Raw genomic sequence first — 72089 nt, forward strand, 5'->3', positions numbered from 1 at the left:
AAAGATATCTCCATTGGTACGAAGCCTTTTGGGTAAAAGTCAAAAATAAAACCATGAGGGTTTAGGCCCAAAGTGGACAATATCATACTATTATGGATACATGTTGATTCTATCTGTGCTAACAGTGGTATCAGATTATAGTTTATGTGAAGTTATATGGGGACCCTCAGAAAAAAATAAAGGATAATGGTTAGGGGGCTCCCAACAACGGGTTCGTTGGGACCCAGACCATGAGGATAATATTAGGGGGCTTCCAATAAGGGTTCATTGGGACTATTAGGGGGGCTCTCAGTGGTCCTTTGTTTGAGGGGTAGATTATTGGAATACAATTAAAGTTCTACATTGAAAATATATAGAAAAGATCATGAATTTATAAGATGGAAGATATCTCCGCTGGTATGAGGCCTTTTAAGTAAAAGCTCAAAACAAAACCATGAGAGTTTAGGTCCAAAGTGGATAATATCATACCATTGTGGAGATATATTAATTCCATCTATGCTAATAGAGCTCAAGGTTGAGCATTGGAGACAATAGAAGGTAGGTAATTTTTATTTGTGAGGATTATATTGGACAAGGAGAATGAATTTTCAGAAGAAGAATTTGATATGTGCTAAAGGGGGAGAATATAAGGTTTAAATTAGGAAACTCTTATTTATGCTTTGGCATAAGAAGTATGAAGAACTAAATTGGGCTAATGAGTTAGTCTAACTTAAACATATTGTCAAATATCAAAAAGAGAGAGATTGTTAGTGCAATCGACCTTAGGTCAAGGTTGATCAAGCTCGAGTTGATGAAAAATCTAAGTGGATCATGGAGGACCCGACACTTGGTGATGACAAAAGTCCTAACAGGTCAAGATTGACTAGATACTGGGTAAAGGAAAATCCGAGTAGATCACGGATGACTGGATGTTAGACAGAAAAAGTTCTGATAGGTTGAGATCAATCGGATAACAAGTAAGACGCGAATTTAGCCTTGAAAAGATTGAAATTAGGGTTAACAATCGCTTGGTGCGACGTAGCAATCGATTGGTAAACTCTAAACCTAGAATTTCGAATTTGCTATGTGACCAATCGATTGATGGGGTTAATCAATCGATTGCTTAATTGTGGCCAACGAATAGAAGGGTTCGGATGATTGACCAGTTCGATTGGGAGCTTCTAATCGATTGGTCAAGCAAAATAGTTGTTGTGCATGTTTAATTGGTCAGATCTAACGTGGTAATTGATTGGTGACTAAGGTCAATTGATTGACAGATGAAAATTAACCCAATTGCAACCTTAGAAAAGGGAATTTCGTAGAGATTTGAAATTGTTGATTCTTGGAGATTTTGAGGTGAAGTATTGGTGCATTTTTTAATCAACAAGAGGTTATCCAAGCAACAAGAAAGCATCCAAAGTAAGGATTCATTCTAAAGTCAGTTTTTTTTATTTCTTTTGTCTTTGTATCTTGTTCTTGTAAGGACGTGTTGTAATAGACTTCTCCGCCTTAATTAAGGAAAGTATCTGAAAAAGAGAAGTTCATAGTAGAGGAAGATCACTAGGAGTAGAGCCTTAGATTAATCGCCTTAAGGAGACATATACTAAATAAATCTTAGAGTTGTGCAATAATTCATTAAATTAAATAAACAAATTTGAACACATATGTGTTCATCTCGTTAACATCCATAAATAAAGGTTATGAACTGTTCTCTAATAATATTTATAAATAAAATTTGTGAACTATGTTCATTAATAAAACTATTATCAATATGATAAACAAATAAAGAAACTCTCACAATGAACAACAAACTTGTAATCTCAAACTCATTAACAAACTAAACAAGATTAAAAATATTAGACAATCAAACAAGCTTGAATTGAGAATTCGATAGCATCTAAATAAATCAAACTTAATCCAAGCTTGAACCAAACTCAAGATCATAAAAAAAATCAAGCTAAGCTTGAACAACTATTTTAATAACTTGATTCATTTTATGCTCGGCTCGGCTTAGTAACCTTATCAAATAAATTTGAACAACACAAAGCTTGACTCATTTACAACCCTAATAAGAGTCGCTTGATTTCTGAAGTGGTATTAAGGAGCCACTAGTAAGCTCTAGATGTCTCTAATGTTGCAAATAGTTTACCAATCGAGGACCATGAAGCTTCAATATGATAGTTATCTCACCAAGGTGAAAAGCACACTTACTAATAGAGCTGTCAAACGGGTCAATCCATGGCGGGCTCATCATATGACGGGGCGGAATGGGCCAACCCACCAACTTGGCGAGTTGGAAAATCTCCAACCCAACCCAACTCAAGGCGGGCCGCGGGTTAGGCGGGCCAACCCACAGGCCTATTAAAAATAAAAATATTAAAAAATTTAAGTTTAAATTATAATTTAAATGGATTAAGTTGAAATTTTTAAGTTTAAATTATAATTTTTAAGCTTAAATTATAATTTAAATGAATCAAACCTACTAAATTATTGAGTTTTCTACTTTAATTTTAAAATTTAAAATAAATAAATAAACTTTCTCAACCCGCGGGCCAACCCAAGCCCGCCGTGGGCCAACCCACGCAGATCGCGGGCCTAGGCGAGTCAACCCATCTGAATCCATCTTAAAATGGGTTGATAAAATTTCAACCAAATCCGCCTAAATTACTTGGCGGGGCGGGCCAACCCGGCGGGCCTAACCCAACTTGACGGCTATACTTACTAAGAGAAAAAGGTGTGCTACAAAGACTCTCCAATACATCTCTAGGATGACTAAAGGAAAAACCCCAATAGAAGGAGTTTGACTACTAGGGTGGAGAAAAAGTGTTCCTAAAATAGCTATGGTGGATGATGTCCCTTAGTATGAGATGCTAGAGCAACAACAAGAGGCATTTGTGAAGGACAAGAAGTGGCTGTTATGACTATGAAGGGTGCCTAATGAAGAAGTTTAGGTAAGAAAGGAGGAAAGTCTCTTTGGAAGGAAACAAGTATCTTTGGAGGATGAGGCCAATGAAGTCGATGTTGGTCGGTGGCTGCCTCGGAGGATGCAAACTGATATCGGATTGTCGAGACTAATGTTCAACACTATATTGGATTGATGATTCGATAAAATTTTCAGCATCTAGAGGGATCTATTTATACAAAGGAAAGAGATAGAATACCTTTTAATGAGTGGCTGTGACATTTGGGCAGGATTGATCTGGGTCGTTCGACAGATCGACCTTTAATCTTATCCATTAAATTTGGAGGGTTGTAACCCTTCAGATCTCCTTTTGTTATCAGCCGTCGGATTTGGATTCAATGATCCATTCAATCTGACACTTCAGATCAAGCCTCATCACCAGTGGTCAGATCGTGACTCTTCGTGATCCAACGATCCAGATTACATCACATGTGATCCATCACACCTCTTTGATCAACAGTTGCCATCGATTCGCCCAGTCAACAGTCCAATCATCTCTCCCTACCCACGTGAATGCCACATAGGTACTGCCATGCACATGTGAGCCTGACATGCCACCCGAGTGCCACGTGGGCACTGTCACGTTATCTGGAGCATAATTTTAAGCTCCTCAATGCTCCTCGTGACGACGCGTACGGTCGAAGAGCAAAGTGCGCCAACAAAGCACCGATTGTGTGCATGCGCGTGCGCGTGGTGAGCCGCGGGTTTGCAGGTGCGAGCACCTGCTCGCCCGTGAGAAGAGAGCACATGAGCTTTTGTGTTAACTTCATTAACACAACAACATTAATAAGGAAGGGAAGCCTATCGAATTCTTCCGATGTGGGACTATTCTCTATGCATTTCCTTATATAATATTAATTAACAATTAATGTTATTCTGACTGACTTTGAACAATTAATTTCTCATTCACTCTTAATCGATTTTGAGCAAATTAATAGTCTAGATCTATCTATGTGAAACGTAGATTTCGATTTTGAAATCAATTTTAACTTTCATCGATTGATTGCACCATGATTTTTTTACAAAATCGTATTAGTCTGTTAAAACCCAATATCCAACAGGTGAGAATAAGATTGTGCATGTCCAAGGGAAATAAGTGGCGGAAGGAGAAATAGAAGAGGTACCAACCATGGTACCTAATGTCGATGTAGAGACGACAGACCTTCTTGCAAACGAAGAGCATTTTGCCGGTTAGAGTAGTTGGCCAATAAAATGTAAAAGGTAAAGATAATGTGGTTGTTATTTACTATAGCCTCATCTTTTAGTTGTGCCTAATGCCATGCCACATTGATCCAAATGCTAGCAATCAAAAATACTTTGAAAAAAAATGGATACAGAGATCACTAATGCATTATTGAAACTCAACAATTCCCAGTGAGTTATTACCCTAATTGGTGTTTGATTTAATCTATAAAATTCACTCTAAGATATGTATTTCAATTGGAAAAAAAAGTCACACATTTCTTTAAATTTGTTTAGATGAGTTGATATTGATTAGTGTAGGGATATTATTTCATGCCTAATAAATATATAATTCATATTTTGAAAGATGAATGCTCGACATAACCTATTATAAAAAAACAATATGGTATAATCAGGCGAGAGAAATGTAGTAGTTTGGTTAAAACTGATAAACCCATGTAGCAATTTTTAAACAAACCTTAAGTAAAAAAAATGATAATCCCAGTAGCCACATCTCTGGAGGTGATCGGTCTGGTCCCACAGAAGTTTCCCACCGACCACCAGGGTAAATCGGGAAGCGTGTTGGTGCAGGAAGCACCAGCAGATCGAACCTGAGTTTTGATAATGGAACTAGGTTCAAGTTAAGTGTGTTATTGGACTAAGATGTTGATTTAAGTGTGCAGGAAGCACAGGGTTAAAGTCCTAGTGGAAGCTAGGCATGAAGTCTTGGCAGAGTCAAGAGCACCAGGTGAAGTCTGGGCTGGTCAGGAGGACCAGGCCGCAGCAGAAGTCTGGGTTGGTCAGGAGGACCAACCGCAGCAGAAGTCTGGACTGATCGGGAAGGATCGAGTCGCAGCAGAAGACTGGGCTGGTCGGGAAGGACCGAGCCGCAGCACAAACCCTGGGGGCCGAGGACAGAGCCGAGCAAAAGTCCAACGGGTCAGGAGGACTCGGTTGGCAGTCAGGTAAATTCTCCTGAGTGGAGTGGGTCAGGACGCGTTCCCGAGAGGAACATTAGGCGTCGGTCTAACCCAGGGTCTCACTGGAGACCTGAAGTTAAGACCTTAAGTTGGTTCTAGGAACCGGCTTAAAAACAAGTTTATTTTGCATGTTATTCGCTAACATTTTTGCAGGAAAGGTAAAATCGGACGAAAGCTAACTCCGGGATGAAAATGCTGATTTTTGTCACTGGAGTCGACTCAGGTGAGGACTGGAGTCGACTCCAGCTGAGTCAGCAGAATCCCGGAAGTCAGCGCGTCGATTTTCTGCCAAATCAGACTGGAGTCGACTCCAGTGAACAGTTGAGTCGACTCAGGCAGCAGCGATAAAGTTTTATCGGCCACGACGACTGGAGTCGACTCAGAGGAACAGTTGAGTCGACTCAGGCAGGATAACGAGCGGGAGCGATAGAATTTGATCTGCCACGTCGACTGGAGTCGACTCAGATGCACAGTTGAGTCGACTCAGGTGCCCTATAAAAGAAAGCCGCGAGCAGCAGCCGAACAACAACAGTTTCTTTCGATCCGAAACTCCGTTCTCGCGACTCCCAAGCGCTCCATCCTCGACATCGGTGCCGTGCACAATCCAGATCATTCCGAAGACCCGCCGATACGCCGAGAACAAGCTTTTGGGGAGCTCCAGCACAATCAAAAGTCGGTAAAGAATTTAAGTTTGTTTAATATTTGTACCGAACTTTTGATTGCTTTGTAATTTCGTTGCACTTGCTGCCGTAAGGGGCAAGTGAAGTAGTGGATTTGCCCGCAGTAAACGGTCAAGGACCGTGGGCCTTGGAGTAGCAGCGTTGCGCTGTGAACCAAGTAAACAAAAGAGTCACTTTACTATTCTTGTTTCTATTTCTGCTTCCGCACGTATTCTGATTTACGCTTCTAATTCGAAAAATCGAAAAGCGTCAAACACGCTATTCACCCCCCTCTAGCGTGTTATCGATCCTACAATTGGTATCAGAGCGGGGGTTCTTGAAAACAGTGCAACCACTGTTCAAGATTTATTTTTTGATTTTTTTCTCATTTTTTTTTTCTGTTTTATTTTTTCTCCCACACTACTAATCCAAGACCCAGTCTTGGAAATATTTTCTTGTTCTTCTTGTGTGCTAGATAAATGGCTCACCAAGAAGGATTCAGCACCGCCAGACCACCTTTGTTTTCAGGTGATGACTTTCCATACTGGAAAACCAGAATGGAATGCCACCTAAAAACTCAGGTGGAAATGTGGATCATCATCCAGACGGGATTTAAACTCCCTACTGGTAATGATGAAGAACCACAATCTTGCGAGTTCTGGGACGCCGCCACCAAAAAGAAAATCGAGGCGGATGCAAAAGCAACCCAGACCCTCCAGTGCGGGCTAACCAAGGAGGAGCTGAACCGGGTGGGTCCCTTCAGCAGTGCAAAGGACCTCTGGACAAAATTGATCGAGCTTCACGAGGGAACCTCCGACACCAAGGTAAGTAAAAGGGATTTACTAATAAATAAATTGTATAATATTAAAATGCTTGAAGGAGAAACGGCAAGCGGACTGCACGCAAGGATTCAGGACATCCTCAACGGTCTGCATGCCATCGGACAAAGTATCGACAACCGGGACATCATAAGGTACGCTCTCAAAGCTTTTCCCCGGAATACATTGTGGGCATCAATGGTAGATGCTTACAAAGTCTCCAGGGACTTAAATAAAATAAAGTTAGATGATCTATTTTCTGAATTTGAATTGCACGAGCAAACTAATACGGAAGTGCAGGAGAAAGGTATAGCTTTAATTGCAGGTACCGACTCAAAGAAAAAGAAGGTCCCGGAGGAATCAGAATCATCAGACTCCGAAACAAACGAAGAAGTAACCTCGGAGCTGGTGAACCTCGTCCGGAAGATGTTCCGGAATAAGCGCGGAATACGCCGTTCGGAAATCAAGAAGGTGGTCAACAAATCGAAGCCGCCAACCACCGGAAAGTCGGAGATGAAGTGCTACGGCTGCGGTCGAAAGGGCCACTTCATCGCAGACTGCCCACGGAAGGATCAAAAAGCAAAACGGAAAGCGCTAAAGGCGACGTGGGACGAGTCATCTTCCGAGGAGTCAGACGGAGAACCGACAACAAGTTTCCTCGCCCTTCCGGCACAGGACGAACCGAACCAGAGCGACTACGACTCGGACGACGAAAGCCGCGGATCCGTATCCGCTTCCGAAGGTTCGAACATCACTGTAAGTAACGAAAAATTATTTTCGATCATAATTAGTCTAAGTAAAAAACTGGCTAAGGCTGATGCCTTGGTTGAATCGCTCCAAGAGGAATTAGTAATCCTCAAGGAGAAAGTCAACCCTGAGCCACCGACTCAGAGTGATTCGGTTGAGGATTTGACTCGAGTCCAACTCGAGGAAGAAAATGCTCAACTGAAGACTCAAATCGGTGAACTCAGAAGATCGCTTGAACGATTCACCTCCGGGTCCAAGTATCTGGATATGATGCTTGGATCGCAGAAGGCTGGATACAATCGATCGGGCATCGGGTATGCGGCCAAACATAGATCATTCATAGCACTAACACGTAGAAATCGAACACGGGTCCAAGCGTGGGTTCCTAAGTCACGACTGGTTAATCCAGTCGGACTGAACCAATACTTGGTTCCCAAGGATCAGGTTCACTTGATTCGACCAATCAAGGGGCACGATCCCGGGGGAACCAAATCACATTATTTGATTTCTTGCTTAATTTAGATTTACTTTCTTGCAATAGAAAATTAGGTTAGTTTAAGGATGAACTATTTGATTAATACTTGCCAACCTAGTACCAGGGTGGGGCGAGATGATAGTACGTCAGGGAAGTAAGGTTGAGTGATCAAGGATGGTAAGGAGTACCTGACTTGACTCACTTAGTCGAACCAAACTGACCGAAGCTACCTCGCCACATCCTAGTTAATCAAATATAGATACTAGTTAGACCAAGGTTTATCAATAAGTTGGTTAAATATCCAATTTCTTGAATTGATCTTGTCTTAGAAAGTGGTCGTTGCTCCGATAACCAAGAAGGCCTCTGTGCCTCGCCACCGCCTGGAGATCAATTTTTGAAATAAATATTTAATCAATTGACGGTTAAACCTGAATCTAACTCAAGGTTAATCAAATATAGATACCTTGCACAATAAACAAAGATAAAATTAGAAAATCATCTCACATTAAACCCATAGGATAACTGATTGAGCATCTAGTCTGGGTGAGATGATTAGGTAATAAATTAATAAAAAAACCCAACAAACTCATTTTAAAATTAAAAAAAATTACTTAAAAATTATTTTTTTTTTAAAATTAAAAATTATTTTCAATTAAAATACTTTAAAAATTTTTTTCAATTAAAATACTTAAAAATTATTTTCAATTAAATTACTTAAAAATTATTTTTAAAAATTATTTTCAATTAAAATTACTTAAAAATTATTTTCAATTAAAATTACTTAAAAAATTATTTTACTTAAAAATTATTTTAAAAATTATTAAAAATTATTTTAAAATTACTTAAAAATTATTTTCAATTAAAATTACTTAAAAATTATTTTCAATTAAAATTACTTAAAAATTATTTTTTCAATTAAAAATTATTTTCAATTAAAATACTTAAAAATTATTTTCAATTTAAATTACTTAAAAATTATTATTAATTTAACATCAAAACAATCCAAATCCACATAATCCAACTAAGTGTTTCGTTATGTAGGAACACAAGAAATTGGATAACTGGATGTTGGACAGCGGTTGTTCCAGACATATGACTGGAGATCAATCAAAATTCACCAAACTCAAGTTCAAAAACTTGGGGTCTGTTGCCTTCGGAAACAACGAAAAACTAAAGGTAATCGGCTCAGGTGATATAGAATTAGACTCAAACTTTGTTATTAGTAAAGTATTATTGGTTGAAAATTTTGAATTTAATTTACTCAGCATAAGTCAGCTATGTGACTCAGGTTACATAGTTAGGTTCACTAAGTCAAAATGTCTAATAGAAAATATAGAAAACCCAGGAGTTAAGTTAACTGGGGTTAGGAAAAATAATGTGTACCATATTGACCTACCAACATCCTCAAACAAGTGTTTGTTAACACAACAAGAGGAAACTAGGTTGTGGCACAGAAGATTGGGCCACACACATATTAGACTTATTTCAAAAATAAGTCACAACGGACTAGTAAAAGGACTACCGACCTTAATAAACTTAGAAAATGAAATCTGTAATGCTTGTCAACAAGGAAAACAAACTAAAGCTACACATAAGGCAACTAGTCAAGCCCAATCTAATCAATCCTAGAACTATTACACTTAGACCTCTTCGATTCTCATGGGGCTAAGTCACTAAGCGGAAACCAATACTGCTTAGTCATTATCGATGATTATTCAAGATATACATGGGTAAAATTCCTAAAAACCAAAGATGAAACATTCAAAAAATTTACAAACTTATGTAAATTAATTGAAAATGAAAAAGACTTAAAAATCAAAAGAATACGTAGCGATCATGGTGGTGAATTTGAAAATGCCAAATTCATAAAATTCTGTCAAGACAACGGATACCACCATGAATTTTCATGTCCTAGAACCCCACAACAAAATGGTATAGTTGAACGTAAAAATAGAACCCTACAAGAAGCAGCCCGAACCATGTTAAATGAATATCGACTGGCAAATAAGTTTTGGGCTGAAGCTATAAGTACTGCCTGTCATATTCAAAACAGAGTACTAATAAATAAAAGACATAATAAAACAGCATATGAAATATTTAATAATAAAATACCCAACTTAAATTATCTTAAAGTTTTTGGATGTCGAGTTCACATACTCAACACCAAAGACTACTTAGGAAAATTTACATCCAAAACCTGTCCAGGGATATTTCTAGGTTATTCAACAACAAGTAGAGCATACCGAGTATATAACAAAGAATCACTAAAAGTAGAAGAAACAACCAACGTCATATTTGATGAAGAAAACTCAAACGAAATCAACAATGACTCACAAATAAAATTTAACAATCAAAATCATCAAACCAACCCTAATGATCAGGATGATGAAGAGCTAACTACAATAAATAATCCGTTAGATAGGTCAGAACCCGAACCAAATAGAATAACTCAAACACCTAGGTTGAGAACTAATCACCCAGCTGACCAGATTCTGGGTGACCCAACCCTAGGTGTAAGAACCAGATCAGCTTATAGAAACCTAAGTCAAATAGCACTGATCTCCAAAATTGAACCTAAAATCATAGAAGAAGCATTATCAGATCCAGATTGGATCATAGAATGCAAGAAGAACTAGCCCAATTTGAACGAAACCAGGTGTGGGACTTAGTTCCCAAACCCAACAATAAAATAATTATTGAAACCAAGTGGGTATTCAGAAATAAAACTGATGATAAAGGTGAAATAGTTAGAAACAAAGCTAGACTAGTAGCTAAAGGATTCAGCCAAGTAGAAGGATTAGACTATGATGAAACTTATGCACCCGTAGCTAGACTTGAATCCATCCGAATGTTATTAGCCTTTGCGGCACACAAAGGATTCAAGCTCTACCAAATGGACGTCAAGTCCGCATTCTTGAACGGGTTCATAAAAGAAGAAGTCTATGTAGGTCAACCACCAGGATTTGAAGACAAAGACCACCCCGATTATGTCTTCAAACTTAAGAAAGCCCTATATGGACTTAAACAAGCTCCTAGAGCATGGTATGAAAGGCTTTCAACCTACCTAGTCACTAAAGGTTTTCAGCGAGGACAAATTGATCCGTCCTTGTTTGTAAAAATAATAGAAAAAGACTTCTTTATAGCACAAATCTATGTTGACGATATAATTTTTGGATCAACCAACTCAAAATATTTAAAAGAATTTATCAAATTAATGAAAAATGAATTCGAAATGAGTTGGGTAGGAGAGTTACATTTCTTTCTAGGACTTCAAATTAAACAAACTAAGGATGGAAATTATATTTATCAAAGTAAATATGCAAAAGATTTAATATTTAAATTTGGAATGGAAAACTCTAAGGAAATAAGTACACCAATTGCAACTAACTGTCATATAGATAGTGACCCAAATGGTAAACAAGTAGACCTAAAATATTATAGAAGTATAATAGGAAGTCTACTTTACCTAACTGCAAGTCGACCTGATATACTATTTGCAGTAGGCATGTGTGCTAGGTACCAAGCTAACGCTAAAGAGTCACATCTAACCGCAGTTAAGCGAATACTAAGATATATCAAAGGAACTTTAACTGTGGGAATGTGGTACCCTAGAAACAACAACTTTGATCTAATAGGATATTCAGACTCAGATTACGCCGGTTGCAAACTAGACCGCAAAAGTACAAGCGGTGGATGCCAGTTCTTGGGTCCTTGTCTAGTCAGCTGGTGTAGTAGAAAGCAACACTGTGTTGCACTATCTACAACTGAAGCTGAATACATAGCCTTAGGTGAATGTGTTGCTCAACTACTGTGGATGATGCACACATTAACTGATTTCAATCTAGAGTACAAAAATACAAAGGTTTTAATTGATAATATAAGTACAATAAATTTAACCAAAAATCCAGTTCACCATTCACGAACCAAACATATAGAAGTAAAACATCACTTTATACGCGACCATGTCGCTAAGGAAGAAATTGCACTTGACTATGTTGAGTCAAAATCCAACTTAGCAGACATATTCACTAAACCCTTACCCGAGTCTGAATTTAGTACACTAAGAAGAAAATTAGGCTTATGTTTGGTAGAGTAGTAAAATGAAGTTTTTCAAAACTCATGTTTTTTAAATCTATTATAAATACTTTTCAAAGGTTTTTCAAAACCCTACCTATTTTTGAAAGTTTTAAGTTTTATCTTGTTTTCAAAATATAAAAGGAATTGTTTTAGCCTTAGACTAGAAGCAAACCCCTAGAAAGCATGTTCCTATAGATCTAGGTGGACATCTCACAAAGCACACTAGATAACTTGATTGTGATTGCAAAAACTTAGAACGGTGTGAGATGTATAGGCCTCTAGTCTAAGTACCAAGATGCTAAACACAGTGCATCGAACCTGTACTTGGACTTTAAATTAATATTGATCAAGTTAAGTGTCCCAGAAAGAAACAATTCTAACTCGGGATGATACACTTACACTTGACTAACTGGGTCAAGCTTCTACTTTCTAGTAGTTAGCTAAAACCTAAGTTGGACACGCGCCCCAAAGAGAAAATTTTTTTTGTCTACTTATTTTTACGATTAAGCTTGGACTCAAACCCTTAGAAAATATTTTTTTGATTATGTCAAAGGGGGAGAGAATTATTCAAGGTTTCAAAATATTTTTTCAAAAAATTTCAAGTTTTTAATCTATTAAAAAGGGGGAGAGAGATTGAATCCAGGGGGAGAACGGTTAAGCATGAATTCAGGGGGAGAAAAATTCAAATTTTGTTGAATTCAGGGGGAGAGTGAAATTAAGGATTCACTTATGCATGCATTGCAATTAATTTGATTTAGCATTTGAAAATTGCAATTAATTTGATTTAGCATTTGAAAACAAATAAGTTATTTTTTCTGCTAATTTATTTTTGAAAATATGGTTTAAACTTAACTTGAAACCTTAAGTTGCCATAATCAAAAAGGGGGAGATTGTTGGTGCAGGAAGCACCAGCAGATCGAACCTGAGTTTTGATAATGGAACTAGGTTCAAGTTAAGTGTGTTATTGGACTAAGATGTTGATTTAAGTGTGCAGGAAGCACAGGGTTAAAGTCCTAGTGGAAGCTAGGCATGAAGTCTTGGCAGAGTCAAGAGCACCAGGTGAAGTCTGGGCTGGTCAGGAGGACCAGGCCGCAGCAGAAGTCTGGGTTGGTCAGGAGGACCAACCGCAGCAGAAGTCTGGACTGATCGGGAAGGATCGAGTCGCAGCAGAAGACTGGGCTGGTCGGGAAGGACCGAGCCGCAGCACAAACCCTGGGGGCCGAGGACAGAGCCGAGCAAAAGTCCAACGGGTCAGGAGGACTCGGTTGGCAGTCAGGTAAATTCTCCTGAGTGGAGTGGGTCAGGACGCGTTCCCGAGAGGAACAGTAGGCGTCGGTCTAACCCAGGGTCTCACTGGAGACCTGAAGTTAAGACCTTAAGTTGGTTCTAGGAACCGGCTTAAAAACAAGTTTATTTTGCATGTTATTCGCTAACATTTTTGCAGGAAAGGTAAAATCGGACGAAAGCTAACTCCGGGATGAAAATGCTGATTTTTGTCACTGGAGTCGACTCAGGCAAGGACTGGAGTCGACTCCAGCTGAGTCAGCAGCATCCCGGAAGTCAGCGCGTCGATTTTCCGCCAAATCAGACTGGAGTCGACTCCAGTGAACAGTTGAGTCGACTCAGGCAGCAGCGATAAAGTTTTATCGGCCACGACGACTGGAGTCGACTCAGAGGAACAGTTGAGTCGACTCAGGCAGGATAACGAGCGGGAGCGATAGAAGTTTATCTGCCACGTCAGCTGGAGTCGACTCAGATGCACAGTTGAGTCGACTCAGGTCCCCTATAAAAGAAAGTCGCGAGCAGCAGCCGAAATCAACAGTTTTTTCGATCCGAAACTCCGTTCTCGCGACTCCCAAGCGCTCCATCTTCGACATCGGTGCCGTGCACAATCCAGAACATTACGAAGCCCGCCGATACGCCGAGAACAAGCTTTTGGGGAGCTCCAGCAAGATCAAAGTCGGTAAAGCATTTAATTTATTAAATATTTGTACCGATCTTTTGATTGTTTTGTAAATCGTTGTACTTGCTGCCGTAAGGGGCAAGTAAAATAGTGGATTTGCCCGCAGTAAACGGTCAAGGACCGTGGGCCTTGGAGTAGCAGCGTTGCGCTGTGAACCAAGTAAAACAAACGAGTCACTTTACTATTCTTGTTTCTATTTCTGCTTCCGCACGTATCTCTGATTTCCGCTGTCTAATTCGAAAAATCAAAAAGCGTCAAACACGCTATTCACCCCCCCTCTAGCGTGTTATCGATCCTACATGTAAGAAACTTATTATAAAAACCTTCTTCACTTCCGAAAGGTTTCCGAAAAAGAGAAGGTTTGATGGTGATAAATCGATAAAACTAGATCTTAGAGTAACCGTTTTGGGAGATGGTGAACCAAGTAAAATCTTAATGTTGTACATGTGGCATCGAATTTGATTCAAATTTTTTATTGCGCATTCAAAAAAATAGCACGAGATCGAGACGGAGCAATTAAAGCTATTCATCCTCATCTCATCTAGTCCACACTAGTCCTAATAATCTTGAGTTGTGCAAGTATTTGACTATTATCTGACTCTAATTATTAGATGTCTTTGCTCGTGGTCAGATGGCTCCTCCTTGCTATCAATGCATTTCAGTGTTAGCCAGTGGAGTACAAAATAGTGTCTTTTCAATACTTTATGGACAATATTTTTAACTTTCATTTCTTAATATTGATATAACAATTAAATGAAGGAAATATTTTTAATGGTGTATGAGAATAAGGTTTTGAACAATAGTAAGTACATGAAATTGTCGAGCATAGTGGTCAGCAAACATAAAGATAATTATGAGACTTAGATTTCTTCTCCTTTTAAAAACATGCTAAATCATGATAAAAATGGATCTAATCATGCTGTGACATTAAGGTAAATAGTATTCAATCAATAGTTTTTAAAAAAATAATTTTAAATGCATTAAAAAAGGCCTTGAAAATAAAATTCTGGACTTTCTATTCAATTTAGATCAACTCAAAATGACCTTTAGTCAATTGAATTACATGCAAGTCGTAGTTTTGGACTCTCATTTCAATCAACTTACTAGTCATTCTAGTTAATTGGACCATATTTCAATTGACTTAAAATTGTATGAGTTTGATCAACTGTAACTTTTCGATTTACTTTCTCACAGATGATTGTAAAGTCGACCATGTGAAACCGCGATGGTAAATTTCACCTTTTGCTGAAGTATGAGTTGATTGGATGATGAATTTTTAGCAATCTAATTCTCGAAAGAAATGACAAATTATAGAAAATAGAATGAAATTTGGAAGAGAAGTTTTTTTCCAACTTAATAGTGAAAATAATTTTTTTTAAAAAAATAATTACAATTTTAAAATTTGATATAAAAATCAAACATGGCTACAATACTAAATATGTTAACATATAATTTGTGTATATCTAGTGTTAATTTAAAAAATATTTTAACCATAAAATATTCATTTTAATAGTAAGTAGGCATTAACAACATTTTAAACCAGAAGCAAGTCATATGAATCCAAAAAAAGCATATCATATTATGGAATAAGACTTATTTCATGTCATTTAAAACAATAAGAAATAAAAATAAAAACTAACTTAATGTGCCAACCAAAATCATTCTTTAAACTCGTCTAGAATGATAAAGCTAATTTAGGCAACAAATAAAGATTACGATCGACTAACCGGGTTCGCCAATAGGTTTTAGAGATCCACTTAAAATAGCTTTTGCATTCTTCTTTTGGATGCAAATTGGTCGACCAACAATCCTCTTAGATTGACCCCTTGGCAATGCTAGAAGAATAGACTTTCCTTTGGTTTTCTCCTAATCATGTTTAGACTTTTCGATTCAATAATGAATTGTTCTAGGTCTTTCTTCAGATTAGCCACTTGACTTTTCATATCTTTGTTTTCAACCTCTAATTATCGTAAACTTATTTTCATTTAAAACATGTGATTCATGAAAAAGAAATAAATGAACTTAATTCCATTTCAAGTGAAACGACTAACTTTTTCAAAGATTTTCCTCTTATACTTATCTAATGATTTAGTGACGTGGAAATGACAAAGCAAGTTTCCAAAAGTGATAATTTTTTACTCGGATCTCAGAATAATGAAATCTATAACGGGCCAATTTCGGATCTGAAAAATATCGTTTAGGATCTTTTCGGAGGCTCCAAACATTTGTATTGTTAATTTTAATAATTTTCACTTTTTAATAATTTTCAGGTCTAGGGTTCATTAATAGTATTTTTATCTTTTTTGTAAGTTAGAATTTTGGGTCTATTTAAATGAATGTTTAGTTGCAAGTTTATCTTTTCTATTTTCTAGATATTCTTCCATCGAATCAATAAATTTTAGAAGATTATTTTAGATATTCGTACACGAATCAACGGATTCAATAGATTCCAATACATCAGTTGATATCAAAGTCAAACTGATCTTGTGTCAGCATACCATCGAAGCGACAACAACACTTTTGATTATGATATATATAGAGCAACGGTTTGGTTGATAGACGATTTGACCTAGTTGTGGATCAACTAACAGAGAGGATGACAATGAAGTTCAAGAAGATTAATTTTCAATATTCGTAATCATCAATAATTATCCTCCTCTGCATTATTTAGTTAGAGAAACAATAATATCAAGAAGTTGTTCAGCTTAGTCATCCGGGTTGTGCTTGCTCCTCCTTCATCGTCCATGGAAACTCAACCGTGTATTTCCATTATTCCTAAAGCACATATATACCTGCCTTGTCATGCCTCCATTGCATTGAAAGCATCTAATTTTTCTTTCAAGTGCGTTACTCCTAAGAATTTTCTTTATGCCATCCCTTCTCAAAGTTACAATTGTTATGAAAAGCTTTCTTTACCTCTTTTGTGAAGTATGCTTCTTCATCACTATTGCCATGGGAAAAAAATCATTCGATAAAGATGAAGAGGATGGCGTACGATTCTTTCTTTTCTTTCGTGCTTATGCCTACGCCGCAAGTGTTATTCCTCTTTCGTTCCTTTTTCATTCTTGCATATCTAGATTCATGTAATTTTATTGTCGTAAATAATTCTTCTAGTATATTGTTGCATCTGAAAAGACATTTATTTAAAATAGATCTCAAATTGATATTGATTGTTCAATGTTCATTAGTCTATGAATGAGTTCAATTGGCGCCTCCAGAGCATAGTTGAGTTGATTACTGTGGGGCAGACTTGCTGAAGTGGGCAAGAGTCAGTCACCAACTATAGCTTCTCAATTTATTTCCTCACAAATGAAATCTCAATTTGCAAGCTTTGCTTTGCTTTGCATGATCCCTGTGTCTCCACTGAATTCTCCCACAATCTTTAGTACTCCTTGTGTGCATTCCAACCTTGTTAATCTCTTGCGTAGGAAGATCATTCAAGAGGGTCCACTATACTTTGGCATCTCCTTTTTTTTTTCTTTATGCTTCTTGTCATCAATATTTAGTGGAGGTACATATCCTTCTATTGTTAGTGTCATGTCAATGTGGATCGGAAAGTATATCAATAATTTTCTCTTCGACCTAATATAAGGAGATACATAAATATAAATTTCACTTTCTCTTCAATCCTGAATTCACTATAAAATCATAATTATTACAATATTAATTTTTGTTCACGTTGTAATAGCTATAGTTTCGTAGTTGCTACAATATGAATTTTTGAATTTTTATTCACGTTGTAGTAGTTATGAAATCGAAACTGTTAATGTGTCTGCCTGACTCAAGATTTAGATGGAAGATAATGTACAAGGTAAAACAATGAGCTAATGGACCTTTTGATTTAAAAAAATATAGAGTGCCCTTTGGTGATTTAGGAAAAAAAAGGTGCTATCTTGATTTTTGCCCTATATATTTTTTTTAAGATAATAACTTTAAGCAAAAGAGAAGATATTACTAGATCTTGTTAATCTCAATTCCACAAAGATAGAAACTAGGTATGATTTTCATGCATTGTTTTAGAGAAGGACACATGCTTGTTGCTTCTATAGAGAGGCCTCCAATGGCTAGCCAATGACTACTTTTCAAACTTATTAAGTCGGCTGATTCAAATGAAAGTATTTTTCACATGTCTCTTATCTATAGTTTAGTAACTCATAGAAGCTCCAATCGACTCAAATCTTATTCTTGTGATTGGTCAACTCAAACCTAATATCGAGCATTTTGTTCATGAGCAGAGTTTGTAGTCAACTCAACACTTTAATCAACTAAATCTTCCCTCAATTAACTCAATATTCTCAAGGACCCTAACTTTATACATTTATACCTCTACAACTCAACCTCCAAGATCAAACTTGGACACTATCTATAATTGTATACATGTACAACTTGTATATATTATAATTTTTGTAAATTATTTATAACAAAGATGTCTAGTAGTTTTATCAAGACTCCTATACAAACATTCTAGAGTTCAATAGTTTTTAGTCTCCGGGGCAATGGTGCAACGGTAGGACATTCGGGTTGTAACCTAGGGACTCGCGGTTCGATCCCCAGCTACGGCGTATTTGCAGGAATTTTCCTCCAAATGGGGAACGCAATCAAAGGATGCTGGGCATCTGGATTGACCGCTGTATGCGCTTCCCGATTTACCCTGATGGTCGGTGGGAAACTTCCGTGGGACCGGGCCGATCACCTCCAGAGATGTGGCTACTGAGATTATCATTTTTTACAGTTCAATAGTTTTAAATGCATTGGTGGAGTCCAAAGGCTTCCTATATTTGGTGAGAAAACAAAATCTAATAATTTTGGTCAACATTTCTATGTCGACAGTTGGATCAGTAAATTTACCCCGCACTAACCAACTCAATCATGTCCCGAAACAATTAAGGGATAATTCGTGAAATTTGAACATAATGTCCCTATAGTAGTCATTTGCACGTTAATAAGAAGTCTTATTATTTTGATAGGATTAAACAAATATAGCAATATATGGATTGTACGTTTGAAAAGGGCATAAGGCTTGGGTGACAGATCAAGATAGTTGGACTGCAAAGTAGATTCTTTAGGTCGAACGGAAAAGAGCAACAACTACAACCAATCAACTAAATCTTTATCTAAGTACAAGTGTGATCACATTTACATTTAATAAATTTTATTTATCGCATTCTTTGATTTTATCTGTATTATTATAATCTCTGGGTTTGATAGAACATATTATAATAAAATAAAATATTATTTTGGTGATAAATGTGAAAGGAGCATGATTCTAATATTTTTGGAAAAACAAGGATGATAATCGAATTTGTGCCAAACAGGGAAGAGCGCGCCTATATAAGCCACACTCACCGTTCCAGCATTTCTGCCCTCGAATCGAGCCTGGCCGAACCGTAGGGCGGCGAGCGAGAGCACGCACGCAAGCAGTCGCGCAATGACGGCGCCCTCCTCCTTTCCTCGACCTAGAATCTCCCTCCGCCACCTCTTGCCGTGGCCCTGGGCCGTCGCCTCGTCCAGGAAGGTCGCGCCGCCCGCGGTCCCCGTCAAAGAAGAGAACGAGGCGGCCGACTCCCGGTCCTGGATGCCGCCGCCGTTCAAGATCGGCGACGTCCGGGCCGCCATTCCCTCCCACTGCTGGATCAAGAACCCTTGGCGGTCCCTCAGCTACGTCCTCCGCGACGCCGTCATCGTCGCCGCCCTCGCGCTTGCCGCCGCCCGCCTTGACAGCTGGGCGTTCTGGCCCGTGTATTGGATCGCGCAAGGCACCATGTTCTGGGCCATCTTTGTTCTCGGACATGACTGGTATTCGTTCTCTAAAGATCCAACCAGGACTATAATTCCACGTTTTATTTTTATTTTTATTTTTGTTTATCCTTTATTGTGGAGATTGGAAACAGGGAATATAAAACTACTTGTTTCGACATTTGGCAGTGGACATGGGAGCTTCTCAAACAGTGTGTGGTTGAACAATTTGGTTGGGCATTTGCTTCACTCTAGTATTCTGGTTCCATATCATGGATGGTAATTGATTCTGAATCTGTACGTCTGTCTTTTCCCTACGTTGATCTGATCTGATCTGTTGCGTTCCCTGGTTTTCAATCAGGAGGATTAGCCACAAGACTCATCACCAGAACCATGGCAATGTGGACAAGGATGAATCTTGGCATCCGGTTAGTAATGTTTTTTTTTTCTTCCAAATTGCTCTGTTTATTACAGTATAACCAGTGAGCACTTGAGAATGCCACCTTTGTTTCTTAGACTAATAATCTATGAACTTAACACCAAAGAATTTCTTCGATAATTTTCATAGATATCATCAACATATGTGACTTCAGATCGTTCTTTACACGTTAAAATTTAACCTAACTGGCCTTCTGATACAATGAATTACTTATGAAGTTTGAGCTTGTGAGTACTGGTTTGATCTTCAGAGGGAAACAAATGGAACTGATTTAGTCAAGAATAGGTCGGAACATTAGGGTAGAGTATTGGGTGGTGAGGCTTCAATACTCAAGTTAGTTATAATTTCTGAGAAAATAAATTTTGTGAGCTTGAGTACTCTTACCCCTGATCTTTGTTGTTGTTGTTGTTGTGGTAACAATCTTGCATGCCAAAAATTATCTATTAAGTTCAACTTGTAAAGCTTCTACAATAATTGTTTACCCAACCAGCATTAAAAGCCAGTGCAGAGCAATAGATCAAATCTAGAAACAGTACCATATCTTTCCAAGCAAAGCTTGTAGGATGCCACAATTCTATGTTATGATCATGAACTCAACCTCAACATCAATAACTTCATTCTTGGAAATGTTGCTTTAAAATGTTCATAATGACTATGTTTGACCTCTTTGAGGTAAGTTAATATTTCAATGAATTCTAAATTTTCTGATTAAGTTTTCATAGATCGACATCAAAATTTCTTGGTCTATCTTAGTTGAAGTTGGAAATTATTGTCTCATAATAGAAAATCTTGTATCAAAAATTTTGAAATTGAAATTTACCCATTTATTATTTTTGTTGTTCATTTATTTATGAGTAGCCTAAAGAAAAGACACAACCTACTCGATTGTTATTTCACATTATGCAGCAGAATCAATTATAGTAGCCTATAAATATACTGAATCTCTCAAATATATATCTAGTGTGTCAGAGAAAATGGTCCAAAGTATTAGATCTGAAATAGTAATGGCCCGCAAATCAATTTTTGTCATACTGGTCCAACAAACAGTGCAGATGTTTGTTGGAAAAGTTTGATCACCTTACTAGAATCTTGAAGTTCCAAGGGAAGTAATCGACGGTGATGGGTTAGATTTTTTCCCGTCTTTTCTTTTGATGAAATTAAGGGGTAATATTTATATTTAACGTGGAAAATTCTTGATAATACTTTGTTTAAATTTCAATCACCAGAGAATATACAGACCTTGTTAGAATATTAATTAATTGTAATAACTATTAAAAATTGCCAACTTTTAGGTGGATCTGGGTTGCTTGTCTTTTATTTCATTTTTATAATGTAGAATTTGGTGAAAATTTCTTGTTTAGATCTTTCATGAAGTAATGCTTATCTACTGCATCTTGTCTTTTGTGAAAATATAACCTACCAAGAAAATTATAACAGATGTGTGTTTCTACAAAGGAAAACAAATCATAGAATAAACCGAAGTTCAATTAACATCATATCAAGGATGTTGACTTGGTTTTTTGTTTGTAATAAAGAAAACTGGCATTTTAAAGAATTCTTTGAAGTGTACAATGAAAATGGAAAATAAGATAAATTCTGAGGCAGAATGAAAATTCCAAACTTCCCAGCGAATAAAAAAAAATCAGACATAATGGTACAGTTTGTAGTTAAGAGGGGCTACTTCAATCAAGGAAACTGGTACATCGACACTGAACACCACATGGTGGGCACATGGTGCTGCATTAATTGGTTGGCTGACTCCTCATTTGGGGGGTGAATAATTGCTTTTCTCAGAAGCAGCCATTCACACACACGACCATTCATAGTGCGATTCAAAATAAGCTTAAAACAATTTCCTCGTATCTCTTTGATTGAGTTGAGATTTTTTCAGATGACTGTGGAGAATGGGATTAGTGCGTCTAAGGTGACAAAATCTATGATGAAATAATACTATTACATTTTATATTATTATGATGATAATAAATCAATTCTCTTTGATAGAAGTGATAATATGAGATAATGGTATTCCACATAAATGGAAATCACAAAGATAATATTATATTATGATGAATTGAAAAATATCTAAGATGGATTAAAAATTCAATTATATCAAATCTGTTAAGAGGTTAGAGCAAACTAGATAAGAAATTAAAAATGATCTCCTTCCTTTAACACCTCAAATTGAAGATGCTTAAAAGTTTCTTTACTTTGCATCAAGCATGGATGATGATTGTTAGATAGGATATGCTGTTGGATTACCGAAGTTAGATTAGATGACACATTTGACTCAAGATTATCTTTACAAATTTTGAGAGGATGGAATATTTAATGATCTCCTCTTAATGGTACATTGGACAACCTATAGTGATCACAGATAATCAATCATTCACAACCTTTTCTTGATGCTGATTCTTGGTAAAAATTAGATGAAAAAATGATAGTGGTTCTAATACTATGACAGAATTTGTGATGGAATAATATTGTCACATTTTATATTATAAGGATGACAATACACAAGTCATCTTTTATAGAGGTGATAACATATCATGGTAGTTAATACAATAAATAAACAAGTAGCTCAATAAGTAAATAAATAAGCTTGAACATACTAAGGTCGGCTAAGCTCGTCTACCCCTCTATGCACAATCTTGAGAGAGTATGAATAATCTTCAAGTTGAACTTTCATCCTATTTTATAAAAATAGCATGTTTAATTCGTTGGTTGCAAGTAAATCCCCAATTAGTGATCCATGAGCCAAGAGAAGAGCAATATTAAAAACACTATTGGTTGTTGTTTTCCTAAAATGTTAAACTGTCAGAATATGCATCTTTGTCTGGGATGCTAATGACATGTCTGCTGCTTTATTGTAGTTAACTGAGAAAGTATACAGGGGAATGGATTCTACCAGTCGAAAGATGCGATTCACAGCACCTTTCCCCTTGTTTGCGTTTCCTGTCTATCTGGTAAACCTATGCAACTTTAGCATCTCATTCAATTGAATTCTGAGCAGATTCTAGCTAAACATCTTTTTGGCTATGTTGAGCCAACAGTGGTGGAGAAGCCCTGGAAAGGAAGGCTCACACTTTTTGCCCAGTAGCAGTCTGTTCCATCCAAATGAGAAACAAGATGTGATCGTGTCAACTGTCTGCTGGTCTGCCATGGTGTTATTGCTTCTCTACTTGGCCTGGGTGTTTGGTCCTCTTCCCATGCTCAAACTGTATGGAGTGCCCAACTTGGTTAGTAGAAACATCGAAGCGTACCATCAGCTTAACCTTACAAAAATGTGGCGCCAATTTACATCTCATGCATCTGCCATTCCTTGTTTCAGGTTTTCATCATGTGGCTAGATTTGGTCACTTATTTGCACCACCATGGCCACGGACAAAAGTTACCTTGGTATCGTGGTAAGGTAAGGACATGCCCCCTCATCTTAATGGATTCTGAGGCTGTTTATTTTTACCGACAGAGTAGCAGTACTCCTAGTGGATTGCATAGTGGTGTGACAGTTCTTTCTTTTCTTTTCCTTTTTTTTTCTTAGCTGCTCTATAGACTATATAATAATGGTGGCGGTGTGGGTCAGTCATCAATTAGAAAATCAAATTGAGTAGTAACAAAGTCAAAATTAGACCATTGTAGTTAAGCAACTAGTACCATACGAGGTTCTTTGATACAGAGTGCCTTATCTGTTAAAGCTTACAACTCTTGATTGCCATAGGAAGAGAAGACCGACCTTTTTCTAAAGGTGCCACACCATAGTCATGCATGAGGCTCCACCAAAGAAATAATTAGAAATCTTTTCACACAAATCGTTAGTGTAAGACTGGTTACTGTAATTATTATTCAAATCATTGAGCATCAGTTCTTAAAGAACAACAATGTTCATTGAACCATCATTTTCACTAAGCTTGTTGAATTCAGTTTGTTCAGAGAAAATTTAAAAGAACATAACCTTATCCCTCACCTAGGAATGGAGCTATCTGCGAGGAGGATTGACAACAGTTGATAGGGACTATGGGTGGATAAACAATATCCATCACGACATTGGAACTCATGTCATTCACCACCTCTTCCCCCAAATACCACATTACAACTTAGTAGAAGCTGTAAGTACGCTTCCATTTTTTATTTTTTAATTATTTTTGTCGATCCCTTGCATGGCAAATGATTAATGACCTTGTTCCTCCAATTTGTTCTAGACAAGGGCAGCTAAACCTGTGCTTGGTAGTTATTACCGAGAGCCGGAGAAATCCTGGCCTCTTCCGTGTCACTTGTTTGCGACTCTGCTTCGGAGCCTGAGAGTTGATCACTTTGTAAGCGACGAGGGAGATGTTGTCTTTTACCAGACCGACCCTCAGCTTCAAGGAGCAGGGCACCACAAGTCCAACTGAAGCTCATTCATTCTGGTAGCAATATTAAACGTCAGAAGCAGCACAACTATCAGTCTTGATGGATTACACATTAAGATTGTTCTAGCAATAACATTTGTTTTTTGAAATTGCATAATTTAGATTTAATCATTCTAGCTCGAGACCTATGTGGCCGAATTATGCAATACTATATGGATTCTTGGTTTTGAAATTTGAATGTTCTTCGAAGCTTTTGATATTATCACTCTCTAGATTAAGACAACACTTTTAAAGATATACATGAAACACCATTGAAAGATGGTAGAACAGGAGAGGTTCAAGACAAGATAGACAGACCTAATTAAGATTGGTCAACCAAATTGATAGAAATATGTGTAGCAGTCCAAAATCAATGAAATCAAAAGAAACACATATAACCATAATGGTTTAACTAACAAAAAAGAAACATTAGCACAAGGATTTGCACATGGATATAGTATATATAGTAACAAGAACACAAAATAATTTATAATGTGCAAAGATAATACTAGCTAGTATCAAATGTGTTTCACCTGCACATTTCACTAATTAACAGTTCCACACTAAACAATGTTATAGCATGAATAAGAAAAAACATTAGGTCAAATTAGACCAATGTTATGAATGATGTCAATGCCATTAATGAAAATAGACCGATGTTATGAATGATATATGGTCGACTCAAATTAGACCAATGTCATGGATGCAGTTAGGTTGTCCGCACTAATGTGTACATATTGTTTCTAGGGTTTAGATATAGTGTCCGAACGAATGTTGTGATCCTTTAGTAATTAGAAGGAACTTCCTTCTTTCAAGACAATTCTACAAACACATTAGATTAGCAAGTATCTCTCTCTTGTAATTCCATAATGACCATCTTAAGACTAAATAAGCCTTGTCAAACCTAAAAGATTAGGTACAGGATTTTATCTAATCCAAACAATGAAGCCCTAAGTTCGCCATTTGTAGTTGCCAACCCAAAATAGGATAGAATACAAAAAAAAAACGAAAAAGAATAGAGTGAATCCACCATTATTCCTAACCCACTCTTCCTTCCTTTAGGGATCTCTACCAACCAAGTAGGAGGGTTAGGGTTTAGAATTTGGGGAAGAAGAGGAGAAAGGAAGAGAAAGGGTTCGTCTAGAGAGAAGAGGGGAGAACTTCAGTCACTTGAGAAAAGAGGTTAAATTTCTTAGTGCAATCAACTCAAGGTCACGTTAACTAAGATTTATTTATTTTTGATATTTAATCAGTATGCGATGATAAATCAGGTTAGTGCAATCAAAAGATGCTGGGCATCTGGATTGACCGCCGTATGCGCTTCCCGATTTACCCTGGTGGTCGGTGGGAAACTTCCGTGGGACCGAACCGGCCACCCCCAGAGATGTGGCTACTGGGATTATCATTTTTTTTATAGAATACAAATAGGATAGAATACAAAAAAAAACGAAATGAAAAAGAATAGAGTGAATCCACCATTATTCCTAACCCACTCTTCCTTTAGGGATCTCTAGCAACCAAGTAGGAGGGCTAGGGTTTAGAATTTGGGGAAGAAGAGAAGAAAGGGAGAGGAAGGGTTCATCTAGAGAGAAGAGGGGAGAAATTCAGTCACTTGAGAAAAGAGGTTAAATTTCTTGGTGCAATCAACTCAAGGTCACGTTAACTAAGATTTTTTTTTTGATATTTAATCAGTATGTGATGATAAGTCAGGTAAGTTAAGGTTGAATGAAAACTTGATATGAATGAAGTTCAAATAGATTATTGAGGTTAATTAAATATTTGACATATGAGAAATTGTAATTCAGGGAGATTAGATACTTGACAATTAGAAAATTCCAATAAGGAGTTGACAATTGAGAAGCCCAACAGGTGATGACATTGGTGAAAGTCCAATAGGTTTTGGTAATGGAATGCCCAGTCAAAAAGTTGATAGATGGAAAAGTCAAACATGTATTGATAGTGGAAGTTTAGGTAGGTTAAGAAGGACTAGATGTGAACAAATGACAATTAGAAAATTTCAACAAGGGGTTGACAATTGAAAAGCCCAACAGGTGATGACATGGGTTAAAGTCCCAATAGGTTTTGGCAATGGAATGCCCAATAAAAAAGTTGATACATGGAAAAGTCAAACATGTGTTGATAGTGGAAGTTTAGGTAGATTAAGAAGGACCAGATGTGTAACAAGTGATGAAAAGTTATAGTAGGTTGATGATAACTAAATGTTAGGCATTGAAAGTCAAAGCAAGTCGATGAAGATTATATTCTTGATAGTAGAAGTCCTAAGTTAAGGAGGTATTAGGGAGGATTGAATCTTAGGTAGTGATGAAAGTCCAAGTAAGTCAAAGAGAATAGGATGCTTAGTAGTAGAGGTGTAATCGAGCTAAGCTGAATAGTAAGAGGCTTGACTTGGCTTGGCTCATTTTTCCCTAAGATTGAACTTGACTTGAGTTCGATTTGAACTTTAATTCTTAAATTTGAGCTAGATTCATAATGAAAAAGTTCACGAACGGTTGAATTTTACCTTTTGCTGAAGTTGTCGCCTCCATTATTGGTAAATTGAAGGCCTCTAAGCTAAGGGTGGTTTACAAGCCTGATAGGTCTCCATCGCTACTAGTTGACAAGCCTAACAAGGTTTACATCGTTGTCAATGACATGGAAAAGGTCATACTAGCGAAGGGTGTCCCTATGAGCCCCACAAACAACAACTTGCATCACCACTGACCAGAGCCATGCCATTTTCAGAGCAACTCAGTGCTGCACGTAGCCTTACTCCTATCAGGATCACTTCTAAATATCTTCCTCACTATGTAAATAACCATCCTTGGATCGAAATGTTTATCGATCTTTAGCAACTTCCTGTTCGCCTTCTAGTTGGTCCTGGATTACTATCCACCCTGCACGTGCCCCTTTGATCCTCACCTGAACCAAAACACAATTGTATTGTACTCAGAAAGCTATACTATACTTGCTTTGTGTTTATCTAACAGTACTTGCCGTCGAGTGCATTTCTTCAAGTATTAGTAGCTTATAGTCAACCACAATATGGGCAATGTGTTTGTTCCTGGTTAAGATCGTCTTCTGAATGAGTCGCCGACCACCTAGCTTGTGAGTTGATGGTCAAAGCGGCACTCATGAACAGCTAGGGAGCGAGATACTGGATTCTCTAGGGAAAAAAGGATGAGAATGAAGGTCAAGGGTGCTCTGGCTCAACCGCTCAGATGCTCAAGTCAAGTTCTAGTCCAAAAATGGAGAAGAAAATGAAGAAATGCAGAGAGAAGCGTGTTTGTTGGTTCTGTGCACGTACCTGCATTCCGCGAGAGGCGGAGAAGTTTTATAGACTTGCAAAAGAGAAAGATGTTTATCTTAGTTAAGGAGAATATCCATCAATGAAAATCTTATCAGAGGAGTTGTTCCATTGTCGATAAGGAGAACACCCATTGCCGTCGTACTAGCGAAGATTCTTATCACCCATGCTTGATAAGACATCAGACTACGCTATCATGTCGTATTAATGGGGTAGACGAGCTGCCCGAGATATCACATTATTACATGTGTTCTTCTGCCAAGGGCTTACAAAACTAAATGAGAAAATGAAGAAAGCAGAGTCATTTGAGCACGATATAAGGTATTGAATAGGCAGATTGCAGGCGACAGAGAAAGTCCGAGCCAAAGTTAGCTGGGGCGAACCTTGAGACTGAGACAGGGCTTGAAATGGCGGGGAGGAGCCTTGGTGGTGGTGGGACGGCTTGGATCCCGATTTGCGTTGGTTGCCAAGTCGGGTATTAGATCTCGATCAGCATCGATTGTCAAGTCAAAGCTCAACAACCTTTTTAAAGTTAGGAGTGTGAGTGCAAAATGAAGTAGAGGCGTGAGACCTAGTCAGTCAATGCTGGAGTCAAGTAATAGTAGTCAATGCTGGAGTTAAGTGTTCTGTCCCACGTGTTATCTAATCAGACTAAATCTTGATCGTCTGGATCAAATTATATCGATCTATAACAGTGTTCTTTTCGCATTCTCGATGTTTGTCTACTACTCCAGGTATGGAAAATGGAGGAAGCCTTTGCAACCTCAAGTGCTCGCGCTAATCGTCCCTTATGGGTTTTCTAGAAGGCGGAACACTATGGTTACTTCAAATGGCCATGGCCCTATGCGGAAAAGAGAGAGACTATAGAACAAACGGAGTCCTCGCCCTATTCGTCTCATTCCGACAAAATTGACCTTTAATAATTAAGTAAAATTAATAATTTTTAAAAGGATATTGAAATAAGTGACGATCGATTGCGACTGACGAGGGAGTGGTTCTAGCTTTCCTCTGCAGCTTCATCAGGAATTTGCTTTAGGGTTCCTCAGATCATCGAAGTCCAAAGTACCGGCCGTCCCGATTAAGAGGTAATAATTTATTTTTTTCCATCTGCTATTCCAATTTACGTTTGGTGTTTGAATCAGAATTAGATAGTTCTTTGTTTTTTTGTAATTTTTAACTTACTCTTCCTTACTCAGGCTCATCGAGGTGAAGTCCTGCTGAGTTTTAAGTATCTTCTAAGTTTGTTCCGTTTGAAATGTTTATTTCCATTGTTTATAAGAATTTCCAACCAATTTCTATCGTTCAGAGTTCTAGAATAAAGTATTCGTTATAATATTCATCTACTTTTGGGGTATTTGTTTAATGAAAAGAGAGAAGAGAGTAAGAAGTTACAAGAACTGATTTATATACAAAGGTAGGAAATATGGAAGGAAAGAAAGTTGAAAAGGCACAAAAGATTATTTTGCCTTCCTTTTCAGTCATCTTCTTTTTCCCTGCGTTTATGAATTGCTCACGGGTCTACAAATTGCTCTGGTGCTAAAAAAAGCTCACTATGGAGTTGCATGAGGAGCATGTTCCTTCATTTGAGAAACCGTAGGCTAGTCCAAATGAAAGCAAGCACACATCGTTCTGCAGAGCTATAACTGCCATGCGCAAAAGCTGGAAAAAATTGCTTTGCTAGAGAAGGCTGTCTCATGCCAGCTGCTCTGGGTGGTTGATGAGGGATGTTTGAGGAAGAATAGATAAATAGGTAAACTTATAAGTGGAGAAGAAGAAAGTTAGTTTCTTCTCAGTTTTGAGAAGACATAGTCTTCCCAATTTGCTATCCACCCAAACTTTCTTTCTGAAGAAGCAAGATTACATCATATCTCTTCCCTACATTTTTTCTTTTTCTTACTTCCTTTCCTAGCAAATAGGGGGTTAGTTTTTAGGTTACATTTCATAATTCTTGAATAATCCGAACTGATTTATGCTATGTGAATATTCAATATATACACAGTCTAGTAAAAAGATAAAACATAAATATCAAAGTAGCCCATATTATAGTGAATATTTCATAGAACATCTAGTTACTTTAAGTTTCTTTATTATTATTATTTTAATTAAAGAATTCCTTTATCCTCGCAGATTCGTGAATTCCTCTTTAGCTTTGGAAATATCAATTTGTCCTCTAAAATTTAGAATATTTTTTGATTTTACTCATTGGTCTTTGCCTCTACTTTTAAAATTAAGAAGGCAAATCATTGTCTAAACTATATGTGTTCCAATTTTTTTTTAACCAAAACTGGTTATAAATTTAGATAGGAATCATAGGATTCAACATTAACTAGGATATTTTTTAGTAGCAATCTCAGGGAAGTGTTTGGTTTTCTAGAATTTGCACACTGCAGGATTAATTCTTGTTTTTTGAGTTATATTGTAGACTTTTTAAGTACATAAATTGTTTTCATGCAAAACAGTAATTTAACTGGTTTAATTTTATGAGAAAAAAATGAAGCAAGTAATTTAATAACCTATTATTAATGTTAGATTGGGGGAAAAATTTGGGGCTATATTCCTTTAGGTGATTCCCTCTACATATAGATACATTACCTTATTGTATCCTTACATTTACATCCTTGTGTATCTAACTATAACAAGATCCCTTAATTGTATACAAATAGGTCCCCAACAACCCTAAGTTGGTTTATAAGTATCTCAAATTCCCAACTCTTTTATGTGTGTGTGTGTATTCATTTTTATGATCTCTCAAGGCTTTAGTGAGTAAATTTGGTTACTAAGCTAACGAAAGAATGATAATCTCTTGCACTGCATATTTTTCCTGATAAAGAGACAATCATTCATATATGTCTTGTCTTCATGAAATACTAGGTTAGAAGCAATGAGCATGATAACCCAAATGTCACTATACAACTTTATTAACTAGTAAGAGCATTACTCTAACTCAGTCATCAACTGTATGAGCCAAATAAATTTACAAGTGGCAAGAGCCATAACCTTGTTTAATCTCTCGACACTTGACATGGCTGCTAAAATATCAAATTGCCTCTTAGAAGATACAATAAACAATATGGAACTTTTTTCCATAGGAGAACCTGTAAATAATCAAATAAATAGAGATAATGTGACTTTCTAATTTAATAATCAAATGCATATCAAGCCATTTACTATTTAGTAATTATTAATAGAGTTAAAGTGGATTAAAGAATCTCACTGGTGAGTTGTGGCTCACTTGATTGATTGCCAAAAGAATCTCTTGTCGATAGAATCCAACCTAGACATGATCCCAATCGGAATAAGATACATCAATCCAGCAAAACGTGATTCCGCTCATGTTAAGTGGCCCTAGTATCGCCGACCCCACAACAAGATACAAGCAGGTAAATCAGGTATGCAATAGGCCTCCAGGAAGAAGGGCATACTCCAAGATGGTGAAATGCTTGAGAATCGACCCGTGCCCAATCTAGCAAATCTGCCTCCTAGGAACCAACTGCGCTAAGCCCTGGGGATAGAATAAGATACATTAAGCAAGAATAGAAGATGAATGCCAAGAGAACACTATTGTGCTTGTCACTTAAGGAAAGGCCTTTTACCAAGATTCAAATGTTAAATTAACTTTATCATTTAGATCATCCCAAATAAGCTCTACTAGGTCTGCACACCCTCAACCAAGGGGAGATGCTACGGAGGACAACTAAATAAGCTTGAGAGAACTAAGCCACGAGAATCATCGTTGCCCAAATACATCAAGTATGACTTCAAAAAGTTGATTCTTGGATCACTAAAAATAGTAAAAGCCACAACCAAGATTTAGAGATTTAGCACCATGGTTAGTTGAGAAATAGGGTATCATCAGCATATTGAAAGATTTGGAACCCTGAGTCCAAACATCCATGAGCCACCTCTAAAATAATGCTAGTCGTCCTACTCTTTAATAGAATACAATGAAAAGCATTAGTCAAGAGCACAAAGAGATATGGGAAAAGTGGATTATCCTCACGGATGCCTCTCCTACCAAGTACCCATATAGTTATTATCTAGAATAGCTCCCTTCACTCTAGTAATGATGGCCAATCCATGAGGTCCACTTATGTGGGAAACCTGAAGAAGAATTTGCTCAAGTGACCCCAATTGATATTATTAAATGCCTTTTTGTGCTGAGGCTTAGCCAAAAAGCCTATGAGGATGAATAGATCCACCGATAAATGGCCTATCTAGTCCGTAGAAACGGCTATGGTAAAGACGCGCCAAATCCGTTGATAGCTGGCCACTTGCTCAAAGTGTGCAGTTCACGATGGACTGATTCTTCAGGGGTGGGCTCTTCAGATGGTTGGGAGCCATGGCGGCTGGAGGAGGATGCAGAGGGAGGTTCGCTGGACATGGACCATTGCAGTAGTTGGGCGATGCTGCACTTGCTAGTGGTGGCAGAGGGTGTGGTTACATGAGAGGATGACGGCAGGGATGTCTCATACGCGGTTGGTCTCCCTGACTGCGCGACTTGCGGCTGATGGAGACACATGGGCATCCACAGGGCTGGCTGGCTGGAGGATGATAGCGGTAGATCAGGCGGGACCCGCAGCAGCTGGAGGGTTACCCTCACACTTTGGGAGGGCGGCGAGACTACCTGCAGAGGACATGAGCTGGTGACTTGGTTTTTGTGGAATCCACATGAGTAGAGAGAGATGCTGAGAGGGATAGTAGTAGAGATGAGTTTGGTATTCATGTGATCGCATGTACAACATACCTTTGGCGATTGCTTAGATCTGACATTTTGTCAGACATGATATGAGCCGACGTCATAGGAGCTCCTGCATGGTTGTGCAACTTTCTCTGATGATATATATATTTACCTTTCATCAAAAAAAAAATTAAATGCCTTTTTGTACCCTAGCTTGATATCATAGCATCTTCAAAATAAGGCTCACACCAATTAATAACCTCTTAGGCGCTTATGAAGCAGTCCTTGGTACTTCTATTTTTTTAGAAAATAAAACTCTAGCATGAGATTCTGGGGTTTGAATAGTGAAGACCTTCAAAATAAGCTTAACTAATAGGTGCTCTAATACTATCGGTCGATAGTCACTAAGTGAACTAGCACCATTGAACTCGGGAATAAGATGGATATAGAATTTGAGATTACTCAAGTTCACCTTCCTTGCTTGGTAGTCCATGAATAGCTTAAGAAACCAAGAATTTCTTGTTGAACCCATCCAGGCCTGGGTTCTTAAGCTTGCCCAAGCTCTTAGTTGCAGAAAGAATCACTCCCTTGCTAAAGGGGGCAATTAGAGACTCGAAGAACCTGTTAGAATCATTAGCAAAAAGTGAAAAATTCAAAGATAATGGAACAACCACAAAAAGTGAAGAATTCAAAGTTAATGGGCCGACAGGAAAAAGCCATCCTGATTTCCTATCAGCCATAGTGCAAGGAAGAGATGAGTTTCGTCTGGTGTCTTCCATTGGCCACCATATGTTCACCCTTACTCCTTATATCCAAAAAAAGAAAATATATATTTTTTCAAGACAAGTGAATTCGTCGGTTTTAATTTTATTGGATAATGAAGTTTAATTATTAGGGATGTGTGAATAATTTAATTTAACTTATTATAGGATAATGATAATTCATTTTTTAGTGTATAGGTGTAACTTTATAATTTTTATCACATAGATTTCTGATTTCCAAAATTGTATCTCTGTCATGGATATATAAAAAACCCAACTGTTCAACATTGTTAGTGTTTTAGATTTACTACAATAGCAAGGTTACGTTTTCAAATTTGATTTAGGTTTGCAATGGCGATTGTGGGAGATTTTATCGACGTAATCAACATGATAGAGAAGATTATTAAAGCTATTGAAACTTCACAAAAGTTGAAGGATGCTTGCTTGGAGTTTAAAGAATACTTGTGGTGTGTTTCTAAGAACTTGGAGCAGCTCCAAGGCAAGCCACTCAGTGACATAACTGTGGTGACATTGAAAAGGCTGAAAGATGTTTTGGAGAAGGCTTACCAAGTCATCAAATCCTCGCAGAATCAGAATTTTGTTTGCCTTATGCTCAATGGTACAGGCATTATGAAACAAATCGAAGAAGCAAACAGTAGGGTACATCAATACATGGCCCTTTTCCCAATCGTGCAATTGAACGAAACATTTACATTATTCTTGGTATGATTGCTATTCATAATTAGTATGTCAACATTAGATGCATATTAGTTTTGTAAGTGTACCTGATCACATTAACATACTTTGGTAATTTAATCAATATTCTAGAGTTTCAAGAAATATGATATTAGTCTGAAACTTGACTAAACTCAGTTACTCTAACTTATGTTATCGCCTTCTTTTTAACGATGTTTCAATTTTTTCCTCCCATGAAGTTTCTAGTTGTGAGTTGAAACTCTCATACTTGAGATCACATATTCTGAGGAAAATCATGTAGATTACCCCTGTAGTTCTGTGTAACTTTTGGAGATGCAGTAGCCCTTTTGTGTATCACATGGCACAAAATTTTTTCTTTAACTACATGTCTAGATTTAAGTTGGTTTATTAGTCCATATTTTTGAATAAGTTTCTGCTTGTAGATTTTCCAAGGGGAGGATAATCTAGCAATAATAACACTTGCACAAGCTTAGAAACATAGCTATTGAAATCCTTAAGTGAAGATCAAAGAGCACAAGTTTTATCAATCCCAGCTCGTAAATGTGTACTTTTGAATCCTACTTTGCTTATGATTGGTGAAAATATGACTGACAAGTCATATTTCTAAATATATGAGTCATGCCTTCTCTAAACAGAAAATAATTCACACTGCAAATGAAACACCATATGATTTCAAGTGTTGATCAGTATCAGTTTGGATGGTCCAAACATATTTGTTTGATCGGCAACCAATACCGATATTGTGTCGACATGAGTGAATGTATTGCTCTACTTATGCCAATATAGATTTGATGGTACTACTCGAAATGAACCAATCTGAACCTATCTCATCGACTGAGATAGGAAAATTCTCATCCTAAGATTATCCTTCAATTTCATTTGTTGATTATTAGAAAGTGAAACATTATAAAAAGTGAAGAAGGGGAAAGAATGGAAGTTCCAATTTTTGGACAAACTTGGGCATCATTTAATTTGAGTCTCAAACAAGTTTGGAGGTGATCTCACAAGAATGCTACAAGTACTAACCTGCTTATCAAATGTTTAACAAATCTCATTTAAGTTGATCTCGATATGCTCCTAAGTATGTCAAATGCCACTGTATCACAATACCAAACTAGCAATATCATTCAGGTTAGAGCTCCAAACTCTTACTTGGAACAATCCTTTAAAGCTTACTTTTAAATACCCATACCACCATACGATAAATATGTTAGTCTTTCCTCAAACTGGAATGGTTCTTGTAGTCAAGTTGGTCCTGTGCCAATTGTGAACTGATGTATGTTTCCCCAATTTCACTGCAAATTCACTTTTCGACAGACTTACATTTCTAAATTAGGCCAGTAACAGCACTTGTGTCAGCAATGTTGCACTTTCAAGTTCCAAGTTTCTCTTGAAAGGATCTTGCAAAATCTAGATTAGTTGAATCTTTCTCTCTATAACTGTGACTTTGCACTTTTAATTTTTTCTTTCTTTTTTAATATAGTTTTCAGTTGTATATATGGTTTTTTATTTTCGCTAAAATAAGAAGCTTTTCCAAATTTATTAGCAATGATACTCAAGAAACATGGATTGTTATATTTGTTTAACTACTTTTTTTAGTTTTGATTCTGACATCTTGGAACCTAATTGTGGTTCAGTTTCTCACTAGATGGAAAACCATGGAAATAATGGTATCTATCTCTTGATCTGTGTAAGAAATGGTGCTCAATTTTTTTTGGATTGGTATGATGATAAGATAAATGGAATGATTCATTTTATGCTTGGTTGCGTACAATAGATCCTTCCCCAAGACATCGCATTGACAGGAGTTTCGTGCACCAGACTATTTTTTTTTTTGTATTAGGCCAATTTGAGCTATTTCAATTTTTTTGATCCACGCTTATCCAATCCGCTTAGGTTGTTCAACTCATTTTGATGCATTTGCCTACTCATTTGGTCATTCAGACCGCCTAGTCTATTTGGACCACCCAAGATTGTCCGTTACCTAGGCACTTGGCAAGCTTCACTACCTTGCGATCGCCTGCCTTCCTAAGATACTTAGCTTGCCCAAGACATCGACCTGACTAGCTGCTCATCTAGCTCACTCATTCCACCCAGGACTACCTTAACTTGTCCACTGAAGTTGCTGAATGTGGCACCCCTAGTTTAGTCTCACATGGTGATTTATAGGTTAATAACAAAGATTTATAAGGTTACTTAAGTGAACTAAATTTGGGTTTTAAGTATTTTCAACAAATGATTGAATTAATTTTCTCATATAAGCAGGATATGACAATTGGTGTCACAGTAAATAGGTATTGGAAAAGATTTCTTGCATAATGGTGCAACTCTGAAACCACCTTTGAGATCCACATACCACTAATTAGTGATGATTTTGGGTTCTGAATTGGACTTTATTTGACAGGATGTCAAGCCACCGATTAGGGGTGATTTTGGGTTTTGAATTGGACTTTATATTTTGATGGGATGCCAAACCTTAAGAGAAGGAAATTGTGACACCCTTTTTTAATCCCACGTGATGAGTTAAAAGCAAATCATATCACCCAGTCTGCTCGACTCACCTAGATGGTTGGTTTACCCATCTCTTTTATCTCTAATTTACATTTACCTGTAAATAGGAAGGATCATATTTTGTAGAGGTGTAATCAAGCATTTGGACTCAAACTATGGGATGAGTGGAATGAAATATGTCATTCTTTGGAATGATCATTCCATGTCAAATTATTCATCCAAACATTTGAATGGATTATTATAGCAAATAAACCATTCCAATTCTATTCCCTTCTATCTATTAAACAATGACCTAAGTGATTTAGCTTTTTATGAGAATACAGTAAAGTAGGTAGGCCATCACCAGAGAAAGATATTGATAACAGGAAAGGAGAATGGAGTGGAGATATAGTGGATCTCCTAGTTGTGCGCCATGTTCCTTTCTATCAACTATTTTTGTTTAATAGAACTTGTTGGTCTGCTGTTACTGAGTCTATGCATGATATTCCTTCCTGCCCACATTTGACATTTCTCAAGGATAGGTTCTCATATGACTGACTACATGTCTACATCAAATGTTTTAAAGATGTTAGTATTATGTGTTATATGCATACCCAGAGGATCACAATAACTGAGGCATACCAAACCATCAGCCCTTCAACTAGGCCTGATGATAGCTACTGGTGAAACAATGGAATTCTGGTTTGGATGATTAGTTAAATTGAGTGACTCGCCTAGAAATAGGGGATAGAGAAAGTTCACATCAAGGAGGGTAGAGGAATCATTTTCTTCAACATTCTTTATCATCAAATATCGATATCATGTAATTCTTAGTTGGCTCAAGTAGGGGAACCTTCATTTTGCCTCGTCTCTTATCTTCCCCGGCCCATTTTCATCTTCTTTCCTTGCACTCACATGCAAACACTCAAACAAGTCTCAGAAAAATAACAAAACACATTCATTGGAGATGAGATCTTGCATTTTGTAGGTTGCTCTTTTTCAAGAGTTGTCTTTTAATTAATGCTTGTTGATTGACAATTTGTTTTTTAAAATTTCATCTATGATCAATTTACAAATTTATTTGGTTTATTTAATGAAGCTATAACTCAAAAGCTACAGCATGGTTCCTTCTCTCATATGGTTGAACTGATTTCTCAGGAAAAACCAAATATCATCTTGCAAGAACCACATGAATCTGCCCCCAATGGAACAGATGCAGTATCAAATTCAGGTGAACACAAAGTCATTTGTTAAAAAGAATTTATTTTCTCTCTAGATATGTATGGATGACTTAGTTGAAATTAAAATTTTCTCTTTCAAGGGGAGGAGCATTTTCTATAAAAATAAATCACTCTTGTTATTCAATGCCATTGATAAGGAATTCAATCAACTATTCTATTTAGTCTTCCCTCCATGCTGAATCTGTTTTAAGGCCAAATTAGGCCAGCTCAACCCTTCAACTTCACAAGAGCAACTTCACATATCTAAGAGGCCAAGACCAAAATTAAATAATCTTCATGTATATTAAATACTCATATTAATTTTAATATACTTACAACTTATATGTATTAATTAATACTTAAAAAATCAAAATGCACTATTATTTCTTATATATTAAATTCAGCTACTAATAAAATATATAATGAATTCTCAGATAATTATTTGTTATATTAGCAATCTTTATATAGTTAAGTGTATATTAAAATTTATTATATTAATATTAGTTATATATTAATATAATTCATAATAATATAAGCTATATATTAGGAGGCGTTTGGTTGGGGGTTATCATTGATAACCTTGGTATCTGTTCAAAGTTATCAACCATAATCTTGTTTGGTTTAGTTTATGATCGATTCCCAAGTAATATAATATACTGCCACATCAGCAAATGGGTTATAATCCGAGAATATGATTACCTTGGCAACTTAAGATTTTCTACAATTTAGGAGGTTAACGAAATTTTTTTCCATGATTACCCTTCGATTTTAAAACTCAATTAATTGAAATGTATTGTGAAATCTAATTGAAACTGAGTTAATTAATTTTAAAATTTATAAATTTAAAAGAGATAATTTATTTTAAATTTTAAAAAATAAACTTAACGAATTATATTTATTAATTTAATAAATTATTTTATTAGAATAATTACTTTAATGTATTATTTTATTAAAATATATATAAATTTAGGTTAAATTTTAAAAAATAAAATTAATAAATGATATTTATTAATTTAATAAATTATTTTATTAAAATAAAATTAACGAATTATATTTATTAATTTAATAAATTATTTTATTAAAATAATTATTTTAATGAATTATTTTTTAAAACATATATAACTTTATTTTAAAATTTAAAATATAAAATTAATGAATTATATTTATTAATTTAATGAATTATTTTATTAAAATAATTATTTTAACAAATTATTTTATTAAAAAATATATAAATTTATGTTAAATTTTAAAATATAAATTAATAAATGATGTTTATTAATTTAATTAATTATTTTATTAAAATAATTTATTTAATGAATTCTTTTTAAAAATTTATTTTAATTTAAAAAATAAAATTAATGAATTATATTTATTAATTTAATAAATTATTTTATTAAAATAATTATTTTAAGAAATTATTATATTAGAAAATATATATGAATTTATGTTAAATTTTAAAAAATAAAATTAATAAATGATGTTTATTAATTTATTTTATTAAAATAATTATTTTAATAAATTATTTTATTAAAAATATATAAATTTATTTTAAATTTTTAAAAAAATTATAAATAAATTATATTTATTTTTTGATATATTATTAATTTATTATCATTATTAATATTATTAATTTAATTTAATTTATTTGAATCAAGGGTAATATAGTAAATATCAAACTGGTTATGTTTTATTACTTCTAAATAAATAAGTTAAACCAAACAACATTAGGTTATATTTTAACATCAAGTAATCACATAATCAAGGTTATATATGAAAACTTGAATCAAATGCACCCTTAGTGTTAAGTTTATATTAATCTAACTTATTCCTCTTGGCCTCTCCTCACTTTCAACCAAATGCGGACGTGAGGATGTGAAGTTACAACTACGACGCCAATGATCATCAATTATCATGGAGAACCTCTGATGAGAAGATTTCTACATTATCTGATTCTCCAAGCCTATTAGAATTCCCCAACAAGAAGATTTCTTCTTTAGCGGTTGTTACCTCAATTTCTCCTCAAATCCTCACTAATCTGCCTTATCCTCTAATCTTACAGGCTTCTCTCTTCTCCTTCCCATAACTGGTGTGAGGAATCCAGGGTGTCATGGTTAAAATTGACAGAATCATTCTCTCATTGCCTAATTTCGTGTGTGCTCAATTGGAATGAAAAAAATTCACCCATGCCAGGTGACGCATCATGAAATTTCAATCCATGCATTAAGTTAGGTCGTTTGATCCCCTTGATTGTTATTCTCCTCTTGCATTAGTTTGTGATACCTGGTGATCGTTTGTATTTCTTGGATCAATTTATATGGCAATTTATTTTTGTGTTAGCTTTTGGATCAAGTTTTTTCACTTCTGGTCGATCCACAATGGTCGTAATGCATGTTTGTCTTGAATAACACATTCAAATTCTTGCTAAATCTTTTTTTTTTGCCACAAAAGCAAAGCATAACTTCTGGACCACAAATATGGCAATTGAAATATCAACCTGAACAGTCTTTTTATACTTTTGTACTTTTTCTTGGTTTTGGTTCTATACATATGTTGGGGATGAGAGTGTTATAGAGCGATCAATATAGTGTGTGTGGGCTTTTAATCTATGATATTGATGGGGAATACTTGTTCTGAATATACATACACTCACTTGCATGTGGAAAAGGGGGAAAAGTGGAAATCGAAATACTTCTTGCTTCCATAACTTTTCATATAATTATAATCAAATGTTTAAAATGGCGTGAGTTCAAGAATCACAGTTATTGATCCCTGCCCCTACGGGCATAGCCAAGTTGATACTCGGGTGGTAGATTGTCACAACAGTTATTTATCCTTGTCTTGCATTTCTCTATTTTTTTTGCCTAGTTACTTCCACTTTAATTTGACTGTTTAGTAATGTTGTCCACTTATTTGGTTGGTTCCATCTTCCAAATGTAGAGGGATGTGAAGGGATTAAAGAAGGATAAGGATTGAGAAAATGAGAGATATTATTCTTTCTTACTTAGGAGGGAGGGAGAGGTAGGTCCCTAGTTATGAGGGTTGGTCCATCATTTTTTATTTTTCCAATTTAAATTTTAATATATAATATCATAGATTTAAATAGCTTAAAAAGCACATGTCTGACCAATTGATGGGCTTGTTTTATCAGCTGGGTAGCTCAATTAAATTAATTGGTTGATTGGCTTAATGTTCCTTTTTTCTTTCTGAGAAGAAATGAAGACAGTCAAATATTCGACTAAAGTTTCATAGTCAGCTCCATCCTCTATTGCAAATTAATAACAATTTCTATTGGTGAGTGGCTAAAATAACAGGCCATGTAAATATTGATGTTAGTAAATAAATTAAGATATAACAATGCTAATGAACAGAAGATAAACAATATACAAGAATTATGTATTGATGTGTCAATATATAAAATTAAGGTAAATTGTTTGTACACCTCTTTGCTTTACTTGTCACGCCTCGGAGGTGTCATTCCCGCACATCGGGAGGTACCTCACTTGGTGACGATATAATAAAAGAACCAATACAATAACAAAGACATAACATAAATAACCATCCATATATAGAATAACCAAAAAGTTCATACGTCCATTTATTAAGTCTTATGGACAATCACCTGTACATATAAAACGATAGAAAGTACCATCAACCAAAAATTATACCAAATCGAAAATTTTTCAAGTCAAGGTCTCTAAACAACTCTAAAGAAACTGAGCCAAGGTAGTATTAAGTCTGTGTCTGCAAATCTGAAGGCCAAAGAATGCAGACAGTTAATCAAAGGCTAAGTGGGTAATTAGAAAAGATGTGCATGAATTTAATCTTATTTAATAAGCCAAAGAAATAGAGTAGATCACAATTTCTTATTTCCATGTTAAGTTCTTCTTAGAGTTCTCCATTTATATATAATATATCTTTCTATGTATCATTATCTTCAGCTATCATTGTCTGGAATCAGGTAACATTTTTTTATATATGAATTTTGTATCTCTATTAATTATCATTTATTATCATCAATTATGATAACTTCTCACTCCTTGTTATTTATTCAAACTATATAAAAATCATCACCGATATAATCTCAACATGATTAAATATTATAATCAGTATCATCTCAACATGATTAAATATTATGATCAATATTAACATGTATATAAGCAATTAAAAAGTGCACAACGGGAGCCAACATCATCAGAGTATAATAATATCTCATATATAGGCTAACAGTTTCCTTAGAATATATCGTCGCATACGTTATCTAATGTACGAGCTAAAAGCTCTCACCGGTGGAAGACAAGATAAATACTGATCACGGCCTTTGCACTACCACAACAATATGTGGGCGGTCAAGTGCTCTGGACCGAGGGCTACATCATGCCACCACTACTCAGGTGTACGGTCCAGTACTCTGGTATAAACTCTGGTATAAAAACTAGGCTCATAGTTAACACCTTTTAATATTTATCATTTTTGTATCACAATTATTTCACTTTATATATTTTCTCATTTCTCATAATTATTACATTCTTAAATTGTATCTTCTCGACTTGGTCTAAACGACCAACTCAATTCAGATTACATCTTATTCATTCATTTATGTGTCACCATAAGATTTACATGTAAAGACTAAGTATCAACAGGTAAAGACTAAGTATTAACAGAATGAAATATCAACAGCAAGGAATATAATAGCAATGTAAAAACATGTATCAACGACAGAGTAAATCAGAATATCTATTTAAATTTTGAAAACACCCTTTCCCATTTTAAATCTCCAAACGAACCCATGTGTGAACAGGAAATAAATCAATTAATTACCCTTTAAGGATTTAATTATTTTAACCCTGTTTCAGTATTTTAAAGATATTTTAAAGATCATTTTAATCCTCTTTTTAAAACAACTATAGCATATATAAATATTTATCTATTTAATTTATTTATTCATGCACATGGAAACTATAGGAGTCCAAGGATAGAATATACCCACTTTTTGTGTCTATCAAAAATTTTGAATGTCCGCAAATCAATGTGCTCCACTCGAACCAGTATCTAGACATAATATTAAAATAACTCAAATAATCAGAATATTATCTAATAAGAATAATAACACCAAATCTAACCATTATTTACAACACTAAGTCGAATAATCATTTTTGACTTCGCTTCCTCATAACATTTCCCATTCCAATCTAAATAACCTTCTTAATTACAAATCAATATATAAAATTAAGGTAAATTGTTTGTACACCTTTTTGCTTTACTGGTATTCCATGTGTATCATTTATATATATATATATATATATATATATATATATATATGTAGAAATCATCCATCAAATGCTTTAAGGAGTGTACATACAGTCTAAATTAGACAGTGAAGATTAACTTAACCAACAATTTCTTTTGTTCTTGTGCAGGATGCTCGATGGCACAGGGAGTGATTCTCCGTATCTTTAAATTCAAGGAACTGAGGAGTGCCACTGATGATTTTAGGCATGATCACTTCATTGGAACAGGACTATTTGGTTCTGTGTACAAGGGGTTGGTCAAAGATAACCATGGGCTTGACACATTGGATGTTGCTATTAAAAGAGCTCATTGGCATCCTTCCAAAGAGGTTATTTCTCAAAAAAAAAAAATCTATGTTTTTAGGAATGATACTATTCTTTAATTAAATAAAAAATAAACCATATGGTTAACATTATGGAAGAAGAGAGTTGATTTGTGATCTGAGGAAATTAGAATGGAAAAAAAAAATCTTTACCCATATGAGATGATATGATTATCCATTATAAGAATACAGGAAATTGTTTAAAAATATCATAATGAAATAAAAGATAAATGTTTGTCTAGTCTACTAAAAAATATATATATTTTTAAATCGAGGCCCAATGGGCTTGACTCGACTCTAGTTGGGTTCAAGTTTGTGGTGAGGGTAGAATCTAACAGATAAGGGTCTAGCTTAACACTACCTGAATTAGGCTATGTCAGGAGCTCATGAAGTGAATTTGCTCAAAATAAAAAAAAACTAATCATAGAAAATGTGTGTTCTGAGCAAGGACCCTCAAAGGGGCTATTTAATAATGGTTTCTAGTAGTTACAATTTGCAGTCAAATTCATCCATGAGTTTTTGCAAGATCTGAAATTTGAATTCAATTTTAATTGGCCTTTGGTCAACTAAGGATTTCTTAGTTGATCAAAGCACTATTGATGGATTAATGGATAACTATTATACAATGATTATATTTATCATTATCTATTGAGTATGGTCGACTAATTGTGCTTGATTGATGCCATGTTGTTTGTTCTACCGATGGCGAATAACAATCATTGGAAATTATTTTTTGGGCTTTTTAGGTAAAACGTTGACTAAGGACGTATTTATACATTACAATGCATTCTATCTAAATTATAAATAGTTTAGGCATCCTTTCAAAGTTCAACACACTTTTCAGCTGCTATACCAATTAACTAACTTATCAACACACCACTCACTTAACATGTTTGTCAACATTTGAAAATCCATTAGGGACTAACAATACCTTCGTTACTCTATTGAGGTGAGCAATTATAATGAAGCACTAAAAGCAGCTGAGACGTAAAGGAGCATGGAACAACAATAGTGGAACTAGGTTGAGCAAGGGAAAGGGATAACCAAAAGGGCCTTGACATGGTCAAATAAGCCACTAAAGCAAACCCCTTGATCTCACAGTTGACCATAGACCTAACAACTTGGCTTGGCCAAGAAGCTGGTAAGGGGCCTTCAGCTAGACAAGGTTGAAGCTGAGTGACCCAAGGATTAGTGCTTGAGAACAAGAACAGATGGATGTCAAGCCACCGTGATTAGACATTGGTGGTAAAGACTCCCTAGATGCTTGTAGACTCTTGGCGAAGATGTTGCAAAGAGGGCAATGATTCCTAGACTATCAGGAGAAGACATCATAGCTAGTTGAATTGGAAGATCATTCTTTTTGGATAGAGATGAGGTGGAGGCGATGAACCTTCTACTCCTTCATCAGAGACACAACGGGATTTAGACAGAGCAGAAGGATACAATAATGTCACACGATCAGAAAGCAGAAGGTTGCTTTGAATAGTAAAGGAGGCAACCAAGGATGATATTATAGGGTATTCATCCATAGTAATCGACAACAACACAGAAGAAGGGCCCCCGGGGCAATGGTATAGCAACAGAGTGCTTTCTCAGTTTCCCAGGCATCTAAGGATTGAGTCCCAGCTTCGGCGAATCAACGGATAAATTCCCTTTGATGGATGATTGACTTAAGAACGTTGGATTGATGGACCGACCGCTGTGAATACTTCCCGATTTACCTTGATGACCGGTGGGAAACTTTCATAGGGCCAAGCCAAGCTGGTCACTCCCAGGATTAGTCGGCATAAATTGGACACCTGATGCCAACTTTAAAAAAATACAGAAGAGGGACAATCAATGTTGTTATAGGTACATTAATAGAAAAGTAAAGATAAACTTGCACGAGCTTCTCTCTATCATGTCATTGGAGAAATAGTGAGCAAACAAAATGCATGAACAAGATGCTCAAGGATGATAGTGTTGGCTCTAATAGCATGTTATTGGGGGACTCATCACCCTAGCTACTCCCCTTTTACCTATATATATATATTATTGGATAATAAGAATTATTACAAATACATCCTTCCATCTCTTTCAACTTAGTTTATAACATCATAATAGTTGATATAAACATGTTAAAACGTGATCAATAAAGATTTATATTTAGGAACCTTAAATCAATAATTGAAGGTGCAAGAAAGAGAGGATGATAAGACTTTTTATGTAGTTTCATCAAAAATATAATTGCAACAATTTGCTTAGCCACTTTTTCTTCTTTTCCACTAAGAATCTGTAGACAGAAATGTACATAAAGAGAGTATACAAGGTCACAAGTGGGTGCAAGTAGTATGAGTTTAGCTGTTCAAAAGTTTGATTAAGTTTTAAAAAGTTCATGTGAAATGTTTAGTTGTTATTAATTGGCAGTTTACTGATTTTTGTAATTTTTTCTCACAGGGTGCAGCTGAGGTAAAATATTTAGAACGGATTTCACATCCCAATGTGATAAAGCTGTTGGGCTATTGCAATAAAATAAATAAAAGAAAGTGGATAGGAATTCGCAGGAAGGAAGCAAACATCTATTTATCAGTTTTTGAGTACATGGCTAATGGTAGCTTGTTTAACCATCTATTTTCAGGTTAGTACTGGTCGCTGTAGTGTTTCTCTCGAAGGGATGATGAAAAGAAAATTATGAATTTTATCCATTTGTCAAAAGTAACACAATGACTTCGAGTATAAGCAAGAACATCTTATATACAGAAAGAATATTGTTGTAAAGCACGTATCATTTGTATATGAAAATAGATCAATTGTATGTTAGTAAAATGCTAAGAAATGTAAATAAGTGAATTATCAATTGACAAAAATCCATTTCTAGTACATTTGGGTATCTCCGACCAACTTAACTCTAGTTCAACCCAACTAGGACTTCAAATATTTGTCCTCTTGCAAATTTGGAAAACATGGAGTACAAAATTGCGTGAGTAACCAAGAGTGTACACATTATAATCTTAGGAATTCAAGAGTCAACGAGTGTTATGGTTCACATTTTAGCATTTAAGTTCCACTTAATTATATAATTAGCTTTCAATCTTTATTTCACTTATTAGTTGTCGCACTTTATCTTCGTTTTCACATTAATTCATTTGAACATTTATTTTAAAGCAAATAAGTAACTAAGAAGTAAATCCCTAAAGTCAAGGCTACTAGCTGCATATTGTCACATAATATGTGAGCTGAAGCCCTCACTGATGATGGTTACTGTTAAAGCCCATATACATATTAGGGTTAAGGCCCATATTAACCCCAGTTATCTATATATATAGTTGTATGTAACTATTGGAAGGATAATTCTAAATCCTGTTTCGTCACATGGTATCAGAGCCTTTCTAAAACCCTAATTTTTTCTTTTCTCTTTTCCCTATCGCCGCTCGTCGATCGCGCGATCATCTTCTTCCGCGCCTCATCTTCTTCCTTCGCCAGACTTTTTTCTGTGCCGCCTGTCCTCTTCTTCCCGCAAGGATCTTCTCTGCTCGTCCCAACGGAGAAGAAAGGGGGCTGCTTCCCGATTGTCGCCTGCTTCCCGTGTTCACTCCCGTGTTCACGCCGGCGTCGCAGGCCTCCGTTCCTCCTGCTCGCGAGGCGTGAGCGCCGGCCCTTTTCTTCCCAGCATCGCGGCATCCATTCAGAAGATTTCGAACCCTCTCTTCTCGTAGGGTATCGCGTTGCCCCCTGCCGCGAACCCTGCTCGCGTCACCGTCGTAGGGTGTCCGCATCGTCCCTGCGTCGCTCTCCCAGCCGTTGCGTCTCCGTCGCTGGCCTCGTCTGCGTGAAGGGCTATCCCTAAATCGCGATTCCAACCACGCCTCGCCTGCGTGCTTTCTCCTCTGCCACCGCCGTCGGAACGCAGCAGTGCTTTCTCCTCAGCCGCCGCCGTCAGAACACAGTGGTGTTGTTCTTCACCGCCGCCGATCTCTGTGTGAAAAAATACACAACCAACCAGAGTGTTCATCACGTAGAGGTGGTCGAAGGCTGCCATTGTCACCGCAACTTCGAAAAGATTTTGCCATGTTCTAGTTGATTTGTGTGAACACAACCAACCTCATTTTGTTTTGTTGCCCGAACAAGAACCCTTCTGGTTCTTGCTGCAGGAGAAGAAGTAGTGTGGAAAGGAGTCGTAACAAGTTTTTTTTTTTTTTGGGTCGCTGCCACAACCTTGCCGCTGACTAAACTGGTCGTCAGGTTCTTCCTATTCTAGCTTCATTGGAGTTTTCTCAACATGTCTTCAATAAATGCAATAATTATTAATATCACCTTAGATGGTCAGAATTATCCAGAATGGGCTTTCTGTGTAGAGACTGCATTAAGGGGTTATGGTTTACTTTTTCATTTAAATGAATCTCCACCTGTGCTTAAGAATGATGGTAGTAATGCTGCTGCAATAAAAGAATGGCATATTAATGATGGAAAAGTGATGGCTGCCATGGTCAATAGTACTAAACAATCCATGATTATGAGTCTTTCTAAGTTCAAAACAGCTAAGGACATATGGAACAACTTGAAGAAGCGCTATGTTCAGGATAGTGGTGCTCTTTTACATAATCTCATGCAGCAAACTCATGAAATTATGCAGAATGATATGTCCATTGATGAGTACTACTCTGCTTTTGATCGTTTGATGGGATCACTGATTTCCATGATACCAGAGTGTACAACTGTTCCTTGTCCAACACACAAGTTTATTGAAAAGTTTTTCACTTACAGATTTGTTATGGGAGTTCGGGCTGAATATGATTCTATTCGTACACGATTACTTCACAATTCTTCTGATCTCACTATGGCACAGGCATTGTCTGATTTACTTGCAGAAGAAACACGTCTCAAGTCTATGTCTTCTTCTGCATTTGTCTCTCATAGTGTGTTGGCTGCTTCTCAAAGGATCAGTGCACCAAAAAGCTTCTCTTCAGAGCCCTGTAAGCATTGTGGCAAGACTGGTCATCTTCCAGAGAATTGTTTTTCTATTCATCCAGAGAAGTTGGTTGACTATCGTGCACGTCGTGCTGCCCGTGGTACTGCCCGTGGTGCTCGTGGTCGTGGTACTGGTTCCACTCCTGGAGGTTCAGTGTCTATTGCTGCTGCTTCACCTGTTACTGCTCCTTCGTCGTCTTGGGTACTTGATTCAGGGGCTTCTTTTCACGTGACATCTGATCAGTCCCAGTTGGTCGCTTGCAAGCCAGTCACTGATGGAGCTTCTATTCGGACAGCTGATGGTACATTTTGTCATATCACTCACCAGGGTTCACTTTGCAATCCTTATTTTTCTGTACCAAATATTTCTTTAGTACCTCAGTTATCCATGAATCTTCTTTCGGTTGGTCAAGTTACCGACCAAAATTGTTTTGTTGGATTTGATGACTCATCTTGTTTTATTCAGGACCGTCGAAGCGGGAAAGTGATTGGGACTGGCCATCGCCGTAAAGGTGTTCCTAGCCTTTACATCCTAGATACTTTGCGTCTTCCTTCTTCCATTGAAGCTTCTGCTCACGTGTCATCCGCTACATCGGGTTCTGTTTGTTCTTCCTTCGCCCAGTGGCATCATCGTCTTGGTCATCTTTGTGGGTCTCGACTGTCCACATTAATAAATAAAGGTTGTTTAGGTCATACAACTATTGAGTCTGATTTTCATTGTAAGGGTTGCAAACTTGGAAAACAAATACAACTACCATATTCATCTAGTATTTCTCATTCTGCTAGACATTTTGATCTTATTCATTCTGATGTATGGGGTCCTGCACCTTTTCCTACAAAGGGTGGTCACAAATATTATGTCATTTTTATTGATGATCATTCCCGTTATACATGGGTTTATTTTATGAAACATCGCTCTCAGTTGTGTTCTATTTATCAGTCTTTTGTCCGCATGGTTCATACACAATTTTCTACTCCTATTAGAGTTTTTCGCTCTGACTCTGGGGGAGAGTATTTGTCTGATGTTTTTCGTCAATTTTTGTCATCTGAGGGCACTCTTGCTCAGCTCTCTTGTCCTGGCGCTCATGCTCAGAACGGTGTTGCTGAACGCAAACATCGTCATATTATAGAGACTGCCCGCACACTTTTGATTTCATCTTTTGTGCCTTCTCATTTTTGGGGTGAAGCTGTTTCTACTGCTGTCTATCTCATAAATAGACAACCCTCATCCAAACTGTCTGGAAAATGTCCTGGTGAAGTTCTTTTTGGTACTTCTCCCAGTTATGATCATCTTCGAGTTTTTGGATCTACTTGTTATGTTTTGCTTGCACCTCGTGAGCGAACTAAGTTGACTGCACAATCTGTTGAATGTGTTTTTCTAGGATATAGTCCTGAACATAAAGGTTATCGGTGTTATGATCCTTTTTCTCGTCGCATACGTATCTCTCGCGATGTGTCCTTTGTTGAGGATCGTCCTTTCTTTTATAACCCCTCTACTCGACCCTTATACTCTCCCACAGAATCCACATCGTTCCTGTGTCTACCTCCTATCTCATCCTCTGATGATGTCACTACTTCTTCTCATCATATTACCCCTATTCCTGCTCCTTCTATTTCCATTACTCCACCTTCACAGGGGACTACATCTTCTCCTGTACCACCTCCATTTCATCCTAAACCACCTATCACACGTGTATTCCATCGTCGTCCCACAAATCTCACAGTGTCTCCATCTGATTCTACCACCACGGCCAGTCCTGATATACCTGCTGTTGATGGTTCTAATGATATTGATGAGTCTCATACTGTTCCTGATGAGTTACAGGTTGGTCCAAGATATAATTTAAGAGATCGTGCTACTATTGGTCCCTCTGCCAAGTATGGTTTTACATGTGTGAGTGTCGAGCCATCCACTTACCAAGAAGCTTCTAATATTCCGGAATGGCAACTTGCTATGTCTGAGGAGCTTGCTGCTCTTGATCGTACAGACACTTGGGATATTGTTCCACTACCATCACATGCAATGCCAATTACATCTAAATGGGTATTCAAAATTAAGACCAAGTCTGATGGTTCTATCGAGAGATACAAAGCTCGTCTTGTTGCTAGAGGTTTTCAGCAGACTCAAGGTCGAGATTATGATGAGACATTTGCACCAGTTGCTCATATGACTACCGTTCGTACTCTTATTGCCGTGGCTGCTACTTCTTCTTGGACCATCTCTCAAATGGATGTTAAGAATGCTTTTCTTCATGGTGATTTGCATGAAGAAGTTTATATGCAACCACCCCCAGGTGTTGATGCTCCTCCTGGTCATGTTTGTCGCCTTCGTCGTGCTCTATATGGTCTTAAACAGGCTCCTCGTGCTTGGTTTGAGCGCTTTGTATCTGTGATACAAGCTGCTGGGTTTTTACCTAGTGATCATGACCCTGCTCTATTCATTCATCTCTCTCCACGTGGACGCACTTTGCTTCTTCTATATGTTGATGATATGTTGATTACTGGAGACGATGTGGAACACATTTCTTGTGTGAAGAAGCAACTTAGTGAGCAATTTCAAATGTCTGATTTGGGTTCACTCAGTTATTTCTTAGGGATTGAGGTATTACATTCGGCAGATGGCTACTACCTTTCTCAGTCCAAATACATACAAGACCTTATTCATAGTTCTGGCATTACAGATAGTCGAACAGCTGCGACACCTATGGATCTTCATTTACAACTTCGTTCTACTGATGGTACACCTCTTGAGGATCCGTCTAGATATCGGCGTATTGTAGGCAGCCTTGTCTATCTCACTGTTACCAGACCTGATATTGCTCATGCAGTTCATATTCTGAGTCAGTTTGTGAGTGCTCCTACTTCCATTCATTTTGGACATCTACTTCGTGTACTACGGTACTTAAGGGGGACATCTTCTCAGTGTTTGTTCTATGCTCGTGATAGTCCACTTCAGCTTCATGCTTACTCAGACTCCACCTGGGCAAGTGACCAAACAGATCGTCGTTCTGTCACAGGTTATTGCATTTTTCTTGGTTCTTCTCCTCTTGCATGGAAGTCTAAAAAGCAGGTGGTTGTATCTCGTTCTAGTACAGAAGCAGAACTTCGAGCACTTGCCACTACCACTTCAGAGATAATATGGCTTCGATGGTTATTAGCAGATTTTGGTATTTCTTGTAATGCTCCTACACCTCTTCTGTGTGACAATACTGGAGCCATACAGATTGCCAATGATCCTGTGAAGCATGAACTTACAAAGCATATTGGTGTCGATGCTTTCTTTACTCGGTCACATTGTCATCAGAAAACAATTGCTCTTCAGTATGTGCTCTCAGAACTACAAGTGGTAGATTTTTTCACTAAAGCACAAACTCGAGAGCAACATCGGCTTCATTTACTCAAACTCAATGTTTCAGAACCTCCACTTCCACCTTGAGTTTGAAGGGGGGTGTTAAAGCCCATATACATATTAGGGTTAAGGACCATATTAACCCCAATTATCTATATATATAGTTGTATGTAACTATTGGAAGGATAATTCTAAATCCTGTTTCGTCACAGTTACCTTGTTGAATGAGAAAGGTTCACGTAGGTAATCTATTTCCTTGAGGAGCTAATTAAATACTTTTATTTTCAATGGAATTTGTTTTTCTAAATATAGTTTAGATCAATTCATTATGACTTCATCTCAACTTTATTTCATCCTCACCTTTGCCTGCACACATGTTTTGTATGAGTTCCCAGAATTCCTGCTCTTGGATTAAGTATTTGAAGTGAATGTTCCATCTTAATTATCTGAATGTTTGTTTTAAATTGTGCAAGAGAGAATACCATGGTTCATGTTCTCAAGCATGCCCTGACATGTTGTGTTTTTAGCCAAATATCAATTGCCTGTTCACAGTTCAAGCTGAAAGTCAAAATTCGAACATATGACCAATCTTTCTTTCTTTCTTTTTCCTTTTTTTTCGTAATCTCATGAAATGTTTGTCCAGTTGGAAGCAATTGTGCTTTCAGTACCTACTGATTCTCTCTGTAATGGATCTTTTGATGTTACTGCTTTACAAAATCTGACTGACATAGAGGTAGATAATATTCTGTTAAGGCTTTACTACTGAAGAAAGGTCCAAGCATAGGGTTGATGCTAATTATATGCAAATATTTCTGCTTAGTTTGATTTGTGAAAATTTTCTATTTTTAGTTTCTAGTTTTCAGAAATTAAAATAAAATCATTATGTCAAAAAGGTAATTCTAAATATTGTTTTATTTATCTTCTTAACTCTCAAAATTTATTTTCTGAGGAATGACAAACTTTTCATACTCAAACAAGACCTTAAGGTGTCACTCTTTTAATAATTAATACTTCTATCAGTACTCTTGTACCATATCCAGTCAGATTACTAGTTCTATTCCAATCCATGCCAGTTTCATTGATGATACTATTTGTTGACAGATAAACAGTCTTTTGAACCGCTTTCATGGGCTCAAAGGATAAAGATAGCGAATGGTTCTGCTAGAGCTCTCTCTTGTTTACACAAATTACAGATTATTCATCGGGATGTGAAGAGTGCTAACATCTTGCTTGACTCGGTATATACACTGGCAGCCTTATCTCTTAGAAAATGGGAAGTGAAACTAATCTATGCCGTAATTTTTAGAACTTCAATTCAAAGCTTGCATCCTTTGGATCGGCAACGGACTTCAATTCTCACACCGAAAAAAATATTATATATGGTACCTTTGGATATATTGCTCCTGAGTATATACATTATGGTAAGAATCATTTTGATGATCTCATTCCGCCTAAATAATTGTATTGTGAATTGGTTGTCAAATTGCACAAGCAATAAAAAAAAAGGTACAGCTTGAACCAAATACATTAAAAAAAAACAGCTACATCTTGCTATATTTATATGACAATTTGGACCTGTAGGAACATTTTATTTGTACCTAACTGTGAAGATGTGGCCCTTTCAAAATCCTGTTATACCTAAATTCTGTCCTAACTAGATAGGGATGGATCTTGTCGACCTTGATGGATCACCATCCTAAGATGATCATCTCGTGACTACTGGGAACGAATCAAATAAGATGGTTCTATTTCTCAATCCTTCATGATTGAAAAAGTTGTCATTCACAATCATCAGATGAAGGAAGGTTATCGAAAAAGAAAGGAATTCTTTCTTTTTGCACTTAGGAGCCATGGAAATGAAAATCTTGTGCATGGTTTTGTAAGAGAGAAAGAAGTAAGAATCCTCTTTTCAACTGACTCTCACTCTAGTCATTATTTTTCTTTCTAGTATTTTGACAGAAGCTGCTTCAGCTTTATTTCTCATCAAATGAATGGCGTATGGGCGTCAATTAAGAAAAAAATTCTCTGAAATGTTTTCAAGGCATAGGCCTCTTTGCAGATTTCACTACAAAAGTCAATGCAGGTTAAGCTTGATAGTTGCGTATGTTGGGTTGCAAGAGTGCAAACATAGTCCCACATCTAAAATACATGGAAAAGATTATGGGTTTAAAAGGATGGAAAATATCTCCATTGGTATGAAGCCTTTTGGGGAGAACCCAAGAACAAAGTCATGAGGGCTTAGGTCCAAAGTAAATAATATCATACTATTATGGAGATATTTTGATTCTATCGGTACTAACAAGTGGTATCAGAGTGAGGTCGCTCTTCACCGGACTAACCGCCGGAAGAGCCATGATCCAGATCTAACTATGTGGGTTGAACCTTAAATAAAGGAAGTGGGTGCTCCTGTGTTTGAATCAAGAAGACTAGACACCAGGCAGAAAGTTCTAGTTGCGGCTAGGTAGGAAGTCCTAGTAGGTCGGGTGGGTCGAGGATTTGGACATCTAGTAGGTCGGGTGGGTCGAGGATTTGGACATCAAATGGAGACTTTCCGTTTGAAGGGGGATTGTTGGGTTGCAAGGGTGCAAACATAGTCTCACATCTAAAACACATGAAAAAGATCATGGATTTAAAAGGATGAAAAGTATCTCCATTGGTATGAGGTCTTTTGGGGATAGCCCAAGAACAAAGCCATGAGGGCTTAGGCCCAAAGTGGACAATATCATACCATTGTGGAGATATTTTGATTCTATCGGTACTAACAACGTATTATCCTGTGCTAAGATCAATGTTTATCTACTCATAGACAACCAAACTTCTAACAAATGATAGATTATTATTTAGTCTTTTCTTTTTCTTTTCCATTTTCAGGCGAGCTAACTGAAAAGATTGATGTGTATGGATTTGGAGCCACATTGTTGGAAATTCTCTCAGGTCAACATGTTGCCTACTTGAGCTCGAATTTGCAACGGTTGATGTCCCAAGAGTTTCAAAGCCTTGAAGAATCAAGCACGTCCCAAGAGTTTCAAAGCCATGTAGATTCAAGCAGAAAAATATATAGAGATGGCTACTTGCAAAAATTTATCATTTCCTCTACCTCAGATTTGAAGAATCTTGATAACCTGATGGACCCTAGGCTTGACAGGAAGTACCCATTGGAAGCCGCTCACCTTGCAGTTCAGCTTGCGCTAAATTGTGTTGCTGGTGATCCTAATAAACGTCCATCGATGGAAGAAGCCATCAAGGTCCTTGAGCATATTCAAACAATCAAGATGCCCACGGCTACCTCAGCTCCTAGTCGAATCATTTCTGATCCTTGTGATCCTTTGCCATGCGATCTCGACTTCTTGGTTTCTAAGTCGATGGTGTATGAGTCTGCTCCTTTTGATGCAGATGCAGAGTTGTCATTCTCAATTCCTGGGTCGATGAAGATATATGAACCAGCTCCTTATGATGCAGACTCAGAATTATCACTCTCACTTTCTAAGTCCATGTTGGTGTATGAACCGGTAGGATCGGCACCTTTCGATGCAGAAACAGAATTATCATTCCCCAATTCAAGACATCACATTCTCCTATCAGTATGAAGTATGACTTGCCAAAAAAAATTTTATGAAAAAAAACATTAAAACTAGACCAATATATATACAGTAGTCTGAGATTTGTTGGAGCATCAATATGAACTGCAACTACTTTTTTTGTTTTTTTACAGAAATGGATCAAGCTCGAACATCTTTATACCTGTTAGTAAGCTTGTGTGTACATGCTGTTCTAGATCATCAATTGTATTTACTTCTAGATATTTGCATATTTGTAATCCTATTTCTCAGTGCTTTGCTGATGAACTGCTCGTTGTTGAAGAACCAACTATTTAATTTCAGTGTTTTAGATTAATTACAGTACCGAGTTTCTGTTTTCAGATTTGATTTAGGTTTGCAATGGTGACTATATAACCATGATTGTTAGTTCCATTGAAATATGATTGCTTGGAATTTAAAAGAACGAACACTTGATGAACAAAAGTATGTATTTCTAATTCAGTTAATATTCTAGAGCGCATGAAATACAATAGCGATACTTTCTTATTTCTATTAGTTTTATATTCCTGCTTGAGATCGTCTCCAAATGGATCACTGGACACTCGATTTCTACGTAGACAAGGTCGCACGGAGTCCACGAGCAATGGGAAGAAGACAGTGGTCCTGCAAGACTTCGAGAAAGGAAAAGGGATTTAGAATGGAGCCCAAGAGTACTTGGCTCAATTCACTCAGACGTCCAAGTTAGTCTGTCATCGATCGGAGATGGAGAAGAGGAAGAATGGATTGCAAGGAAGGATAAGGCCTGTGTTCGCATACCTAAGCCCGTGGAAAGTGGGATTCTTTTATATGATTATCTGATGTCACATTGAAGGTAAGGAACATAATTAATCATGAGAAAGGAGGATCTTATCATCCATGCTTAGTATGGTAAAAAGTTATGTTTATATTAAATGTGATAGGTGATCTACTGTTAAATACTTTACTATTCCACGTGTCGCTCAAGCGACTATGAGTGAGGGAAGTAGGACTGGTGGAGTAGAACTATTTAGGTAGGAGTGCTAACTTGGTAAGATTAGGCCAACTGAGTAGTTGACCTTTGTTTGGGAGGTCACGAGGTCAATTGGACATGGAGTCGATCAGACATAGAGCTAACGGGGCACGAAGTCAGTTGGGCACAGAGTCGGTTGGACGTGGAGTCAATTGGGGCACAGAGTTGGTCGGACATGGAGTTGGTCAAACATGGAGTCAATCTGGCACAGAGTTGGCCAAGCTTGGAGTCAATTGGACACAGAGTTAGCCAGATAGGCGCAGAGTCAATCAGACGTATTCAACATGTTATCTCCTCTATGAATCAAATCTTAACTTTTTTGATCAGCTGATATATACACAACAAAAAAAAATCCAAAAAATGTTTATAAATATTTATAACATTTTAGTTTTAGTTTTTTTTTACTTTGATTTCTACTATAAATCCTTGACGGGTAAAAAAAAAAAAAATATTTTCTACAATGGAATAATTTATTTTGCTTATAAGCTGATATATACATTTTGAAGTAAGACAAAAATCTACAACAATTTAAATTTAATTTAACATTTGATTGCTCTTTATACTATTAAATCTATTTGTAAGTTTTTTTATTTTCTTCATTGCATTAAAATTGCAAGTAATAATCCTAAACATTTTTCATACAAATATCAAGTTGGCTAGAATTTTGTATATATGGCTATCAAATAGAGTCTTCCTTCATGAATTGATTCGTTGGCTCCCTCCCATAAGTTTGCATCATAAGCCATTGAATTACTTGTTCGACTCGAATTGACTTCTTGGATTTGTTGGGCTCACTCGATGGAGGTCAATTATACTTAGAAGCGAAGATTGTCATTTAGATTAGATCTGTTCGACGAGAGTTTTCGACTCATGTCTAGGAGTTATAGAGATGCAATTACTAGCAAGCACCTACCTAATCAATTTAGAGTATGGTCAACTTCTAGTCTCTTAAGAGTTTGTGAGATCTACCTTTAAGGGGAACAAGTAGAGGAGAGGCCAAAGGAAGAAGAAAGGGCAAATGTTGATCATAGGGTTTACCCAAAAGTAAAGGCGATAAAGATGGACACAACATAAAAGAAAAAAAAAACTCTAATTTAGTTAAAATTGATATCTATGACTTTCCAATGATATATGACTTCTAAAATATTTATGTGTCATACAGTATATATTCTAATTTAATCAAAATTATTATATATGAAATATTATTTTTTATTAATTAGTTAAAATTACTCAAACTTATCAAAAAAAGTATTTTAATCAAAATTGAATGAATTACTGTATCAGATATTAAACTTCTATAATTTAATATTGACAATAATTACTGAGTTTAACATTATAATAGCTATATTATATTTGTTATAATAGTTTTGAAGTGATTTTATGTTACAATAACACTATAATAAAAATATTTTAAAATAAAATATATATATATTAGGCACTATTTTTATATGTTTTAAAAAATATTTTTTAACAAAACTTTTATTAATAAAAGGCGCCCTTGATGCATTATAAAATACAGCCGCGGCGTTAGGTGGGATTAGGAGGCGCCGATGGCGCTGCTGTCTTCTTCTTTCAACGTGCCTACCAACATCACAAATGTCAGTCATGCTATTTTTTTTTCTTCTTCAGAAAATCATTAAAAAATAATAATAAAATAAAATATTTTTCCACAGCTGTTGCAAACAAGAATTTCCTATAAAAATATTTAAAAAAAAAGAAGAAAATAAAGTTGATGCAAAGAAGACTCACAACTCGTCTCTTATAAACATGCACGTGTACTTCCCGATTTACCCTGATAGTCGATGAAAAACTTCTATGGGACCGAACTGATCATCCTCAAGGATAATCAATGAGACTAATTGAAATTTATCATTTTTGTCCTTGAGACATGGTGCCGCGGTAGGACATCCAGGTTGTCACCCAGACACCTGCGGTTCGATCCCTAGGTACGACGTATTTGTAGAAATTTTCCTCCAAATAGAGAGCGCAATCAAAGGATGTTGGGCGTCTGGGCTGGCCACTGTGTGCACTTCCCGATTTACTCTGGTGACCGATGGGAAATTTTCGTAGGACCGGATCGGTCACCCTCAAGGGTAGTCAATAAGACTAACTAAAATTTATCATAAGTCCTGAAGAAAAATTGGACCAAGTTGAATCTATTATATTCAATCTTATGAAGGCATAATATTATTTGTCATTATTAACAATTACATAATGGCATATATGCTATAGATATATTAATCTTCACATATTCAAAATTTTGAGAAGTAATTTCTAATTCATATTAATTTTATATTAAAAATAGTTGAACATAATGTTTAATAAAAAAAGTTGACATTAGGGTGGTGTAAAATAATATTTTGTCAAAAAATAATTCTATGGTAGATGGATATATATAAGCATCACTATATTAGATTAATGGCATTCTAACAAGTTTTACAAACATTATAGAATAATATTTTGATAAAATATGCATGGTTATGTATCACATGCTATTGATTGAGTTTCTTATGAGCATGCTCCCGAGCATAACTGAGTTGATTATGACGGAGCAGACTTGTAGAAGAGGACAATGATTTGAATCGACGAAGTCAAGCAATATCCTCCTTCGTCGTGACCAACTGCAGTTTCTCGATTTACCTCTTCACAGATGGTCATGGGACCGACTGTGTGGGGTCGCTGGGTGGCCGATTCCATCTTTTATAGAAGAGTTTCTTATGAGCATTCATACGCATGTTTGATATAAAATAATATGAAATTATATTTTAGTAAGATATGATTCCATCACCTTAAATATCATGTTAAATAGCTGTATATTAGTCCTGAAATAATAGCTAAGCTTGGGAAATTCATTATTCGTATTTTTGACAAGAGACCTTTCGATTCATTCTACATTTTTCTATCAAAAAAATTTGAGAAAGACATAAAAAATCTCACTTTAAAGTAATCTTTCAAGATTAAGGCACACTCGAGGAGAAAACTCTCTTCTCTATGCATCGTTTGCGATGATGTCACATAAAGCTTCATGTTCTAGCTAGATCTTCACTTGCCTAAAACCTCCATGCATTAGGGCCTCTAGATCCTTGCCACTTGTTGGCCTTGCCTATAGGTCTTCACTAGCACAAAGGCTCTAAGTTTCTGGTCTTCGTTAGTTTCATGCTCCTCATCCTATTTTAGTAAAAGGTGAAATCTACCACTCAGCGATCTCATACGATCAGCTTCACGACCATCTGTGAAGAGGTAAATTGGAAAGCTGTAGTTGGCCACGATGGAGGAGGGCATTGTCTCAGCTTCGTTGAGATTTGACCCTTGTCCATTTCAGTAAGTCTGCTCTATCGTAACCAACTCAACTATGTTCCGGGAATTTCATGCTCCTCATCCTAGTCCCTAGAGTCCACTTAGGTAGGAATGTTTTCGCTAGATTCTTAGACCCCTCCAATACCAACAAGTCATCAAATTGATCATTGAAGGAGCTCAAGTTTGCAAATGGATCTTCGAGATGGATTCAGATATGATATCGGAGTACCTTCATCGTTTGCCGTTTAGAATGGGAAGCTTCGAGTATTGGAAATCAAGAATGGAGAATTTCTTGATGATGGATATAGAGAAATAGTTTACTCTAACGGAAGGATTTGAAGTTCCAAGAAATACAAAAGGAAAACTTCTTCGAAAGAGCAAATGGAGTGAGGATCAAGTTGAAAAGTCTATGACAAATGAAAAAGTAACTAAATTACTAATTAATATTTTGTCTAACAAGATTTTGTGTAAGATTGGAGAATTGCAAGATGCCAAGGAATTTTGGACAAAGCTAATAAAGTTTCATGAAGATCTATAACCTCAGCACAAGATGAAGATGAGTTAAAAAAAAAAAGACTCATCGGCTCAAGAACTTGAAGATTTGAATGTTGAGAGGTGCTTAACATCTGAGGATGAAATTGAAGAAGTATCCACTTCAAGGATTGAGGAAGAGAGACTATTAACACCGGAACAAAAAGAACTCTTAACTTCCGAAGCCTATGAGAAGAAAGATCATGCCACATCAACAAGTTAAGAGAAGCCAAATTATAAAGGTATACCAAATTCAATTATAAAAAATAAAGATCATATAGTATGCTTTGAGTATAGAGAGAAAGGGCATTACAACAGCAAGTGTCTCAAATTGATGAAGAAGAAGGTCTAACTGACACTCAAGACGAAAGAGAAGCTAAGAGAAGTTAGCCCCATGATATGAAAGGGCAAGAAGTAGATAGTGTGCTTCTTGTGTAATTAAAAAAAGACATTATCAAAATCAGTGTCCAAAGTGTTAGTGTGTGCACCTATGTGCCAAGACACTCTTATGTATTTGTGGATAATTATTTTATAAAGTTAAGTATTTATCGTTAATCATTTACTTTTCTGTACGTATGTGATTGATGATAAAGTCCCACGGATTAATGGTTATATTAATCTGTAAATAGTCCTTGATCAGATAAATATCTAGAGGGGGCATAGATATCTAGATCAACGCTGAGTATGACTAGGTCGAGATAGACCGAGGGATGGATATCCAAGTTGTACTTGGGGGTGCCTCAAGTTAGAGGTACACTGGACACGACCCGCTCAAGAGGAGACCACATATTAAGCATCATTGGTCAATCCTCTTATGAACGAGTGTAACTGATCTTTTGACTTGAGATCTTCATTTATTCTATGCATGGAGTTATATACTTTGATGCCGTTAAAAGTAATCTTTAATCGGATTATGATTCATACGGTTATTGGGTATACGACAAAGTGTAGAGAGAATAGTGTTGAGTCAATAGAGGATTCATCGCTCTCTTAGATTAGGGGGTTAACATCCTGGCCGCTTGATAGAGATATTAGTGACTCGAAATCCATGGCCATGGTGGAATGGTTTATCATTCTAGAGGAGTCTATTATATCTTGGAAATCAAGTAAAACAATTAATTGGTGATGATGCATAGTGCACTAAATTAATTGGGATGTAGTCTAGATGAAGAGATTGAATTACACAGTAATCGGTTCATGGTGGTTTTAGTTTATAACTAATATTTTATCACGTTGGGTGGCTAAAAACTGTTGCTAGACGGTTACCTTAGTCTGTGTATGGATTTACACTGCCTTCGTGTATAAAACCTAGAGGGTCGCACGCATAGCACATAGACATGAACAATATCTGTAATTGATTATTTTGGTGGATACTAAAATTAATCAATTTATTATTTCTGAATAAGAATTAATTAGATTATTAATTAATTCTGAAATATTGGAAGCTAGAATGGATCAAGATCAAATGTAATTTTATTTGATCCAAAAAGAGAAAATTTGAATCATGATGATTCTTAGAAAATTATTAAAATCTAAAACTCTTCCTCCTTTTCCATTAATGAAGTTTTTGTTTATTAATCTTATATTAATAAAGATTTTTCATTTTCTTTATTAATGAAAACTTTTCATTTTCCTATATTAATGAAAGCTCTTTATTAATTTTATATTAATGAAGACTTTTCATTTTTGTTATTAATATTATATTAATGGAAGACTCTTGATTTTCTTATTAATATTATATTAATGGATGAAGACTTTTCATCTTTCTCTTAGAGGCTATATATAGCCACCCTTGAAAGAGAAAGAGGGAGTAGAAGAGAAAGAAAGAGCTCTCTCTCCACTTCCCTTTTTCTTCCATCAAGAGAGATCCATAGTGCTTCCAAAAGTTTTGTTGATCCAAGAGGCTAGCACCTAGAGGATCGTGTCTAGTTCGTGATCTAGTGCGCGTGGATACCGCTAGAGGAGTCACACTTGGGGCTCTTACTTGTTTGTGATATCATTCACAATTGTCAAGAAGTACGAGGTATGTTGTTCATTTCATGTCATTTTGTTTAAAGCTATATGTACCACGAAGATCCATGTTATTTAAATACATCTTCCGCTGCGCTCCTGATTCCAACAGTGGTATCAGAGCAAGTTTCGTGGTTGGATCATATAGTATGAAACTTTTTCTTCAAAATTTATTTGAGGAAACAGTGGTTTTAGAGATTTCAAAGAAATCTTAATTTCTTGATTTCAAGTTATATGTTTTATCATTTCTTGATAAAATGAATCTTGTCTAACAACTTGTAAAGAAATACATGTTGTAATTTAGATATAAATTCTTTATGGCATAAGTATTTTAACATGTTAAAATTTTTGAGGCCTAGTTATTTTAAATGCTGTCAAGAATTATTTTAAGATAATAGAGATAAATCTGAAGTAATGAGATTTGTGCGAATGCACAAGAAGTTACTTAATGGTGAGACAATTTTAATAATTATAAAATCCCTTAAATATATTAAGTCAAGATTTGTTGAAAGCTCTCCATTAATAACTATGATGATAGTTAGAATTTTTACATAAGTCGGTATAGCTCAGCTGTGGGCTTGTGTCAAAATATCTATAATTTATCATAATTGTTAGTGGGTCGACTTAACTCAAATTCGTTGACTTGTTTAGCTCAGCTAAGGTCAATTGATTTGAGGGGCAAGTGTTGAGAATATAAGACTCGACAAGAATATACCGAAAGTCACATAGGTTTGTGATTGGCAAGTTAAGGCCTACTTGATGAGTGTAGCATGTAGGTACAGCTCAGCTGTGTGCATACTATATGATTCGGGATTTCGGTCCTACTAGGAATTGTTACCAACAAATTTCCGATTCTAACAGTGGGGGCTGATAGACTTGAATAAAATAGTAGGAGTTATAAAATTTCTTTATTAAATATATACTACAAATGCTAAACTTCTGCTTTAAATTTTCATATTTTAGATGGCAAACACAAGTACTTTAACACTGCGAAGCATTCTCGAGAAAGAGAATATCCTCCTCGGTTCCAATTACCTGGATTGGTATAGGAAACTGAAAATCATCCTTGAGGCACGAGAGAAAAATTTATGTGCTTGAAGACGAACCACTGAAGGAGCCTGCACCTGATGCTTCAGAGGAAGATCAGTCATATTATTCTCAGTATATGGAAGATGCACTAGATGTGCAATGCATCATGCTATCTTCTATGACTCCTGAGTTACAAAGACAGCATGAGAACATGAGTGCTAAGGAGATTGATCAGCACTTGCGTGAGCTCTTCCAAGAGAGTGCAAGAGTAGAAAGGTATGAAACCTCTCGAGCACTATTTCGAACCATGCTAGTGGAAGGAAACCAAGTTGGGTCTCATGTACTCAAGATGATCGGGTACATAGAAAGGCTCGAGAGCTTAGGTTTCAAACTGGACCAAGACTTGGCTGTTGACCTAGTCTTGTCGTCACTACCTCCATCATTTTCCCAATTCGTGTTGAACTTCAACATGAATAGCATGGACAAGAGTTTGACTGATCTGATGGCAATGCTAAAAACTGCTGAGAAGGATATGAAGGTAAATCCTTCACTGCATGCAATGATGGTCAAAAAGACCAACAAGCGTCCTAGCACCGGGAAATTTAATCCCAAGGCTAATGCAGTGAAGAATCCCAAATATCAAGCTCAGAAGAAGCTTAAGAAAGGCATGCAGGTACCCGAATCTAATGAGAAGGAGGCCATGTGCTTTCATTGTGGCAAGAAAGGTCATTGGAAGAAAAACTGCTATATTTTCATGAAGAAGAATGCTAGTGGAGCGGATGCTTCAGGTATCTTTATGATAGAATGCAATCTTTCTGTTTCTTCATCATGGGTCATAGATTCTGGAAGTAGTTCTCACATTTGTGCGAACATGCAGGGTCTAAGTGACTGCAAACGGTTGTCCAAGGGCGAGATGGACCTACGAGTAGCTAATGGAGCGAGAGTTGCTGCGTTAGCTGTAGGAACTTATTCAATAAATTTGCCTAGTGGACTTGTTTTGAATTTAGAAAACTGTTATTTTGTTCCTAGTTTCTCAAAGAATATCATTTCGGTGTCGAGTTTGGACGCCAAGGGATTTGTATTTCAGTTCAAGGATAAGTCATGTTCCTTTTATTTAAACAATGTGTTCTATGGGAATGGTTTATCAAATAATGGTCTTTATGTTCTTAACTTAGATGAACAAATTTATTGTATTCAAGGCAAAATGACCAAAAAGCCTTTCACCAAGATAGGTGCACGGGGCAAGAACTACTAGAACTCATACACACCATTGCGAATAGAGGAGCGACTTTGTGACTTTTACCGACGATTTAAGTAGATATGGATATATCTACTTAATGAGGCATAAGTCTGAAACTCTAGACAAATTTAAGGAGTTCAAGAACGAGGTCGAAAATCAATGTGGCAAGAAGATTAAGGCCCTTCGGAGTGATCGAGGTGGCGAGTATCTAAGCCACGAGTTCATTGATTACCTAAAAGAGTGTGGGATAGTTTCCCAACTTACACCTCCTAGAACACCGGAGTGGAACGGTGTTTCGGAAAGGAGAAATTGCACACTCATGGATATGGTTAGATCAACCAGATCAGGACTTTCCTTGCCTAGTCTAACCGACCAGGCCTTCTCGCTCACTTCCACACATCCAAACATTAAGTCCTGTTTGGATCAACCCTTGGTCAAACTGACCAGACTTAGGTGTATTGTCAAACATTGAAACACTAGGCAAGATCTTAGTGCATCTTGCACCAACATATGTTTGTATTTAGGGAATTGTCAGTGATACTGAGGAGGTGTTGCCGAAATTTTTCGGACGGCTATCTCCCGGGTCGTGACATCTCCACCTTTGAAAAAGCTTTAAAAGGAGACCATTAGTGGATGAGTGTCTTCCCGTGCATAGGCCTTGGACGTACTAATCCTAGGGGTTAGGAACCAAGTAAAAATCCACGTGTCCCTATCTTATTTTTTAATATCGCTGCAAGTTCTCTGTGTTAGTAAGAAAGAACGAATGAATGAGAATCACACTATTCACCCCCTCTAGCGTGCACACCGATCCTATAATTGGTATTAGAGTAGGCCTGCTCTCAATAGAAATAACCGCCACGGGAGCAAAAAGACAAAAGATGGAGAGGTCGAAAGGTAATTATTCTAAAGTTCATTTAAATTACATATATTCTATTTTAAGTGCAGGGAGAGAGAACACTATAAAAACTAAGGTCATACTCGTAAGACTCGGATGACACCACCATCATATCTAATACAGACGCCCCCCGCTTGGATATAATCCAAATGCTTGTGATTTTCTGAAATCATTGATGGACCTAGAGGATTTAGAATTTTGAAATCTAGATATGAAGTGGAAAAGAGGAGCGTAGATAAAGTATAGATGGTATGCATCCCTGATTCTAAGCCTCTTATATGAAGTTATGGATCTGTGTCAATTGGCACACCGATTGAATTTTTAAAAATAGATTGTGCATGACTATGAAGACCTTAAATTTAAGACTTTAGGGCACAATAAGATTGAGGAGCATTATAGAAACCTACAGGACTTTGATTGAGTTCTATCAAAGCTAGCTAAGATCATTAATGAATTTTGACTGAAGCTCATTGATAGACCGAGAAGATTTAGAATTCTAAAACCTGGACATGGAGTGCAAGAGAAGAGTGTAGAGAAGGTATAGATGGTGTTCAACCATGATTTTGGGCCTCCTATATGAAATTATGGGTGTTGGTTTCGAAAGATCAGGACCATAGTAGTGTTATTTTATAAAGATCAACACCACTGTATTAGAGAAATCACAACACAATAGTGTTGGTTTCAAAGTATCGAGACCACCATTGTAGAGTTGTTTTATAAAGATCAACACAACAGTGTTAGAGAAATTACAATGCATTGGTGCTAGTTTCGAAGGATTAAAACCATTGTGATGCTATTTTATAAATATTAGCACCATCGTGCTGGAGGAATCAGAACACAACGATGCTAATTTCGAAGGAGCAAGACCACTATGTTGTGCTAATTTTTAAATATCAGTATCAATATATTGAACAAATCACAACATAGTTGTGCTAATTTTGAAAAATCAAAACTTATTGATGTTGTTCAAAGATCAGAATCAATGTGTTTGAGAAATTACAATACAATGGTATTGATTTCGAAGGATCATGACTACTATGTTGTGATTTGTTTAATATATTAATGCTGATATTTGAAAACCAATACCACAATGGTCCTGATCTTTCAAAATCAGAACACCATTGTATTGTGATTTCTCCAACACGATGGTGTTGACATGTATAAAACAACACCATAATGGTCCCAATCCTTCAAAATCAATAGTACTATGTTGTGATTTCTTCAACATAGTGGTGTGATTTTTATAAAACAACACCACTATAATCCTGATTCTTCGAAACCAACAACATAACACGGTGGTACTGATCTTTATAAAACAACACCATTATAGTCCTGATCCTTCAAAACTAGCAACCATAACTTCATATAAGAGGCTTAGAACCAAAGTTGTACACCATCTATACCTTCTCTACACTTTCCTCTTCCACTCCATGTCTAGGTTTCAGAATTTCAAATCTTCTAGGTCCATTAATGAGTTTCAAACAAAATCCATTTATGGTCATTGTCAACTTTGATGGGACCCAATCAAGTTCTACAGGTTTCAGCAATACTCAATCTCAATGTGCCCTAAATTCTGAGATTCAAGGCCTTCCTAGTCATGCATAGTTAGTTTCCAAAAATTCAATCGGCATGTCAATTGGCAAACTCATAATTTGATATAGACGACTCAAAATCAAGGTTGCACACTATATCTACCATTTCTACACTCTCATCTTCCATTCCATGTCTAGGTTTCAAAATTTTCAAATCATCTAGATCCATCAATGAGTTTCAGGCAAAATTCATTGATGACTTTAGACAGCTCTGATGGAATCTAATCTAAGTTCTATAAATTTATGTAGTTATCCTTTGTCTCACCGTACCTTAAAATCTCAAATTCAAGGTCTTCCTGGATATGCACAGTCTATTTTTAAAAATTCAATATAATCCTATGGATGATGATGGTTTGATAAAATCAACACCAAAGTGGTGATGCTTTGAAAAATGATGCTTTTAAAAAATCAACACCAAAATGGTGATATTAAAAACTTTTTTTATTAACATTACTTTAATTTTATATTTTTTTATTAATCTTCTAGTGTATTTTTAATTTTTTATAAAAAATTTAAAATATATAAATATATAAATAAATTTAGGAGATCATCTCGTGAGTAATGACATAATTTTTTAAAATGAACTTTTTAGGATTATCCTCGACTATTATATAAAATTTCTTGATGAAATAATTAAATTTTTACCCTCGGCCGTGTCGTTTTTTTTAGTTGGATTCGGTTAGTTGAATTTGATTTGGTTTAAATAAAAGAATTTAATTTTTATTTTAATTTAAGGGTGAAAGACTAGTAATTTTGAAATTAAATACGTCTTTTAGAAATTTAAAATGCATTTTTTTTAGAAATTTCAAAACTTCGAGTGCATCGTTTTACTAAATGTCTTAATTTCTTCAGCTTTTTATTGAAGGCACATTTAAAGTTGAGTAATGCTCAAAGGCACATCAAAGTTTGATATTACTCAAAGGACGTATTTATTTTCAATTATATTTCTCCCGCTTTTTCAGTCTTAAATTTAAACAAATAATTTTTTTATTAAAATTAAATTAAATTGAATCGAATCAAAATGAACTAAATAAAAAAAATAAAAACTTGATTATTTTATCAAAAAACTTTATACAAAAGTCATTGATGATTCTAAAAATTCATTTTTTTAAAAAAAAATAATAAGTCATCAATCTCATGATCATCCTCTAAATTTATCCATATTTCTTTTAAAATTTATAATTTAAAAAAAAAATAAAAATTAATAAAAAGATTATAAAATTAAAGGAACGATAACAAAAATAAAACATTAAAATATTTTTATTTTTTAAAAATAACTAATTATAAGAGAAAAAATGAAACACAATTAAAAAAGAGAAATAAAAAATTAAATAAATATAAATAAATAAATTATTTTAGTGTTGTATTGATTAAATTATCACCACTTTGGTGCTAATTTCGTTAAAAAATCATCACTTTGATATTGATTTCTTAAAATACTATACTATTAGTTTTGAAAGATCAACACCATTATGATGTTGTTATTCGAAAACCAACATTACAGTCTTCTGTAAGTTTAAAAACCTTTTAAGAAATATTGAGAATGCCTTCAAACAGTAACTGAGGGCACACTTAGACTCCAAACACTTAATAAATCTACAAAACTTGACATGAGTGCAATCTGAGTCTGTTAAATTCATTAATAGGTTTTGATTAAAATTTATTGATGGACTTATGAGATTTAGATTTTTGAAAAATTATCATGAAATGAAAGAGTTGAGTGTGGAAAAGGTATAGATGTTGTGCAATTATAATTTTGAGTCTCAATCAAAAAGTTATGAGTATGTGTCAATTGACTCAAAATCTGAAACTTTCTAAATATTCTAAGCATTGCTTGGAATGCTTTGAGCTAATAACTAATGCCACACTTGGACTTTCGGGTCACTATATAAACCTACAAGACTTAGAATGGGTGCAATTTGAGTCTGCTAAGTCCATCAATGAGTTTTGACCAAAATTCAATGATGAACTTAGGGAATTTAGATTTTTAAAAAATTACTATGAAATGGAAGAGTTGAGTGCAAAGAAAATATAGATGTTCTACAATCATGATTCTAAATCTCCTACAAGAAGTTATGATCTCATGCCAATTGATACAAATTTTGATGCTAGTTTTTAATTAAGGATCAACACCACTGTAGTGTTATTCTTAAAGACCAACACCACAGTATTCTATTCTTCTTAGAAAAGCTAGTGCTAGTTTCGGAAGATCAACACCACTTTGATGTTGTTATTCAAAGATCAATACTACAATTTTCTAAAAGATTAAAAACCCTTTGAGTAATGACGGAAATGTCTTCAAACAGTAACTAAAGGCACTCTTGGACTTGAGGCACTATATAAACCTATAGGACTTAGAATGAATGTGATCTGAGTCTAATAAGTCCATCAATATATTTTAACTAAAACCAATTGATGGAACTATGAGATTTAGATTTCTAAAAAATTATCATGAAATGAAAAAGTTAAGTGTGGAGAAGGTATAAATGTTGTGCAATGATGATTTTGAGTTTCAATCAAGAAGTTATGGGGTCGTGGAAATTGACAACAAAGTCTGAAACTTTCTAAATCTTCTAAGCACTACTTGGAATGCTTCAAGATGATAACTAAGATAAAACTCAGAATGAGTGCAATCTGAGTATGTTAAGTTCATCAATGAATTTTGATCAAAATCTATTAATGAACCTAAGAGATTTGGATTTTTTAAAAATTATCATGAAATAAAAAAATTAGTGTGGAGAAGGTATATATGTTGTGCAATCATGATTTTAAGTCTCCTATAAAAGGTTATGAGTCTGTATCAATTGATATGAACTCTAATGTTGATTTCTAAAGATTAACACTATTATACTGTTGTTTTTCAAAAATCAATATCACATTGTTCTTTTTTTAATTTTATCTTTTGTAATTAGCTATTTAAAAAATAAAAAAATATTTTTCTTAACGTTATTTTAATTTTATAATTTTTTAATTAATTTTCTTTTGTATTTTTTTAATTTTTATTAAAATTTTAAATTTTTAAAAAATATATAGATAAATTTAGGAGATAATTATTAGTTTTTAATGACATAATTTTTTTTTAAAAAAATAAAAATTTTATGGTAATTAATTATTTTTATATGAAATTTTTGATAAAATAATTAAATTTTTATTTTTTATTTAATTCGATTCGATTTAAATAATTTTTTAAAAAAATTTAATTGAAAATAATTACGTCCTTTAAAAAATATCAAATTTTGGTGCCTTTTGTTGTTACTTTGTACGCCCTTTGTCACAAAGCCGAATTCTCTCTCTAATCAACATCATCAGCTGCAATTGTCAGAAAAGTAGGCAGATCACGTGAACATCGAAATTGTTGCCCACAGCCTGCAATAGCCGATAGGACCTGTGACAGCCAATACGTTTGCCCTTTTCTTTTTTTCTCGTGTTGGCGTTTGATCCATTACCCCACGAAATAGTAAGTGGCCAGCTTTTTTTGCTTTGAGCTGCATGTGAAGTGAGGCAGACATTTCTCTTCTTATTTCATGCATAAAGTTAACGTGACTTTTCTTTTTCAAAAAGTAAGTCCTTTTTACGAAAAGAATAGTTAAGGATGCCTCTTTAATTTTTACCCTACTTTTTTTTCAATAAATTTTTACCCTACTTTTTTTTCAATAACCTTATAACTCACAGTTTGCTCCTATGTGAACCATCAGTCAATTTCTCTATGAAAGCACCCCTAGACATCCAGTGCTTCATTACCTGTCTTTCACAAATTCATAGTAGCTTAGTTTTACCGAGCTCAGAAATGCTGAAACTTTGGCACAAAAATCAAATGAAAAATCATTCAGAAAATACCCCAAGCAAGGCAAGGGTTTGATTAACATAGTAAAACATACCCCAAGCAAGGCAAGGGTTTGATTAACAAGTTAAAACAGCCGAGCGAGTTTTGCAGAAAGGCTGTTGAAGAGTTTTGCAGAAAGGCACGTGCAAGCTAATGATCAAGTAAAGACCTACCGGCGTCAGACCAGATCACCAAACATCAACGAGATGCAGATAGCAGTTCACCGATTAATACATTTCTTCTAATGGATGAATATTTTAGATTGAAGATCCAGACAATCACTACGCTACTAGTACTACTATCAAGTAGCAACTGATTATGAACTGGAAACCTGGATTCCCAAAAGTAGCAACTGATTATGAAAGTAATCTACGGCTGAGGGCAGAAAGTGATGAGGTAGCTGGCGCCGGTGCAGGTGAGAATGCTGCTTGGGTCATCGTAGGCGTAGGAGTAGGCTCGGGGGCACGCCGCCTTGAACAACCTCGAGTAAGCCGTGGGCTTGCACTGCTGCGGACCCCCGAAACTGCCGGTGCAGCAGTACCGCGGGGACCCGAAGGCGGAGCAAGCGCTCTTGCAGGCGACTACACGGTTGTCGCTGCCGCCGCGCACTGCCAGGCCGGCCGGGCAGACCTCATTCAGATCCCTGACGCAGCCGGCACGGCCGCACCGCCCACTGCTCCCGCGGAAGGGCGTCATTGACATGCCGAGGTTGTAGCCGTCCACAAGGCTGACGTCGTAGAAGTCCTGAGCGCGGCCGTCACCAAGGGTGATCTCCGCCAGTGTGGCGGGCGGCGTGCCACCGAGGCCATTGCAGAAGAGAGAACCACCGCAGTCGCCGGTGGCGCAGCGACCGCGGCCGTTGGCGGGGTGGAAGGCGCAGCCTTGGCGGCCCCAGACGCGGCCAGACCAGCCGGAGGGGAGACTGACGGAATAAGCCTGGTTGGGGAGAAGCTGAAAGCCGCCGCGGACGAGAACTGGCTTGCCGGCGCTGGGTTGGATGCCCGGCCACACAGTCTCTCGGCACTTGTTGTAGAAGGCGATCGAGGCGGCCGATGACGGGCTGGCATTGACGAGGACTAAAACAGAAAGGATAAAGCACGAGAGTGCTGTGAGGCGGATCTCCATGGACTCTTCTCTCTTCCTCACGACCGTCTCTTTCTCACGACGGCGCTAACTTTGACTGGTCCGAAAAAAGGAGAAGGGAAGAAGAAAGCCGAAAAGAGATGACCATTAAATGATGCTGAGTTCCCACGGTCAAATTTGTAACTGAGCAGCGCTACATGACAAACAAAACGTCTGACAGAATTATATATATATTTTTTGTTAGCGACAAGCAGGGGAGAGAGAGGATTAACATGGGCTTTGGGCTTTGATCGTTCTCGTCATCGCACAGGCACAAACAAGCTGCACAAAAATTTATTTTTAAAAAATAATAAAAAATCAATTTATTATTTTAAAGAATTATAGGATTTTTTTTAAGACAATTAAGGTTTAATTAATTGTATTATCGTTATCCGTACTTTAATGTACAACATTGGTTTACACGTTCTACGCTCTTGAGATGTTGTTACGATGTCGAGATATTATACCGACAACCACATGCAAC

The 72089-nt window shown here is 36.2% G+C and overlaps 3 protein-coding genes and 1 pseudogene across 3 annotated transcripts; 3 read left to right on the forward strand and 1 right to left on the reverse strand.

The window, feature by feature from the left end:
* The first annotated feature begins 11148 nt into the window (after positions 1–11148).
* LOC141831122 (secreted RxLR effector protein 161-like) lies at positions 11149–13332 on the forward strand. The gene is made up of 2 exons (XM_074718549.1): positions 11149–11664; positions 13324–13332. Exons 1-2 carry the CDS (start codon positions 11149–11151, stop codon positions 13330–13332), a joined length of 525 nt encoding a protein of 174 aa, XP_074574650.1.
* Positions 13333–19219: 5887 nt separating this feature from the next.
* LOC141830708 (omega-3 fatty acid desaturase, endoplasmic reticulum-like) lies at positions 19220–24569 on the forward strand. The gene is made up of 8 exons (XM_074718124.1): positions 19220–19638; positions 19768–19857; positions 19940–20006; positions 22888–22980; positions 23068–23253; positions 23346–23426; positions 23983–24120; positions 24214–24569. The coding sequence occupies exons 1-8, from the start codon at positions 19271–19273 to the stop codon at positions 24403–24405; spliced, it is 1215 nt and encodes a 404-aa protein (XP_074574225.1). The 5' UTR covers positions 19220–19270; the 3' UTR covers positions 24406–24569.
* Positions 24570–28686: 4117 nt separating this feature from the next.
* Positions 28687–55354, forward strand: LOC141830707 (putative serine/threonine-protein kinase PBL1; annotated as a pseudogene).
* A 15250-nt stretch (positions 55355–70604) lies between these two features.
* Positions 70605–71641, reverse strand: LOC141830607 (thaumatin-like protein). The gene has a single exon (XM_074718009.1). The coding sequence runs from the start codon at positions 71606–71608 to the stop codon at positions 70853–70855; it is 756 nt and encodes a 251-aa protein (XP_074574110.1). The 5' UTR covers positions 71609–71641; the 3' UTR covers positions 70605–70852.
* Positions 71642–72089: the final 448 nt, after the last annotated feature.

This window comes from Curcuma longa, chromosome 6 (assembly GCF_044706935.1).
Source record: "Curcuma longa cultivar G26 ecotype Majalengka, Jawa Barat chromosome 6, ITB_CL_G26_1.1, whole genome shotgun sequence".
In the NCBI taxonomy this organism is placed as follows: domain Eukaryota; kingdom Viridiplantae; phylum Streptophyta; class Magnoliopsida; order Zingiberales; family Zingiberaceae; genus Curcuma; species Curcuma longa.

Excerpts from the sequence above, each read along its gene's own strand:
- LOC141831122 (XM_074718549.1), top strand. The coding sequence starts at position 11,149 with ATGGAAAACTCTAAGGAAATAAGTACACCAATTGCAACTAACTGTCAT.
- LOC141830607 (XM_074718009.1), bottom strand. The coding sequence starts at position 71,608 with ATGGAGATCCGCCTCACAGCACTCTCGTGCTTTATCCTTTCTGTTTTA.
- LOC141830708 (XM_074718124.1), top strand. The coding sequence starts at position 19,271 with ATGACGGCGCCCTCCTCCTTTCCTCGACCTAGAATCTCCCTCCGCCAC. Across the intron at positions 20,007-22,887 it reads AGGATGAATCTTGGCATCCG|TTAACTGAGAAAGTATACAG; the intron begins GTTAGTAATGTT and ends GCTTTATTGTAG. Across the intron at positions 24,121-24,213 it reads ATTACAACTTAGTAGAAGCT|ACAAGGGCAGCTAAACCTGT; the intron begins GTAAGTACGCTT and ends AATTTGTTCTAG.